A 72,089-nucleotide genomic window follows, 5' to 3' on the forward strand; every position below is an offset into this window, starting at 1 on the left:
AGCACATGTCCAGGCCCATCTGAAGTTTGCCAATGACCATCTGGATGATCCAGAGGAGGAATGGGAGAAGGTAATGTGGTCTGATGAGACAAAAATATAGCTTTTTGGTCTAAACTCCACTCGCCGTTTTTGGAGGAAGAAGAAGGATGAGTACAACCCCAAGAACACCATCCCAACCGTGAAGCATGGAGGTGGAAACATCATTCTTTGGGGATGCTTTTCTGCAAAGGGGACAGGACGACTGCACTGTATTGAGGGGAGGATGGATGGGGCCATGTATCGCGAGATCTTGGCCAACAACCTCCTTCCCTCAGTAAGAGCATTGAAGATGGGTCGTGGCTGGGTCTTCCAGCATGACAACGACCCGAAACACACAGCCAGGGCAACTAAGGAGTGGCTCCGTAAGAAGCATCTCAATGTCCTGGAGTGGCCTAGCCAGTCTCCAGACTTGAACCCAATAGAAAATCTTTGGAGGGAGCTGAAAGTCCGTATTGCCCAGTGACAGCCCCGAAACCTGAAGGATCTGGAGAAGGTCTGTATGGAGGAGTGGGCCAAAATCCCTGCTGCAGTGTGTGCAAACCTGGTCAAGACCTACAGGAAACGTATGATCTCTGTAATTGCAAACAAAGGTTTCTGTACCAAATATTAAGTTCTGCTTTTCTGATGTATCAAATACTTATGTCATGCAATAAAATGCAAATTAATTACTTAAAAATCATACAATGTGATTTTCTGGATTTTTGTTTTAGATTCTGTCTCTCACAGTTGAAGTGTTCCTATGATAAAAATTACAGACCTCTACATGCTTTGTAAGTAGGAAAACCTGCAAAATCGGCAGTGTATCAAATACTTGTTCTCCCCACTGTATATATATATATACAATGAGGGAAAAAAGTATTTGATCCCCTGCTGATTTTGTATGTTTGCCCACTGACAAATACATGATCAGTCTATAATTTTAATGGTAGGTTTATTTGAACAGTGAGAGACAGAATAACAACAAAACAATCCAGAAAAACGCATGTCAAAAATGTTATAAATTGATTTACATTTTAATTAGGGAAATAAGTATTTGACCCCTGTGCAAAACATGACTTAGTACTTGGTGGCAAAACCCTTGTTGGCAATCACAGAGGTCAGACGTTTCTTGTAGTTGGCCACCAGGTTTGCACACATCTCAAGAGGGATTTTGTCCCAGTCCTCTTTGCAGATCTTCTCCAAGTCATTAAGGTTTCGAGGCTGACGTTTGGCAACTCGAACCTTCAGCTTCCTCCACAGATTTTCTATGGGATTAAGGTCTGGAGACTGACTAGGCCACTCCAGGACCTTAATGTGCTTCTTCTTGAGCCACTCCTTTGTTGCCTTGGCCGTGTGTTTTGGGTCATTGTCATGCTGGAATACCCATCCACGACCCATTTTCAATGCCCTGGCTGAGGGAAGGAGGTTCTCACCCAAGATTTGACGGTACATGGCCCCGTCCATCGTCCCTTTGATTCAGTGAAGTTGTTAGCAGAAAAACACCCCCAAAGCATAATGTTTCTACCTCCATGTTTGACGGTGGGGATGGTGTTCTTGGGGTCATAGGCAGCATTCCTCCTCCTCCAAACACGGCGAGTTGAGTTCATGCCAAAGAGCTCGATTTTGGTCTCATCTGACCACAACACTTTCACCCAGTTCTCCTCTGAATCATTCAGATGTTCATTGGCAAACTTCAGATGGCCCTGTATATGTGCTTTCTTGAGCAGGGGGCCTTGCGGGCGCTGCAGGATTTCAGTCCTTCACGGCGTAGTGTGTTACCAATTGTTTTCTTGGTGACTATGGTCCCAGCTGCCTTGAGATCATTGACAAGATCCTCCCGTGTAGTTCTGGGATGATTCCTCACCGTTCTCATGATCATTGCAACTCCACGAGGTGAGATCTTGCATGGAGCCCCAGGCCGAGGGAGATTGACAGTTATTTTGTGTTTCTTCCATTTGCGAATAATCGCACCAACTGTTGTCACCTTCTCACCAAGCTGCTTGGCGATGGTCTTGTAGCCCATTCCAGCCTTGTGTAGGTCTACAATCTTGTCCCTGACATCCTTGGAGAGCTCTTTGGCTTGGCCATGGTGGAGAGTTTGGAATCTGATTGATTGATTGCTTCTGTGGACAGGTGTCTTTTATACAGGTAACAAACTGAGATTAGGAGCACTCCATTTAAGAGTGTGCTCCTAATCTCAGCTCGTTACCTGTATAAAAGACACCTGGGAGCCAGAAATCTTTCAGATTGAGAGGGGGTCAAATACTTATTTCCTTCATTAAAATGCAAATCAATTTATAACATTTTTGACATGCGTTTTTCTGGATTTTTTTGTTGTTATTCTGTCTCTCACTGTTTTAATAAACCTACCATTAGAATTATAGACTGATAATTTCTTTGTCAGTGGGGAAACGTACAAAATCAGCAGGGGATCAAATACTTTTTTCCCTCACTGTATATATACATACATATATATATATATATATATATATATATATATATTTATATATCCCCCATGATTGTCACTTTATTAAGACAGCAATAGTAGTTAACAACAGGGGGATAAAGATGCAGAATAGCAGTGGGGTCCAGATTGGTACCATGCTGGGGTGGTGTATACAGTATGTACAGCAGCCACTGTTACCCATGCTGGGGTGGTGTATACAGTATATACAGCAGCCACTGTTACCCATGCTGGGGTGGTGTATATGTACAGCAGCCACTGTTACCCATGCTGGGGTGGTGTATATGTACAGCAGCCACTGTTACCCATGCTGGGGTGGTGTATATGTACAGCAGCCACTTTTACCCATGCTGGGGTGGTGTATATGTACAGCAGCCACTGTTACCCATGCTGTGGTGGTGTATACAGTATGTACAGCAGCCACTGTTACCCATGCTGGGGTGGTGTATACAGTATGTACAGCAGCCACTGTTACCCATGCTGTGGTGGTGTATACAGTATGTACAGCAGCCACTGTTACCCATGCTGGGGTGGTGTATATGTACAGCAGCCACTGTTACCCATGCTGGGGTGGTGTATACAGTATGTACAGCAGCCACTGTTACCCATGCTGGGGTGGTGTATACAGTATGTACAGCAGCCACTGTTAACTGCTACACCAGCCTTGAAATTGAGGGCCCATCTGGCGCAGGTTGATGTTTATTGTCATAAATAGTTGCCCTGGTAACAGAACTGAGCGATTTCCGCTAGATAGTTCAGCTGCAAGTCAAAATTGGCTATATCATAAAAATTCATTAAAATAAAAATGTGCTTTTTGGTCTTAATTTAAGGTTAGGGTTAGGCATTAGGGTCAACAGTGTGGTAAGGTTAGGGATAAGGTTAGGTTTAAAATCTGATTTAATGACTTCGTGGCTGTGGCAGCTGGTGGCCACTCTGCAGATCTGCCTCCAGGGCAAGATTCATGACAATACACAGACAGAGAGCATTCATTCACTGCAAAATAATTTCGGACAGGGGTTCTTATCTTTAGGTGTGAAGAATACATTTAAATTCAATATTTTATTAATCAAATTGCAGACAGCAAACACTCTTTGAAATACTTGATATTAACAAATTAAAATACAATTTCCAGTTAAAGAAGCTCCATAAAAGAAGCAATAGCCAAATAGAATCCAGAATAATATTCATTTGATACATACAACAAGCAAATGTTACAATACTTAGTAAAGCACCCAGTTCAGGGGTGTCAAACATGCGGCCTGCGGGCCAAGTCCGGCCCTTTAGCCAATTCAATCCGGCCCGCTGGTGGTTTGAGTAATATATATTTTTTTTAATACACATGTACATATTAACTCAACTGCCTCGTACCCCTGCACATTTACTCTGTACCGGTACTCCTTGTATATAGCTATATATATACACAGTGGGGGAAAAAAGTATTTAGTCAGCCACCAATTGTGCAAGTTCTCCCACTTAAAAAGATGAGAGAGGCCTGTAATTTTCATCATAGGTACACGTCAACTATGACAGACAAATTAAGAAAAGAAATCCAGAAAATCACATTGTAGGATTTTTTATGAATTTATTTGCAAATTATGGTGGAAAATAAGTATTTGGTCACCTACAAACAAGCAAGATTTCTGGCTCTCACAGACCTGTAACTTCTTCTTTAAGAGGCTCCTCTGTCCACTCGTTACCTGTATTAATGGCACCTGTTTGAACTTGTTATCAGTATAAAAGACACCTGTCCACAACCTCAATCAAACAGACTCCAACCTCTCCACAATGGCCAAGACCAGAGAGCTGTGTAAGGACATCAGGGATAAAATTGTAGACCTGCACAAGGCTGGGATGGGCTACAGGACAATAGGCAAGCAGCTTGGTGAGAAGGCAACAACTGTTGGCGCAATTATTAGAAAATGGAAGAAGTTCAAGATGACGGTCAATCACCCTCGGTCTGGGGCTCCATGCAAGATCTCACCTCGTGGGGCATCAATGATCATGAGGAAGGTGAGGGATCAGCCCAGAACTACACGGCAGGACCTGGTCAATGACCTGAAGAGAGCTGGGACCACAGTCTCAAGAAAACCATTAGTAACACACTACGCCGTCATGGATTAAAATCCTGCAGCGCACGCAAGGTCCCCCTGCTCAAGCCAGCGCATGTCCAGGCCCATCTGAAGTTTGCCAATGACCATCTGGATGATCCAGAGGAGGAATGGGAGAAGGTCATGTGGTCTGATGAGACAAAAATAGAGCTTTTTGGTCTAAACTCCACTCGCCGTGAATGGAGGAAGAAGAAGGATGAGTACAACCCTAAGAACACCATCCCAACCGTGAAGCATGGAGGTGGAAACATCATTCTTTGTGGATGCTTTTCTGCAAAGGGGACAGGACGACTGCCCCGTATTGAGGAGAGGATGGATGGGGCCATGTATCGCGAGATCTTGGCCAACAACCTCCTTCCCTCAGTAAGAGCATTGAAGATGGGTCGTGGCTGGGTCTTCCAGCATGACAACTACCCGAAACGCACAGCCAGGGCAACTAAGGAGTGGCTCCGTAAGAAGCATCTCAAGTTCCTGGAGTGGCCTAGCCAGTCTCCAGACCTGAACCCAATAGAAAATCTTTGGAGGGAGCTGAAGGTCTGTATTGCCCAGCGACAGCCCCGAAACCTGAAGGATCTGGAGAAGGTCTGTATGGAGGAGTGGGCCAAAAACCCTGCTGCAGTGTGTGCAAACCTGGTCAAGACCTACAGGAAACGTATGATCTCTGTAATTGCAAACAAAGGTTTCTGTCCCAAATATTAAGTTCTGCTTTTCTGATGTATCAAATACTTATGTCATGCAATAAAATGCAAATTAATTACTTTAAAATTATACAATGTGATTTTCTGGATTTTTGTTGTAGATTCCGTCTCTCACAGTTGAAGTGTACCTATGATAAAAAATTACAGACCTCTACATGCTTTGTAAGTAGGAAAACCTGCAAAATCGGCAGTGTATCAAATACTTGTTCTCCCCACTGTATATATATATATAGCTGTTATTGTTATTAATTGTGTTCTATTTTTATTTCCAAACGGTCTTACTTTGTAACTCAGCATTGTTGGTTAAGGGCTTGTAAGTAAGCATTTCACAGTAAAGTCTACACCTGTTGTATTCAGCGCATATAACAGATTCAATTAGATTTTATATGTCTAAAACCAAATCAAAACTGTGTAGGAATTATCATAGACTACATTTATAATCCAGCTTGCTAACAGTCATCAAAACAAAAGCTGGACAGTCAGGGACCATAGACAACTCCAGAGGTAATGGCTAGAGGAATATTTATTTGCACATTTTGACAGCGAGTAAATATAACCAATTAGAAGTGCAGCCCTTCAGACCTCGGTGGAAAAAAGTTGGAAGAGCCAGGCTACACTTGCTGAATCTGACAAGTGACATATCGATTCATCGTTATCATTTCAGATATGCACTGATACAGGTACCATGCGGTTAGCCAATCTTTGAAAGAGACAACCACAGGAAAAGCAAATACAGAAAAAAACCAGCTGTGTAATTTAGCCAACTAGGAAAACACTGGTCCCAAATTGCAACAGGGACTCACCTGAAAAAGTTCCTCTACTCAAGAAGAAGCTGAAGTCTATAAGATGGAGAGCAACAACATAGCCTATAGCACTGTAGCAATGAGTGTGAGTGTGCCTAGCCTACTGTGTGAAAACATGAACCAACAGAACTAAACCTTGTGTGAAGATCAGCTGACATCAGGGTGTAGTTGGGCTACATTCTATTGTGAAGCGGTAGAACAGGTTGGGTCTGGAGAAGGGACAAGTGGCATTATTCAGACTGAATGCATGCAGGCCTCTCGCTCCGGAATGAACGCACCTGTTAACCTACTACTAAATTACAGAACAGGGGAGCAGCTACAGATGTAGGATCTTAAATCGATCACACTTTTGTTGCTGAGAATGTTGTAGTGTATTCGAGGTTTAAAAAGGCTTCTAAAGTTTTTAATTTCCCTAACGAAAAATTTATCAACTCCTACAAAAAAAGTCCATTAATTAAAATCTGCATAATAATTCACATTTCCTGTTACCTCAGGATTATTTTCCTGATGTAGAAAACTGGCTCAAATTAAGATCCTACATCTGTAGACTAAGAAAAACAACAAACGACACATCTTGGCTTTTTGCATTAGTTTCTGTAGTTTATGTCTATTTACATTTACATTTTAGTCATTTAGCAGACGCTCTTATCCAGAGCGACTTACAGTTAGTGAATGCATTTAAAAAAAAAAAAAAATTATACTGGCCCCCTGTGGGAATCGAACCCACAACGCTGGCGTTGCAAACGCCATGCTCTATCAACTGATCTACATCCCTGCCGGCCATTCCCTCCCCTACCCTGGACGACGCTGGGCCAATTGTGCGCCGCCCATGAGTCTCCCGGTCGCGGCCGGCTGCGACAGAGCCTGGATTCGAACCAGGATCTCTAGTGGCACAGTTAGCACTGCGATGCAGTGCCTTAGACCACTGCGCCACTCAGGAGCTCACAATGTCTATGTGTGGCTGCATTACTTTCTGTAGGTTAGGTCTATGTGTGGCTGCATTAGTTTCTGTAGGTTAGGTCTATGTGTGGCTGCATTAGTTTCTGTAGGTTAGGTCTATGTGTGGCTGCATTAGTCTCTGTAGGTTAGGTCTATGTGTGGCAGCATTAGTTTCTGTAGGTTAGGTCTATGTGTGGCTGCATTAGTTTCTGTAGGTTAGGTCTATGTGTGGCTGCATTAGTTTCTGTAGGTTAGGTCTATGTGTGGCTGCATTAGTTTCTGTAGGTTAGGTCTATGTGTGGCTGCATTAGTTTCTGTAGGTTAGGTCTATGTGTGGCTGCATTAGTTTCTGTAGGTTAGGTCTATGTGTGGCAGCATTAGTTTCTGTAGGTTAGGTCTATGTGTGGCTGCATTAGTTTCTGTAGGTTAGGTCTATGTGTGGCTGCATTAGTTTCTGTAGGTTAGGTCTATGTGTGGCTGCATTAGTTTCTGTAGGTTAGGTCTATGTGTGGCTGCATTAGTTTCTGTAGGTTAGGTCTATGTGTGGCTGCATTAGTTTCTGTAGGTTAGGTCTATGTGTGGCTGCATTAGTTTCTGTAGGTTAGGTCTATGTGTGGCTGCATTAGTTTCTGTAGGTTAGGTCTATGTGTGGCTGCATTAGTTTCTGTAGGTTAGGTCTATGTGTGGCTGCATTAGTTTCTGTAGGTTAGGTCTATGTGTGGCTGCATTAGTTTCTGTAGGTTAGGTCTATGTGTGGCTGCATTAGTTTCTGTAGGTTAGGTCTATGTGTGGCAGCATTAGTTTCTGTAGGTTAGGTCTATGTGTGGCTGCATTAGTTTCTGTAGGTTAGGTCTATGTGTGGCTGCTGGATGCCATCGTAGCATATTAAACAGTACAAACAATATAGCCTATATCGTTTCCATCTAAAACAAATTGGCATAAAAATGAATAAATAAAATGGATACATTTTACATTTACATTTTAGTCATTTAGCAGACGCTCTTATCCAGAGCGACTTACAGTTAGTGCATCCATAATTTTTTTTCATACCCCCTGTGGGATAGACCCTATACCGCTGCAGTTACGGCGAGGGATGCCATTTTCTTTGGAGCTTGTGTTGCACTGAGACGTGCCCAGGTTTTCGAGAAACCCTGGTTGGAGGATTCCTGGATTTCCTGTGTATTCCCTCCTGATTCCAGGAATATTCCAACCGCGATTTCTGGAAAACCAGGGAATTTTGGGTAAGTTAGCGGAATTTTCCAACCCTAGGATATACACTATTCCATAGAATTATTCCAAATTGACCTCCCCCTAGCTTCCTGAAGAAACCTCCGGTTTATGGGATTGTCACAGGAGGACAATAGGCCTATATACCATGTTAAGAATAGAAACTCATGGAAATGGGGGTTTATTACAACTGATGGCAATGTATTACAGTAGGCCCTCCCTCGTCTTTCACTGTACCCTAACACCAGTGTTTCTTGTTGTGTCCATTGCGTCCCCGAGTGGCGCAGTGGTCTAAGGCACTGCATCGCAGTGCTAGCTGTGCCACTAGAGATCCTGGTTCGAATCCAGGCTCTGTCGTAGCCGGCCGCGACCGGGAGACCCATGGGGCGGCGCACAATGGGCCCAGCGTCGTCCAGGGTAGGGGAGGGAATGGCCGGCAGGGATGTAGCTCAGTTGGTAGAGCATGGCGTTTGCAACGCCAGGGTTGTGGGTTCGATTCCCACGGGGGGGCCAGTATGAAAAAATATATATAATAATAATGTATGCACTAACTGTAAGTCGCTCTGGATAAGAGCGTCTGCTAAATGACTAAAATGTAAAATGTAATCTCTGTTACTTCAACCATTGGAAAACCCCACATTGTTGCCAGAAACGCAATTGCCTTCAATGTTTAGTCAATGTTAAGGATGACTACCTATAGCCTAGGTCAGGGCTCTCCAACCCTGTTCCTGGAGAGCTACCATCCTGTAGGTTTTCGCTCCAACACCAGTTGTAACTAACCTGATTCACCTGAACAACAGGGTTGGGCAGTCCTGGCCTATGCCCTAGGGACATACACTATATATAAAGCAGTATGTGGACACCCCTTCAAATTAGTGGATTTGGCTTTTTCAGCCACAACCATTGCTGACAGGTGTATAAAATCGAGCACACAGCCATGCAATCTCCATAGACAAACATTGGCAGTAGAATGGCCTTACTGAAGAGCTCAGTGACGTTCAACGTGACACCGTCATAGGATGCCACCTTTCCAACAAGTCAGTTCGTCAAATTTCCGCACTGCTAGAGCTGCCCCGGTCAACTGTAAGTGCTGTTATTGTGAAGTGGAAACGTCTAGGAGCAACAACGCCTCAGCCGCGAAGTGGTAGGCCACACAAGCTCACAGAACGGGACCGCCGAGTGCTGAAGCGTGTAGAGCGTAAAAATATATCTGTCCTCGGTTGGAACACTCCCTACAGAGTTCCAAACTGTCTCTGGAAACAACGTCAGCACAATAAATGTTCATTGGGAGCTTCATGAAATGGGTTTCCATGGCCGAGCAGCCGCACACAAGCCTAAGATCACCATGCACAATGCAGAGCGTCGGTTGGAGTGGTGTAAAGCTCGCCGCCATTGGACTCTGGAGCAGTGGAAACACGTTCTCTGGAGTGATGAATCACGCTTCAGCATCTGGCTGTCCGATGGACGAATCTGGGTTTGGCGGATGCCAGGAGAACACTACCTGCCCCAATGCATAATGCCAACTGTAAAGTTTGGTAGAGGAGGAATAATGGTCTGGGGCTGTTTTTCATGGTTCGGGCTAGGCCCCTTAGTTCCAGTGAAGGGAAATCTTAACGCTACAGCATACAATGACATTCCAGATGATTCTGTGCTTCCAACTTTGTGGCAACAGTTTGGGGAAGGCCCTTTACTGTTTCAGCATGACAATGCCCCCATGCACAAAGTGAGGTCCATACAGAAATTGTTTGTTGAGATCGGTATGGAATGAATTGACTGGCCTGCACAGAGCCCTGACCTCAACCTCATCGAACACCTTTGGAATTAATTGGAACGTCGACTGCGAGCGAGTCCTAATCGCCCAACATCAATGCCCGACCTCACAAATGCTCTTGTGGCTGAATGGAAGCAAATCCCGCAACGATGCTCCAACATCTAGTGGAAGGAGAGGTTATTTATTTATTTACTATTATTATTATTATTTTTTTCGGGGGGGGGGGGGGGGGGGGGGGGGTCTCGATGGCCAGGGGCAGCTCTCTGGGAACTTTGGGGGGGATCTTGGATGGTTGGTGGCCTGGTGGTTGGGAGCTTGGGCCGGTGGCCGAGAGGTCGCTGGTTCGGGTCCCCGTTTTGACTTGGTGGGAGATCTGTCGACGTGTGTTTGGGCAGGTTGAGATGATGAAAGAAGGGAACGAAAGAGATGAAGAGAATAGACCAGAGAAGAGAGGAGGATGAGAGGAGATATGTCCTGGGCTAGCCCCCATGACTTGAAGAGAGGAGGATGAGAGGAGATATGTCCTGTGCTAGCCCCCATGACTTGAAGAGAGGAGGAGGAGAGAAGATATGTTGTGGGCTAGACCCCATGACTTGAAGAGAGGAGGAGGAGAGAAGATTTGTTGTGGGCTAGACCCCATGACTTGAAGAGAGGAGGAGGAGAGAAGATATGTCCTGTGCTAGCACCCATGACTTGAAGAGAGGAGGAGGAGAGAAGATATGTCCTGGGCTAGCCCCCATGACTTGAAGAGAGGAGGAGGAGAGAAGATATGTCCTGTGCTAGCCCCCATGACTTGAAGAGAGGAGGAGGAGAGAAGATATGTTGTGGGCTAGCCCCCATGACTTGAAGAGAGGAGGAGGAGAGAAGATGTGTTGTGGGCTAGCCCCCATGACTTGAAGAGAGGAGGAGGAGAGAAGATATGTTGTGGGCTAGCCCCCATGACTTGAAGAGAGGAGGAGGAGAGAAGATGTGTTGTGGGCTAGCCCCCATGACTTGAAGAGAGGAGGAGGATAGGAGATATGTCCTGGGCTAGCCCCCATGACTTGAAGAGAGGAGGAGGATAGGAGATATGTCCTGGGCTAGCCAGCATAACTTCAGGGACAGGTGCTGCAATGGACAGAATGTCAGTTGTGTGCCTTGCTGTCTTTTGAGAGTCATCCTATGTTCCAGAATAGGTACCTAGCCTGCCTTTTCCCCAACCCCACCCACTGTGCAGAGCCCCTGGATGGAGAGCTATTTTGTGGGTTAAGTGCCTTGCTCAAGGGCGTAATGGTAGTAGACACCAGCAGCTATTCAGTAGCCAATTCACTCCCAACATTTTAATCTCTAACCTTGTGCAGGGCTACACACAGCCCCAATACAACACTGAATGATGGTTCCCTATTATCCAATCATGTAGGCTGCTCTAACTGAGGAAGTCACTAACAGGAAGAGAAGACAGTAGACTTGAGATTCACAAAACATCTTGTCATTCAATCTCTGTCTACAACATGTTGGCTACACTCTTATAAGAAATGGTTCTGTATTGAACCCTAATGAGCCCTTGTTTTTGAATGAGGGAACTGCAGAATATAATATAGCAGGCCTAGAGTAGAGGATTTGGATTTGTAGTACTGTGAACTGCCACAGAAGGACGCCCTCGGGCAATTTAAATCAGTATGTGTGTGGCATGTGTGACACTGTGTGTGTGTGTGTGTGTGTGTGTGTGTGTGTGTGTGTGTGTGTGTGCATGCCCTCCTGATTGGCATAGGCAAATAATGTCCTATATAATTATTGAGCGGAAACATGGTATTTATAGCTCAATGTTGTCCAACAAAGTAGGATATTTCTCAATGAACTCAGTATTTACAGTCAAATAGCCCTTTTGCAAGAACAAAATTAGCTGTACTCATATAGCCTAGATTTATATATCAAGTTGGTTGTTTCTTTTGCACCACATTTAGTTAACACTATCATTATCATCTCAACATGGTTTAATCGTCTATCCTCGGCTCCTACCACATAGGCATCTTTATTAGTCTAGGAACGAGGCTATACAAAATATTTCCACTCAATATTAGAGTCGAACGAGAGAAGAGACCCCACTTTATGGGGGTTCAGCATAATTAGGTGAAGGGGGTTGGGAGGAAAATAAAAATCTGATTAGCCTGGCTCGTTCTCAAACAGACGGGGATTACCAAAGCCCCTCTTATTATTATAAAGCATACATCAGCAAAATAAAAAGGCTATCCACCCATTTCTAGAGCGGATATGTATGGCCTAGGCATAGCCTACTACAACACGCAGCCTCAGCCAGCCAGCCTACACGAGACGTCTTCTAGTCCTAAATGTGAATACCGTAGGTAACTCCACGTATTGTTTAGGATTCCTCTCCGCTGCTTGTTGAGTGTGGGTTGGGTGTGTGGACACCTAGGAATAGGCTCCTTGAGTCACTGCTGCCACGACGCTGACACATTCCAGTAGGGGAGGGCTGCCTGGGCTGCCTCTCTTCTGATAAGCATCCTATGGTATTCTGTACAAGTCAAGATGGCGGTGTCGGTAACGGAAAAGGACGGAATAGTGAGTATTACAATTTGCTGTTAAACAGCTGTTTGCTCGGAATTTGTTGTTTTCTGTATCTGCGCGTAAAAACGGTTACGCGTGTCATTTGTGGAGAGCTGTAATTTACGTCATCATCAAGTTTCTATTATTGTGGGGAGTAATATGGCAATAGGCTGGCTGTGCATTCCCAAGCACAGCCCGAGTCGACCTTTGATGTGGGCGCGGAAGAAATTCCATATGATTCTGCATGTGGAAATGTATCTGTGTGGTGGTCACCTAGGTCGTTTAACCGATACGGTGCATTATTTCTCGTTATCAATTTACAATGTAGGCTATCTATGTGCGCCTTGATGGTAATGAACAAACGTTGTCACAGGTCTTACGCGCTCTAGTCTAGAACATGACAGATATTTTGACAGCCATGGATTTCCCAACCTTTTGATTGTTGAATAGCGGCATGAGGGCCATGCCGTTGGCTTTTTCAACGGCCGAGAAGACCTTGAGCAATATGCAGCCTATTAGAACGCTAGGCTACTCCGCCCATTGATTAGGCTGTTATTATTTAGGCTGTACCTGATCAATACATTATGTTTTTTCTTTCCCCTTTGTCTCTGGTGGTTTTGAAGAAGACTGAAGATGACCATCACAACGATTCGTTCGGGAACCCCGGGCTTATCTCGCCGGATAGGGAGGACATTTCACGGCTTCTGGTGGGAAGATTCATCCTCATCCATCGACGTTAATCAATATATAGGCCTGAATGGTTAATCCTTAAAAAAATAATTACCACATCACCTACCCTGGAGGATGGGGGACATTTGATGTCAGTCCTTCCCTATCGTATTCCATGTGTTTGTCCACATTATGTGTTGTGATGATGATTAAATGTGGTGATGATTTAAAATAAAATGTTGTCTCTCAATCATAGAAGGTGCCATTCAGCGGCCGCATCAGAGGTGGTATGAGGCCGGGGAAGAAGGTCATTGTCATGGGCATTGTTGATCTGGAGCCGGACAGGTAGGCTAAGCCAATAACCTCCACTCATTAGGTGTTAGCTCTGGTCCATGCCGTTACGTGCTGCTTGCTGATGCTGAGCCTTCTTTTTTTTATTGAACCTTTATTTAACTAGGCAAGTCAGTTAAGAACAAATTCTTATTTACAATGATGGCCTACCCCGGCCAAACCCTCCCCTAACCTGGACGACGCTGGATCAATTGTGCGCCGCCCTATGGGACTCCCAATAACGCCGGTTGTGATACAGCCCGGGATCAAACCTGGGTCTGTAGTGATGCCTCTAGCACTGTGATGCAGTGCCTTAGACTTCAACTTATTCTTGAAGAAGAGAAGGCATCCTGGACCAGAACTAACTAGGTCTATTTTTCACTTGCGTCCTGGCTTATCTGAATGAATGTCATCCTCAACTTCTTATCTGTCATATACTGCTTTTTCATTACATTCTAAGTCCCATTCCATTTTAGTTGGAGTTCTGATTCTGTAAGAATGTAGCCTATACAATTAATTGTTGTAGGCCTGTGTATTGAATTTTTAATTGGTGAAATGCTGTTTTGTCTATATTATGTCTGCTGAAATATGTGAATCTAGCCTCATAAGGAGAGAGAACATGTATTGTAAAAGACAGAATCGCACATAGGTTCAGAAAAGGAAAATAAAAAAAGATGAGTTCATTATTAGCAGCATGGCAGGAGGCAAAGAAATGGCCCGGGGGGGAGAAATGGAGAACTGCGTGGGTGGGTGTGTTGAGAAAGGATGGCTTTTTCATAATGCAAGGCAGGGTGTTCACCTCCACAGTCAGGCCAGGCTGAGGCAGAGCTGGGCTGTATCCCGAATGGCACCCTATTCCCTATGTAGTCCACTAGCCTACCTTTGACCAGAGCCCTAGGGGCCCTGATCAAACGTAGTGTACTACAAAGGGGATAGTGTGCCAATTGGGACAAAGTGCTTGTTGAGACATTTTAGGGTGTGTCCTTTATAGGCCTGAATAGAAACTAATGTTCAGTTTAAAAACCTATTTAGTGACATCAGTTTTAAATGCCTGGCACACAATATTTACAGTATGTCAACGTTCATGGCAAAATGCTTGTCATGGCAGATGTGAACATACTGCTCCTCCAGATGCTAAACATAATGTATTATGTGGTGTTTCTCCTACACAGACACCATGTCCCTGTAGGCCTTCCTCTATGTCTCCTACAGCATCATTACCATTGTCCCTATAGTCCTTCCTCTATGTCCCCTACAGCATCATGTCCCTATAGTCCCTCCTCTATGTCCCCTACAGTTCCATTACCATTGTCCCTATAGTCCCCCCTCTATGTCCCCTACAGCATCATTACCATTGTCCATATAGTCCCTCCTCTATGTCCCCTACAGCATCATTACCATTGTCCATATAGTCCTTCCTCTATGTCCCCTACAGCATCATGTCCCTATAGTCCCTCCTCTATGTCCCCTACAGTTCCATTACCATTGTCCCTATAGTCCCCCCTCTATGTCCCCTACAGCATCATTACCATTGTCCATATAGTCCCTCCTCTATGTCCCCTACAGCATCATGTCCCTATAGTCCCTCCTCTATGTCCCCTACAGTTCCATTACCATTGTCCCTATAGTCCCCCCTCTATGTCCCCTACAGCATCATTACCATTGTCCCTATAGTCCCTCCTCTATGTCTCCTACAGCATCATGTCCCTATAGTCCCTCCTCTATGTCCCCTACAGCTCCATTACCATTGTCCCTATAGGCCCTCCTCTATGTCCCCTACAGCTCCATTACCATTGTCCCTATAGTCCCTCATCTATGTCCCCTACAGCTCCATTACCATTGTCCCTATAGTCCCTCCTCTATGTCCCCTACAGCATCATGTCCCTATAGTCCCTCCTCTATGTCCCCTACAGTTCCATTACCATTGTCCCTATAGTCCCCCCTCTATGTCCCCTACAGCATCATTACCATTGTCCCTATAGTCCCTCCTCTATGTCTCCTACAGCATCATGTCCCTATAGTCCCTCCTCTATGTCTCCTACAGCATCATGTCCCTATAGTCCCTCCTCTATGTCCCCTACAGCTCCATTACCATTGTCCCTATAGTCCCTCCTCTATGTCCCCTACAGCTCCATTACCATTGTCCCTATAGTCCCTCCTCTATGTCCCCTACAGCATCATGTCCCTATAGTCCCTCCTCTATGTCCCCTACAGCATCATGTCCCTATAGTCCCTCCTCTATGTCCCCTACAGCATCATGTCCCTATAGTCTCTCCTCTATGTCTCCTACAGCGTCATGTCCCTATAGTCCCTCCTCTATGTCTCCTACAGCATCATGTCCCTATAGTCCCTCCTCTATGTCCCCTACAGCTCCATTACCATTGTCCCTATAGTCCCTCCTCTATGTCCCCTACAGCATCATGTCCCTATAGTCCCTCATCTATGTCCCCTACAGCATCATGTCCCTATAGTCCCTCCTCTATGTCCCCTACAGCATCATGTCCCTATAGTCCCTCCTCTATGTCCCCTACAGCTCCATTACCATTGTCCCTATAGGCCCTCCTCTATGTCCCCTACAGCTCCATTACCATTGTCCCTATAGTCCCTCCTCTATGTCCCCTACAGCATCATGTCCCTATAGTCCCTCCTCTATGTCCCCTACAGCATCATGTCCCTATAGTCCCTCCTCTATGTCCCCTACAGCATCATGTCCCTATAGTCCCTCCTCTATGTCTCCTACAGCATCATGTCCCTATAGTCCCTCCTCTATGTCCCCTACAGCATCATGTCCCTATAGTCCCTCCTCTATGTCCCCTACAGTTCCATTACCATTGTCCCTATAGTCCCTCCTCTATGTCCCCTACAGCTCCATTACCATATGCTCTTTCTTAATGTCTCCTCATGTAACAGAGTTACCTAGGGACAGGTTACCTATGGATCCCACTAAGGGACAGGTTACTTAGGGATCCCACTAAGGTACAGGTTACCTATGGATCCCACTAAGGTACAGGTTACCTATGGATCCCACTAAGGGATAGGTTACCTATGGATCCCACTAAGGGACAGGTTACCTATGGATCCCACTAAGGGACAGGTTACCTATGGATCCCACTAAGGGACAGGTTACCTATGGATCCCACTAAGGGACAGGTTACCTAGGGATCCCACTAAGGGACAGGTTACCTAGGGATCCCACTAAGGGACAGGTTACCTAGGGATCCCACTAAGGGACAGGTTACCTAGGGATCCCACTAAGGGACAGGTTACCTAGGGATCCCACTAAGGGACAGGTTACCTAGGGATCCCACTAAGGGACAGGTTACCTAGGGATCCCACTAAGGGACAGGTTATCTAGGGATCCCACTAAGGGACAGGTTACCTAGGGATCCCACTAAGGGACAGGTTACCTAGGGTAGAAAGGGATATTGTTAAGCCAGCACAGTTACACCTAATACTTTTCTCTTCTCTACGTTTCTTTCCGTCTCAGTTTTGACGTCAGCCTGACTTGCGGCCGCGGCACAGAGGAGGAGGAGCCACAGCCGGATGTGGCCCTGAAACTCAGCGCTCGATTCGCCGAGCGCCAGTTCCTGCGTAACTCCCGCGTCTCGGGACAGTGGAGCGAGGAGGAGAAGTCTATCGACTACTTCCCCTTCATCCCTGACCAGCCCTTCAGGGTACCTGTTACACTTATCCTAACCCCTAACCTATAATCCTAACCCCTAAACCTTCATCCTTAATCCTAACTGGACCAGGCCTTCAGGGTACCTGTTACACTTATCCTAACCCCTAACCTATAATCCTAACCCCTAAACCTTCATCCTTAATCCTAACTGGACCAGGCCTTCAGGGTACCCATAACACTCCACTCTCTTTTTAAATTCTAACCCTAACCCCTAACCCGACCAGCCCTTCAGGGTACCAAGAACACTTCACTGTCGTTCTGATCCAACTTGTCCCAAATGGCACCATGTCCCCTTTATAGAAGACTTGTTTTGACCAGAGCCCAGTTAACAAGTGTCTTAACTTCATGATAATTGGCATTCCACCACTATCTCCATCTCATACACTCCCTCGCTCTACCAGTCTCTGACTTATTTGTAGTTGCTGTGATGATTCAGTACAGATGTTATGTAAAGATATAGCCCAGTGAAAAGGAACATACGTTGTTCCTTGTTGTGGTTTTATTGGAAAGCAGGTTGCTCCAGTCACACATTTGTCAGAGGATGAGGGTTAGGGATGGCGTAAGTGATAAGTTATGCAAAAGCTAACAAGCTCTCTTTCATTTGGGAAAATAACCACATGGCCACATGATGTGACTTGGTTTAGAAATGGGATGTTTTCATCTGTGTTTTTTTTTTTCTCTCTCTCTCTCTCTCTCTCTCTCTCTCTCTCTCTCTCTCTCTCTCTCTCTCTCTCTCTCTCTCTCTCTCTCTCTCTCTCTCTCTCTCTCTCTCTCTCTCTCTCTCTCTCTCTCTCTCTCTCTCTCTCTCTAATCTTATCTTATCTTATCTTATCTTATCTTATCTTATCTTATCCATCCAGATCGAGATCCACTGCGAACACACGCGCTTCCGGATATTTGTGGACGGAAACCCGCTCTTCGACTTTTTTCACAAAGTGAAATCTTTGCCCTCCATCGATACAGTGAGGATAGAGGGGGGTCTACAGATCACCAAGCTAGGTTAACCAACCCAGCTGCCATGCCAGTGTGTGACACAACAAGAACTCAATACAGGTGAACACACACACCTGGTACTACAATACCCACAATGCAACACTGCAGCGACAGTGGGCCTAGCGCTTTGGAAAGGCCGTCACGCCGCTTCTTCTTTCCCTTTTATCTTGCCATGTCTCATCCAAGGTCTGACGTTATTCTGACCTTCCTAGTTCTTGGTTGAATGGTTGCAATCCAACGCAGCTCTGTGTGTCTTTGTTCTGAAAGAACTCCTTTGTTTTCTTCCTCAGTTGTGTGTCAGGGATCTCACTATATAAACGCCTGCTCATGGTTACCAAGCATCCTATGGGGACTTTGCTGGTGTAGGGTGCGTCCCAAATGGCACCCTATTCCAAATGTAAATGTAATAGTGCACTACTTTTAGGGCACTATTGGGCGCTAGAGTGCTATTTGGGACACAGGCGTAGGGCACCCAGAAGTATTTGCTTTCATGTGGAGAAATCCTACAATTCTCAGGAGGTTTCTCAGGAATCAACTATATTTATCTCCTAAAAAAAATTCATCATTGTAAATTAGGGTTATTTCGTTGGTTGACAAGCTCAATATTACGGGAGCCCCCATTTTTGCACAAATTGGGTTTGCTGGTTGGTTGGTTGTCATGGTTATTGGCATCCTAACTCAATGACCTACATAGAGAGGATACTTCCTAAATGGCATTCTATTCCCTATATAGTGCACTACTTTGACCAGGGCTCATTGGCCAAAAGTAGTGAACTATGTAGGGAATAGGGTGCCATTTGGCAAGCACACATGGAAATGAGGATTATATTGTGAAGTCTCTGCAAGATGTACCGTAGCAGTTTTTTGATTGAAATGTCTTGTAACTGTATGCAATGTATTATTGGTTGTTCTTACTCACAATTTCAGTTCATTGCGACCATTCTTGTCCTGTAGATGGATAGATATTGCACTGACATAGAGCTACATGGTAGTGAATAGAATGTATAGTTCATTTGGAGCTTTGTTTACATTGCTTGTTTAATGAGAGATGAACGATTGGTTCATTAAAGGGGTAGTTCACCACAAAATCCAAGTTTATCAGATGTTTTATACCTCAACTGTGGCGCTAATAAACTGGAATTAGAGGTGCCAATCTTTCCTATTCATTTGGGATGGGGTCTGTAGATTTCTCCAAAGGCACACTGCAGAGTATAGACAACACAACGCGTGGTGTGGTGTGGAATATGGACTCGGGTGGTCTGGTTCAGATCACTTTCTAGACTTCAAAACATTGCAGCAAATTTGATCTTGGAGTGAACTATCCCTTTAAGGAGTTTGCTTAACTGGACTCTGACTTGTAAATGAAGAAACACCCCATAGTGAAAACGTACCTAGCGATCGCCTGCACTTAGCCTAAACAACCATTCCACTCAAACCTCGCTTTTACAGACCGGATTATTACTGTATATGCAAATGGTGGATTCTCTTACACGCTTGAGCATTTTTTAAGCCAGGGTCGTATTCAGTAGGGCACACCGAAGTGAAATGTTTTGCCCAACAAAAAAAACAGTGGACCCCAAACTGTAACCGGTACCTCCTTGAAGTTTACAGACTGTTCTGTTAGCTAGCGATTAGAATAGGAATAGAGGCTGAATGGTGTTTTGAATGTACAGCAGCCATGTTTTTCTATGGTAGCATACCCACTGGGCACTGACGTCAGTCAGCTCAATGTCTAGTTTTGATTTAAATTTGGTTGAGTTGTCAACTAATGTGAATTCAACGTGAAATCAACAAAGAATTTCACCATGTCATTAGATTTAGGTGAAAAGTTGGGTGAAAAAAAAGACAAAATTCCCTTATGTTGATGACTTCTTGCAAATCCAATCAGTTTTCCACATTGATTAATACATTTTTTGGTTGTTGAAATGACACGGAAACAACGTTGATTCAACCAATTTTTTCCCAGTGGGTAGCTAGGTCGGTATAGTGTGAGCATCATCGCTGTGAGAAAAAGGCTTCAACCTCATAATGTCATCTCTGGTTCTATTAACATATATAGGCTGCATCTGAAATGGCACCCTACACTCCTAGAACAAAAGGTGCTATCTACCTGGAACCAAAATGGACAACCCTTTTGGAAGCCTTTTTTCTAAGCGTGTATTACCTATTTAGTGCACTACTTTTGACCAGAGCCCACCCACTTCATGTACACACTGAGCTACTACTGTTCAACCAATAACTGTTTAGCGGAGGGTAAATTCACCTGATCAGTTACACACCTTTTTTTACTCTCTCTCTCTCTCTCACCATCTCTCTCTCTCTCTCTCTCTGTCTCTCTCTCTCTCACCATCTCTCTCTCTGTCTCTCTCTCACCATCTCTCTCTCTCTCTCTCTCTCTCTCTCTCTCTCTCTCTCTCTCTCTCTCTCTCACTCTCTCTCTCTCTCTCTCTCTCTCTCTCTCTCTCTCTCTCTCTCTCTCTCTCTCTCTCTCTCTCTCTCTCTCTCTCTCTCTCTCTCTCTCTCTCTCTCTCTCTCTCTCTCTCTCTCTCTCTCTCCTCCCCCCACGGACAACACATGGTGCCAAATGAGCTATTGTGCTCCATCAAAGCTCTCTATTGTCTCTGACTGGGCTTAGTTGTTGGAGCTCTCCTTCTCATTCTGACTGGGCTTAGTTGTTGGAGCTCTCCTTCTCATTCTGACTGGGCTTAGTTGTTGGAGCTCTCCTTCTCATTCTGACTGGGCTTAGTTGTTGGAGCTCTCCTTCTCATTCTGACTGGGCTTAGTTGTTGGAGCTCTCCTTCTCATTCTGACTGGGCTTAGTTGTTGGAGCTCTCCTTCTCATTCTGACTGGGCTTAGTTTGTTGGAGCTCTCCTTCTCATTCTGACTGGGCTTAGTTGTTGGAGCTCTCCTTCTCATTCTTCGGGTGCGTCCCAAAGGGCACCCTATTCCCTACATAATGCACAACTTTGACCAGAGCCACGTTTGACCCTATGGGCCCTGATCAAAAGTAGTGCACTTATGGAATAGGGTGCCATTTGGGATGCTGCTTTCCTGTTGGGAGCGAGTCAGCTCTGAGTTGTAGATGAGTAGGGAGAGACATTGTATTAAAGGTGCCACACAGGATTTTTATTTTTGCATTGTAATTTCAGAAAATGTCTGCAGTAATAGTGGAATGATAGTGTTTCACAGTATTACTTACCCGCCAGTGTTGTGATTGGCTGTGATATTCTACTATTGATTTCTCCCGTCGGAGCGGCATCTGTTGTCAAATTGGGAAAGTTGTTTTGACTTTATGGCTGTGTTGTCTAGTGGAAATCGGGTCAAGTGGCCAATGTAGAAATCGCTCTGTCATTTCCTGATTGCTAAAATTCTACACTGTTCGCTCAATTTCAGTTTATGTGAGAAAACAAGCACTGAATAGTGTAGGGCAGGAGTAGTCAACTCTGACCCTACGAGGTCCGGAGCCTGCTGGTTTTCTGTTCTACCTGATCATTAATTTCTCCCACCTGGTGTCCCAGGTCTAAATCAGTCCCTGATTAGAGGGGAACAATGAAAAAATGCAGTGGAACTGGCTTTGATGTCCTGAGTTGAGGGGTGTAGGGAATCATTGTACCATCTAAAACGCTGTGAAATATCTCTTCAATAATAACACATATATAGTCTTTCCAGCTGTTTGAAGCTGCTGGACCAAAACAGAAAATAAAAGGCTCAAGTGTGAGTCTCCTCCATGTTACGAGGAAATGGGATTCTGGGGAGGGGAGAAATATGTTTTAAATGCTGCCTAGTGCTGTTAGAATTCTCCTAGCTTCCACCTGGGGGAGACATTCTGAGACATTCTCGGTGTAGCACCTTTAAGTCATGATAACTTTGTGGAGGTTGAGGGGTTAGTTGGTTGGTGTTTTTTTCCTTTGGTGTTGTCAGATCTCCCTCTGTACGGTCCTTCAAATGGACCCTTCCTTGGTTTACCCCTGTAATGTGCTTCAAATGGTCCCTTCCTTGGTTTTGCCCAGATAGGCCACTGCACTGACTGAACCTTGTACAGTGCATCACTTTCAGCATGGGGAGATAGTGATTGGTTGATAATGAGTGTGTGCTATAAATCGGTGTACTGAAGTCTGACTCTTTGGTCTCTGAACATCATTACAGTAGGCGATCCATGACAATATTCAGTGGGATGCAGAATTGTTCAGTAGGCTACATATTCATCTACAGGTCTCCTTTCTTTCTTTCTTTCTTTCTTTCTTTCTTTCTTCTTTCTTTCTTTCTTTCTTTCTTTCTTTCTTTCTTTCTTTCTTTCTTTCTTTCTTTCTTTCTTTCTTTCTTTCTTTCTTTCTTTCTTTCTTTCTTTCTTTCTTTCTGTAAGAGAGCAATAACGTCCTCCTCTCTGTGTCTTTTTCTCCTGGATGGTCACACAGGGTTTTCTGAGGTACTAAAATAGAGAACTCTTTTTTTGCATGACAGGGCACTCATTTCCGTAAGGAAACTACAGTAGGCTATTAGGAAGGCAATATGGAAGACAGGGAGAGTTTGTATGAACCAGCCCAATGCACTGACCTCAACAGTATTGTAGCCTTAATGTTGTATTAGGCTGAGTCTGGGTGTGTTTTGGGTGGCTGATTTCATTGTCAGTGCTGATCTGGCTGTAGTGAGTTGGAAACCATCCCTCGTGAAACCACAACTTCTGGCTGTAGTGAGTTGGAAACCATCCCTCGTGAAACTAATTCATTTAAATACAAACAAATGTCCAGTTGCCCCATGGGAAAAGAAGTGGGCCTATATGATTCACATTGGAAATTCTTAAGAGACGTAATTTAAAAATCAAATAATACATCTGTGTATAAAAGACCAAATTGAGGTTAAAACCAAGAGGCAGAATAAAATACGTGTTCTAGAGCCTAATATGTCATACATGTCACTCGAACATCTCGCCTGTGGTTCAGGCTCTAACATCTCACCTGTGGTTCAGTCTCAAACATCTCACCTGTGGTTCAGCCTCTAACATCTCACCTGTGGTTCAGCCTCTAACATCTCGCCTGTGGTTCAGCCTCTAACATCTCGCCTGTGGTTCAGTCTCTAACATCTCACCTGTGGTTCAGCCTCTAACATCTCACCTGTGGTTCAACCTCTAACATCTCACCTGTGGTTCAGCCTCTAACATCTCACCTGTGGTTCAGCCTCTAACATCTCACCTGTGGTTCAGCCTCTAACATCTCACCTGTGGTTCAGCCTCTAACATCTCACCTGTGGTTCAGTCTCTAACATCTCACCTGTGGTTCAGGCTCTAACATCTCACCTGTGGTTCAACCTCTAACATCTCACCTGTGGTTCAGCCTCTAACATCTCACCTGTGGTTCAGCCTCTAACATCTCACCTGTGGTTCAGCCTCTAACATCTCGCCTGTGGTTCAGCCTCTAACATCTCACCTGTGGTTCAGCCTCTAACATCTCACCTGTGGTTCAGCCTCTAACATCTCACCTGTGGTTCAGCCTCTAACATCTCACCTGTGGTTCAGTCTCAAACATCTCACCTGTGGTTCAGCCTCTAACATCTCACCTGTGGTTCAGCCTCTAACATCTCGCCTGTGGTTCAGCCTCTAACATCTCACCTGTGGTTCAGCCTCTAACATCTCACCTGTGGTTCAGCCTGTCAGTTGTGGTCCAGGGGTCAACTCGAGAGGTCACTCACTCCCGTGGCACTGTATATCCAGGAAGAACAGGGGGGAGGGAGATAACACGAAAACACTTCCTGATTCACAACACGGGGCGGGGGCTTAAACAGCATACATACTGATTAATCAGTCAATGCTAATTTGATTAAATCAGATTTGGATTTGAATGAAATGGGTTTCTGTTATTGGATTTGAATGAAATGGTGTATTGCTGTAACATAGGAGCTAGTAGGACTTTTCCACAATGTGAGAGACCTGCAGTGCGTGTTTGATTGAACTCAGCCCTTGGGTCTACAGCTGCAGCCCTGCCACAACACAAATACCATTCAACACACTGACCTACCCTGGCCTCAGACAAACATCAGAAAAACATGGAAGACTTTATAAAATAAGACTTCTGGTTTGAACTGAATGTCATTGCTCACCGATTGTAATCTGATGATGTTAACATGCCTTTGGACTTTGGATGTACATATTTTGAACATGGCCTTGTTGGTTTGGTTTTTACATGAGACAATGAGCATTTTTTATTGAGCAATGAGCATAAGTGTTTTATAGGCAAGGTGGGTGGCAGGTAGCTTAGTGGTTAAGAGCGTAGTGCCAGTAACCGAAAGGTGTGCCCTTGAGCAAGGCACTTAACCCTAATTGCTCCTGTAAGTTGCTCTGGATAAGAGCGTCTGCTAAATGACTAAAATGTAAATGTAAGGTGTTTCGGTACGCATGTGTTGTTGACAGACCTGGGTTCAAATACTATTTGATATCATTTCAAATACTTTATCTGGGCTTGATTGAGCTTGGCTGGCACCATGGAACCAATAGAATAGTCACAAGGAGTGCAAACCCCGCCCATCTGGTACTCCAGGCAGACTAGACTAGAGCAAACTCTGAACGTTTATGAAAGATTTCAAGTAGTAATTGAACCCCGGTCTGGTTGTTGAATCCAAGGACTATCTGAGCATATTGCATATCTGAGAAGCCAAGATGATAGTTTTCCTCGTTTCTGTTTTTAGACTACACAAGCATGTGAGATGTATTCTTTTTCTCCCAGCTGTGTTACAGCCTAGTGAAGGATTCAACTGCTGTGGTAAGGAAAAAGCCCAAGTCAATGGATGTGTCCCAAATGGTACCCTATTCCTTACAAGTGGCACTTCTTTTGACCAGAGTTTAATGGACCCTGGTTAAAAGTAGTGCACTACAGTACATAGGGAAATAGGATGCCATTTGGGATGCAGAAATTATTCTTGTTTTTTTGGAAAAGCAAACTATTTTATTAATGGAGTGTCCTATGTAGGTTAGGTTGTGCTGTTGTTGATGTTGTGTGGGTTTACAATCGTATTTCCTTTTATCAAGAGTCATGAACAAGGCCATTTTCCTGTTAAATTAAATATTAAAAGATCACAAGACTATCTATCTATAAAGTTAGGTCTAACCAAATTGTTTTCTCACCAATTGACTTCAGATGAGGATATAGGATTCAGGACGAGAAATTTGACTAAAATCCAGTTATTTAGTATGAAGTGTAAAAGATGCCTCTCTGCTACAACATGCAAACGGTTGTTTCTGTATGATGTAGCTAGTGTTGTCTGACTGAGTGCCTCAGGAAAGAAGATCCCTAGTTAACAGATTCATTCTCTATTCTGTGTTTTCAACGGAGGATCCTGCATATAAACCAGTCCCACAGGTGCAATGAAACTCTTAGTCTGTGTCCCAAAGGACAATCTATTCCTTATATAGTGCACTACTTTCGACAAGAGCCCATGGGGCAAATGTAGTTCACTATGTAGGGAATAGTGCGCCATAGGGCTCTGGTCAAAACTAGTGCACTATGTAGGGAATAGGGTGTCATTTGGGACACACACAGTGACTTATTATACACACTACTTCCTAACTGATTGAAACCAAATTGAGTCATTCATGGAGAATTTTGACATTTTGCATTGGAGCATTTTTTGTGCGTGTGCATTAAATTAGTAATTCCACTAGTGGTGCTATCTCCCTCTTCAAATGTCTTATTTTCCCATGCTTTTGTTAAAACAACTACTTTGTAGATCAATAAACGTGTCATCTTGGAATGTGCTGGTGCTCAATGTGTTTCATTCTGGCAGGGCTGAACCACAGACCGAGCTCTTGACAACGAGCCATCAGGAAAACAAGAGAGTCTGTGTCCTGCCCCTGCCAAGCTGAGAAGCTGAGAGAGGGAGCGAGGAAAGGAGGGAGATAGAGAGTGTGTGTGTATGTGTGTGTGTACATAAAAGAAGTAGGGGAGAGAGAGACAGTGTGGGTGTGTGCATGCTTGTGTACAGTCTGTGAGCATGTGTCTGTAAGAGAGAGATGAAGGGATGGAGACAGAGTTTGAGAAGGAGAGATAGAGTAGAGTCCTCTGATTTGACATTTGACATCTTCCCTCACATACACAAATGCCTTTATCGCAGTGACTGAGTGATTACAGACAGGAAGTTATGCAGTTATGTGGAGGAGCAGTGGTATGGGTTAAAGAAGCAATCAGCAATAACAAAGCGAGTACCCTTCCACTGTTTTGGTAATAAACATCTGAGGGATGGGGCTGGAGAAATGTAACCACTCTCAAATTCATAGACAGAGCTATGGATGAAAGGACTGACCATCCATGATCTCAAAATGATCCGTATTTAAGTTTTGACTGCATTGCATTGCTTACAAACAATTGAGTAAAACAAGCTGATATTTTGGGTTATGATGGGTTATGAGAGTTGAACTAATAAGCTAATTTATAAGTTATATTCTTCAAGAATCAATGGGTATTATTATTCATTTGAAAGTCCTAAATAGATGTACCAATCACAGATTGCCCCTTTAAAACTGCTTTCCTCAGCCTGGGATGCCTCGGGAAAAACTAAGGGGATGTGTCTGACATACAAACCGATATTTAATAAACAAAATTGTTAAAATTAGGTTAAGGTTGAGGTAAGGGTCCGTTTTTGTTTAGTTGGGGTGTCAATGGAATGCTCAGGATGACTCAGGTGATAGTTTGTTTATGTTCTGTAACTCCCCCTGCTGTTTCTTTAACAAACTGTTACCATGGGAATGTAGGCCTATGTACTGTTCAATAGTAACATTTGTATCACATTCCTATTAATAAGATCTAGCACCTTTTTTATCTACTTAAAATTATAAATATGTATTTTTGTAGATGTGATTTTGTAGTGGCAGGTAGCCTAGTGGTTAAGAGTTTTGGGCCAGTAACCAAAAGGTCACTGGTTTGAATCCCTGAGCAGACTAGGTGAAAAATCTGTTGATGTGCCCTTGAGCAAGGCACTTAACCCTAATTGTCGCTCTGGATAAGAGCGTCTGCTACATAATGTAGAAAAAGGAGCTGTTATATGACTTGACTGATTTTATGATCTCCATTGATAATAATGTGATGTAATCCTAAAAGATTATAGAGACGGTCCGACATGACTGAACGTTACTCAGTAATCTAATCTGGTTGGAGTGATTGCTTGACCTAATCTGAGTCCTATGAGCACAGATAGCCAGGTAGAGTTCTGAGACTCAGTCAATGACTACGTATTGCTGCCATAGCAGGCTCCAGCGTTGTGGATGTCAATATTGAATGTGGACTGATTGTGGGTATGTCCCAAATGGCACCCTATTCCCTATATAGTGCACTACCTTTGACCAGCTGTGGTCAAAAGTAGTGCACTACATAGGGAATAAGTGTCTATTTGGGATGCAAAATGACTGTTGTTATAACAGTGAATAAATGACTTGTGGAGCCAAGTCTCATTTGCTGGGAGCTGAGGGCACCTTCAAGAACATAGATGTGTGTAAAAGTATTTTATCTCCTCAGCTGAGCGACGCCAGGCGACCGGAAAAGGACCCTCATCTCTCTGAGCCCTTGGCCTTGTGTCAGTCAGACACATTAAATGACAAATAGCTTATTCTATGTGGGTGTCCTCGAGTCCACATAGCCTACAGAGGCCATGCGCTTCTTATTGGAAGCACATTCACACCGAATGGATTGGATTCTTATAACCCATGGTAATAATATTTGTAACTGTATCTTCCTGCCAGCCCGTCTATCTGCCTGCCCGTCTGCCTGCCTGCCTGCCTGGCTGTCTGTCTGGCTGTCTGTCTTCATCTCCCGCTCAACTTGAATTAAAATATTTCTCAGCTGACTAAAAGAGGTGCTGCATGAGCATCCTTCAGTCACAGTCCAGTAGTGGATAGGTGCACTTGTCTCGGTGTGTCTGTGAGCACAGCACAGCTGGAGTAGGCTATAACCTATGTTAACATTATTACCATATGAACCAAGGATATGTGGCAATTCCATATGAGCAGTGATGTCGCATCACTGGCATGTACTGTACGTCTACATGCCATACCAGTAAAGTCTTGTTACCCACCCACTTTACCCAGAAGCTCTCATGTTTTGTAAATATTGAAAAAACATTTTTGTAAATCAACACTACCTCTTATTTAATCTAAGCTAAATAAACAAATAAAATGATTATTTTACAAATAAAAGCATTTGGGCTGGCATTACCGGAAGTAACGAGTCGGCACCATTGTTTAATTTATTTGTTATCATGCCAACAGAGTGAAGTGGAGAGATGCAGTAACTGTAGCTTGATAGAGAGAGGCAGTGTAACTTAGCTAGCTACATTCCAGGTATTTAGTCAGAATCAACATTTTGTTTCGTACATCTTAGTTTGTCTGCACATCCCGGTTGTGAGATGAACACCATAGCTACTACATCTGAAGGTAAGGGGGAAATAGCTTGCTTGCTAACTAAGTAGCTATTAGCTAGCTAGTTGTTAGCTCTGGTCCATGGCGTTACTTGTGGCATTATGCCGCAAGAGCCTTCTTCAATGGCCTGCATCAATCAATTCATCCATCCATATAGGATTTTGTCACCCGATGTTGTTTAGTGACTGGCTTCAATATAGCTACTTTAAGTAAAGATGTTGCTAAAGTGTTGACGAACGTTTCTCTGTATGCTCAATCTACCGCCACGCTAGCTCTGGTGCATGCGAATGCGTCGGATCGGCAATATGGGCTTCATCCGACGCGTGCCCATAGACCAGAGCTAGCTAACTAGTTTGAACAAACATTTATTGTGTTTTCAAAAGCAAACACTTTTGTCTCATTTATGCTCCCAGTTAACTGGCTAACGTTAGCTATTAAGGTCTACGTAGCTAGTTTAGTTTACTAACTAGATATCTAATTAAAGCATTCGTTTGCTAGCCTGCCAGTTTAAAACACCTGCCTAATCTAAAATGGGTCTGTTGTTGTTTCAAAGCTAACATTAACATTAGTAGCTAGCAAACATTTATTTGTTTCTCAACAAGCTAACTAGTTATATTTCCTCATCATTACCTATTTGTCATAGCTCAGGGTTTATCTCACTGTCTACAGAAAGAAATCAACTTAATTTCCCACTTCTACAGGGTCTCAAAGTCAAGTGGTTTATCTAGCTAGTTAGAACAACCCCTAGCCCTAATGACTCTCAGTCCCATTACATTACACAGAAGAGTCATTGGAAGAAGACGTCTTCTGTAGGGGGGCGTTTTGTTAAGAGCCCTGACATTAACACGCATCGCTTGCGGTATAGTTTTGGAAGCACAATGACCTTATCTTTCATATCAGTGAGAAATAAGGTTAAATTGATACACAACTTTTATAGGGTTAGTGTTCCAACGGCCATATATCCATGTTACAGAGAATGACCTACCTACCGTGCTCCAAAGATGTGTAAGCGTAACTCTGGAAGTGTAGTTTTGTTGGATGGAGGCTGAGGCGCCCATAGCTGTAGGGGATCTGTGCAAAACTGCTACACTGGTTTCTTATTTATTTATAGGATTCTTTCTTGCTGATGAAAGATAAGGGCCATATGTTTCGATTGACGTTTCTGAACGTTAAAACACAGAGTTGGGATTGTAGCTCACATGAGCCAGTCGTTGGCGAAGCTAATGTCTGACAACTGTAGGGAGAAGGCAGAATGCCGCCTAGCGTTTGAGAGCTAAAACAACCCCCATGCTGGGAAACGATGAGGAATGTCAACAGTATACTGGAACTAGGATAGCCTCACTCTTTCTTAGAGAGCCATGTCAATGGTTGGTGAAATTACAACACACTAAAATGAGTACAGAAATGATGATTTAGCTAATGTTACATTTAATGTAATTTAATATATTTTTAGCAACTAGCAAGCTAAATGTCATCCTTACCCGGCCACAAGATAACCACTTGTGTTGTAGCCATGCACTGTGACTGCGTGGCACACAAATGAACATTTTCCATTGCCCGTAAATGTATATTCATTGCAGTTCATTGGCATCATGTTACAGGTAGCTAGCTAGAAAGGCTCATTCATTAGTTGGGTAGCTTTGGATAAGCCTATATCTCTGTATTTACTGACTGGTACATAGTACATTAGTGGTGAAGGGACACGCTTCTTAATGGTTAATGGCTTTTTAATGGTGTGCTGGCTGCTAATATTATAAAGTACAGAGTTTCTGGTGGAAGAGGCTCTACCCTGTTCCCTATGTAGTGCACTACTTTTGACCAGTCCAGAGCCCTATTGGCCCTGGTCAATAGTAGTGCACTATATAGGGTTCCATTTGGGACGTACCCTGTTTATGTGGGTGCAGCACCCTCCCTATCTGTGAGTGGGCTAGCGGAGCACACTGGTGCTGCTGGAGACAATTCCCTGGATCGGGTTACACTGGCTGGCTGGCTGGCTGGCTGGCTGACTGGCTGACTGGCTGACTGACTGGGGGTGTTGTGTAGGCTTTGTCCTGGCTACTTTTTCCACTCCAATAGCCTCAACAATAAGAGAACAACTAAGGAGGTAGATAGTAGCCCTATTGAGCCTAGAATAACTGATATAACAGGAAAACAAGAGACTAAAGAATAACTGTTAACTTTTAGGATATTTAACGAATTCTTCAAGTATTGAGTTGAGTTGGCTCCCGTGATGGGGAAAGTGTGAGTGTACTGTAAGATGCAGCTAGTCTATCAGTGAGGAGTTAAGTAGGTAGCTAGGATTACCCCGTGACCTTGATCTCTGGCGTTCTCTCTGTGTCCCAAATGGCACCCTAGGGCTCACCCTGGTCAAAAGTAGTGCACTAGGGAATAAGGCGCCATTTGGGATGCAGCCTCTGTCCTGGAAGGTGAAGGTCCTCTACCCTTCTTTAGGAGTGTACAGTCATACACTCCCCTTACTGAGTAAACGGTTTCTGTTGCAAAACGTTTTGCTACGGTCTGCGACTAATGAATGCACCCCAGGTTAGTCCAGCCTCAATGCACAACAAACAACACATTGGCAAGCTTTACTCCTGATAAGGCCTGAAACAGTCTTGATTTAACCAGTTGCATATGGGCCGTTAATATCTGCTACATAGTAATAATATAATATAGCCTAATAATATATTCCTTTTAGCAGAAACTTTTATCCATGATGACTTAAAGTAGTCCGTGCATACATTTTCGTATGGGTACTGCATGTAGCACAATCTCAGAGTTAACAACCAAATCCCACTGCTGCTGACTTGCGTGCCAAAAATATTTGTTTGCAGTTCCTGTTTAGTGAGAGCACAAAGTCACGCATGGAGAAGTCAATGACACACAGGCTGCATTCAAAATGGCATCCTATTCCCTATATAGTGCACTACTTTTGACCAGGGTCCACATTGGGTAATAGTGCACTAATATAGGGAATAGGGTGCCATTTGGGACTCAGCCGTACACTTGGGTGATATTATTACAGTTGATGTCTGTGTAGCCATTTTTTTTTTTTTTGAACACTTTATTTTTCAAACAATTGCTAGAGAACAATCGCACACGTTTCAGTTTTAAAGGTTCTCTTTTTTTTTTATTCCACAGGTGACCTTCTCCTAATGTTTAAATTAACGTTTAGCAGGGCTCTACGCTGACCTTTTTTTCACAAGGATCACGTGTGTGCCTATGTTGAATAATGTAGGAGCACAGAAATAAATTTAGGAGCACAATGAAAAATATTTGAGGTAATAAAGCTAGAATCCAAACATTTTCTTGGCGCACTGGTGCTCCTATAATACAATTCCAGGTCACACAGCTAAATATTTAGGCACATATGCGAGTAAAATGGTCGCACTGTAGAGCTCTGTTTAGCCAAACTTACTCTGCTTTATTACAATAGCAAGAGCATGTAGGCATAATGGCTATGTTGAACAAGGCCTACTGTCTGTTAATAATGATATATGGTTATGTTGAACAAGGCCTACTGTCTGTTTATAATGACATATGGTTATGTTGAACAAGGCCTACTGTCTGTTAATAATGACATATGGCTATGTTGAACAAGGCCTACTGTCTGTTAATAATGACATATGGCTATGTTGAACAGGGCCTACTGTCTGTTAATAATGACATATGGCTATGTTGAACAAGGCCTACTGTCTGTTTATAATGACATATGGCTATGTAGAACAAGGCCTACTGTCTGTTTATAATGACATATGGCTATGTTGAACAAGGCCTACTGTCTGTTTATAATGACATATGGCTATGTAGAACAAGGCCTACTGTCTGTTAATAATGACATATGGCTATGTTGAACAAGGCCTACTGTCTGTTAATAATGACATATGGCTATGTAGAACAAGGCCTACTGTCTGTTTATAATGACATATGGCTATGTTGAACAAGGCCTACTGTCTGTTTATAATGACATATGGCTATGTTGAACAAGGCCTACTGTCTGTTTATAATGACATATGGTTATGTAGAACAAGGCCTACTGTCTGTTTATAATGACATATGGCTATGTAGAACAAGGCCTACTGTCTGTTAATAATGACATATGGCTATGTAGAACAAGGCCTACTGTCTGTTAATAATGACATATGGCTACGTAGATCAAGGCCTACTGTCTGTTTATAATGGCTGTGTAGAACAAGGCCATATGATTCAGAGGAGAACTGGGTGAAAGTGTTGTGGTCAGATGAGACCAAAATCGAGCTCTTTGGCATCAACTCAACTCGCCGTGTTTGGAGGAGGAGGAATGCTGCCTATGACCCCAAGAACATCATCCCCACCGTCAAACATGGAGGTGGAAACATTATGCTTTGGGGGTGGTTTTCTGCTAAGGGGACAGGACAACTTCACCGCATCAAAGGGACGATGGACGGGGCCATGTACCGTCAAATCTTGGGTGAGAACCTCCTTCCCTCAGCCAGGGCATTGAACATGGGTCGTGGATGGGTATTCCAGCATGACAATGACCCAAAACACACGGCCAAGGCAACAAAGGAGTGGCTCAAGAAGAAGCACATTAAGGTCCTGAAGTGGCCTAGCCAGTCTCCAGACCTTAATCCCATAGAAAATCTGAGGAGGGAGCTGAAGGTTCGAGTTGCCAAATGTCAGCCTCGAATCCTTAATGACTTGGAGAAGATCTGCAAAGAGGAGTGGAACAAAATCCCTCCTGAGATGTGTGCAAACCTGGTGGCCAACTACAAGAAACATCTGACCTCTGTGATTGCCAACAAGGGTTTTACCACCAAGTACTAAGTCATGTTTTGCAGAGGGGTCAAATACTTATTTCCCTCATTAAAATGCAAATTAATTTATAACATTTTTGACATGCGTTTTTCTGGATTTTTTTGTTGTTATTCTGTCTCACTGTTCAAATAAACCTACCATTAAAATTATAGACTGATCATGTCTTTGTCAGTGGGCAAACGTACAAAATCAGCAGGGGATCAAATACTTTTTTTCCCTCACTGTATGGCTCTGTAGAACAAGGCCTTCCTGTTTTTCCCCTCACTGTATGGCTATGTAGAACAAGGCCTTCCTGTTTTTCCCCTCACTGTATGGCTCTGTAGAACAAGGCCTTCCTGTTTTTTCCCTCACTGTATGGCTATGTAGAACAAGGCCTTCCTGTTTTTCCCCTCACTGTATGGCTCTGTAGAACAAGGCCTTCCTGCTTTTTCTCCAGCACCATATTTATTTGATTGAACATTCAGGCAGTCTTCTGGTAGGCCGTTCTGAACGCAACCTGTTTGTGTTCTCCCTCCAGGTGTATGAGGCCTTCAGCCAGGAGAGCTCACCCATGGAACAGGAAGTGATGCGCATATACCCCTCCTCCCCCCCTCCGCTGGACGACGAATCAGGGGGAGAGGAGGACGATGACGAGTTTCGGGATTTCTCTGGGGGTGTGCCCTCCTCTGGAGGGGTGGCAATGTCATCCAACCAGCTGTGCCCCTCCACGACAGACCCCGCCTCCCCAACCCCATCAATGGTGCACTTTAGTGTTAGTAACTCCTCCTTCTTCGCCGGAGCTACCCATAGCAACGGAATCTCGAAACAGTTCCAAGCAGCTGACGACCTGAAGAAGCCACGGGCGCCAGTGGTGGACCAATCACAGCCCGCTAACACTGTGACCCTAGAGGTTGGCAGGGGTCGGCCGGGGTTGGAGGTCAAAGGGCAGCCCTGTCATTGCGACCTCCCTGATCTCCCTCTCACCAATGGGTTTACCGAGCGGCATCACCAGGGGACCATGTCTGCAGGTAACAACTTTAGTCCTGAGGGCAGTCATGGAGTTGTTTGTGAGGTTGCCTAGCAACTTAGCCTTTGTAATACACGTTTTCTTTGTTTTTGTTGTATTGTGTTTTTAATCCTCAGTCATTTTTAATATATGTACTCAAATGGCTGAGGCATCTCTATATGTATTTTAAAACGAATTAATTAATTCACCACAGGTCTTGTGCCGGCTGGTCTGGGCTCACCCAGCCAGGAGCAGGGGTTTGCAGACTTCTCTGCGTTCGCCGAGCCAGAGATGGAGCTGGAGCCCTGGTGCTGCGGCTTCACTCACACTACGGAGTACAGGAAAGACGGCAGGACAGAAGGGACAAACCTAGCCAACGGTTTCTGCGAAGCATACTCAGTCAAGAAGGACATAGAGCAGCGGGCCAGAATAGAGCGTGGCGGGCCTGACTCTCGGTGTTTAGCACAGCAAGGGGACAGGGACTGCACTGGAGTCCAGCAACACCCTCAGGACTCCGCTGGCCTCTTACCCCCCACGGAGGTACTCTGTGCTAGGGGTGAGGGGCTGGGGGAGCCTGGGGAGAGGGTACCCAGCATCAACAGGGATAGCCCTCTTGGCACGCTTACACAGGACCCAGAATTGGGAGGGGGGAGGGAGGAGGAAGAGAAGGGGAGTGAAACAGAGGACAGTGTGTCTCCTCTCCCCACCACAGTCAGTGGGTCAGTGAGTGAGGACTTTGCCTCCTTTGGTGAGGCTGTGTCCTCAGACGCTTTGGAGGAGTTTGGAGACTTTGGCGAGACGGTCTTCACTCCCTTGTCACCAGGTGAGGAGGAGGTGCAGCGGAGTGACCTCAGAGAGGAGACGGAGACAAAGATGGGGGAGGAGGAAGACGACAACGAAGAAGAGGACTTTGGAAACTTCAGGGATGCTGGATCCTTCCCTAGCCAGGACGACTTTGCTGACTTCAACCAATCAGAGTCCAGGACACAGGAGGTCTTTGGTGACTTTGACCAGGACTATTCTGAGGACCCAGGTCCGACTGAGGTGTGTGGTGAGGAGGTTGGACATGGAGACCTCCCCCTCAGCGACAGCTTTGCAGACTTCCACTCTGCTCCCCTGGAGGGGGGTGCGGAGGGGCAGGGCGAGAGGGAGGAGGGCTGGGGGGCTTTTGGGGACCAGAGAGGTCTGTCGGAGGGGGAGACCTGGGCAGAGCTTGGAGAGGAGGAGAGAGCCAGGCGGACAGAAGAAGAGGAGGTGAAGAGGGAGGGGGAGAGATGTCAGGGAGGTGCTGCTGTACAAAGGGACAGTCTGCAGGTGAGTGGTCTCCTGAGTTATTAGAGTGGATTTATAACGTAAAGCCGTAAAGACAGCCCCAGCTCCGACACCTCACATTTTCTCCCACACGGCCAACACACAATATATACCGGTGCGATGACTGGTCAGCCGCTGCATGCGCAAATGTAAAGTGATAGCACGTTGGGACTTCCAACAGAATTCTCCGGAAGAACCGGATAAAAAGGCATCCTACAGTACTTAGTTGTCCCACGTCTGGTAGAAATCCACTCTTACATGTGTAGTATGTTTGTCATAACCTCTGACTCCGCAATAATAATTCTGTCCAGAGGTTTTTATTATTGTATCAATAGATTGTCACTGTAGTTAGCCTATCCCAGAGGTAGTCCCCAGAGGTAGTCCCCAGAGGTAGTCCCCAGAGGTAGTCCCCAGAGGTAGTTCACCCCAAAATGAGTTTGCTGGAATAAGACAGTTCCTGCCAGACTTCAGTTCACTTCAAAATCAGGTAGAGTTAGTTTCAAAATCTTTCCCATTAATTTTGTTTGATTATAATGTAGTACACTGCAATGTAGTAGATCTCAAACAAGCACTGTTTCTCCCATTCAGGCCTCCCTGTCTATCCGGCTACAGAGGGTCCTGCAGACCAGCTTCCCTGCAGTGGCAGTCCCAGAACTGGATCAGGAGAGGAGTATGGAGAGGGGGATGGAGGAGGAGACTGGGGTGGAGGAGAGTGAGGAGGAGACGGAGACCGAGGAGGAGGAGAGGGGGGTAGAGGTGTTGAAGGTTCTCAGCCTCAGGGCTCTGCTAGAGACTCTGGGTACCCAGCCTGAGGAAGAGGAGACGAAGGGGCTCAACCACACTACACACTGGTGAGAGAACCTTTAGTGATGATGATGAAGATGATTATAACGATGATCATGCTGAAGAGGATGTTGAGGATAATGGTTCAGTGGAATAACAGCAGATAGCTTTGGAGGCTGGCCAAAGCACTACTCTACTGTATATGACCGCCTCGTTGTTTGCTTTACCCAGGATTCCTAGGGGCGCGTGGCGGCAGCCTCAGGACCTCCACGATGCCGTGGGCCTGGGGTTCCAGTGGGGCGGTTCCCATAGCAACAGGACCTTGCTCCGCTGTCTGGGGATGGACACCAGGAACATGGTAACGGCCTCTTTTCAGTTTAATTTCCATGAGAGCAACATAACTAAATAAAACATGATTCGAAGCTATCTGTCTTTGACAACTACAACATCAACAATGTAGTAAGTGATGTGTCTTGGGCCTGATGGGGTGTGTGCTCTGCCTCCCTCCCGCCCTCAGCCCCTCCCTCCCTCCCGCCTTCAGCCCCGCCCTCAGCCCCTCCCTCCCGCCCTCAGCTCCTCCCCGCCCTCAGCCCCTCCCTCCCCATATTTCCATATTGTACATCATTACTGTAAATGTGTCTAATATCCCTTTTACTATGTAGAAGTACTCTGTTGTTGCTTTATCTATAGGGTACATACTGTATGCGGGTTATCTGTCAATTCTTCATCTCTAATATAATATTATTCTGTCTGTATATTCTGTTTATTGGTGTAAAAGCAGGACCATTTCACCTGTTTGAATTCCTGCTACATGTAAAGGTATTGGTGATTTCTGATTGTCTCTCCTCCACAGTTGTTCACTGGCCAGAGAAAGCAGCCTGTCATAGTTCCTGTGTTTGCAGCCAGCCTGGTGAGTGGATTTATGGAGATACCATTCTGTGTCCCAAATGGCACCCTATTCCCTATACAGTGCACTACTTTTGACCAGGGCCCATATGGACACAGTCCATGGTGGCCCTAGTTCCATTTCTGTCCCTGGAACCTCCCCCTAAGCCTGGGTACCAGTCCATTTGTTCCATCCATGCCTCTCCTGGCCACTCCTTTTCATGCCAAACATGACAAGGAGTTGACATGATAGCACAAACAGATCTGGGACCAGGCTACCTCCCTTTAGCCTTGTATGCTGATAGCCCCTTAATGTTCACAGATCTGAGACTACTGGGTAGGTGTAAAGCAATAAGATGATGACTTGGCAGTCGGCCATATTGCTTTCTCCCTGTCCAAACCTTTCATCATGTGACATGTATTCCAAATGCCTTGTGCCAGGTATTGCCAGGTGTTCCATGGTGACCTCTTTCTTTCACCACCTCTCCCTTTCCCCTTCAACTTTTATTCCCTATTGCTCTCCCCCCACCCCCGTCTCTCTCTCTCTCTCTCTCTCTCTCTCCCATCACCCCCCCTCTCTCCTCCCTCTCTCTCTCACCATCTCCCCCTGTCCCTCTCTCCTCTCTTTCAGGGAATGTTAGAGCCCACCAAAGAGCCGGTGAGAGCAGCCTCAGCTGCCACAGCACAAGCACTTCCTGGGTCACAGGAAACGACCACCACCTCCTCAATACAGGTACAGAAACAGGTGTAGGATGTAGTTGCCCTAGACGCTGATATGGGGTCAGTTTAGCATTTTCCCTCCTAATCGTTATGGTTAGAATTGGGGGAGGGGAAGCAGATCCTAGATCTGTAACTAGGGGAAACGTCACCCCAGAGCTACAGGCAGACCATGGCTGTGTGTGAACATGTTACCAGCTGTTAAACTCTCCTCCGTCTTTGTTTCTGCAATCCTTCACCCATTTCTCAAAGCTCATTGGAGGAGGAGGTCTGAGAGGAGGGACCTTGGATCCTCTCTTCCAATGAACTTTGAGAGAGAGGTAAGAATACTTATTTTCCTTGAATTGAAGACAGAAGAGGCTAAGATGTGACAGCTGGTAACGTCTCCAGATAGCCTGTGGCTAGGATGTGACCGTTGGTAACGTCTCCAGATAGCCTGTGGCTAGGATGTGACCGTTGGTAACGTCTCCAGATAGCCTGTGGCTAGGATGTGACCGTTGGTAACGTATCCAGATAGCCTGTGGCTAGGATGTGACCGTTGGTAACGTCTCCAGATAGCCTGTGGCTACGATGTGACCGTTGGTAACGTCTCCAGATAGCCTGTGGCTAGGATGTGACCGTTGGTAACGTCTCCAGATAGCCTGTAACTAGGATGTGACCGTTGGTAACGTATCCAAATAGCCTGTGGCTAGGATGTGACCGTTGGTAACGTATCCAGATAGCCTGTGGCTAGGATGTGACCGTTGGTAACGTATCCAGATAGCCTGTGGCTAGGATGTGACAGTTGGTAACGTCTCCAGATAGCCTGTGGCTAGGATGGGACCGTTGGTAACGTCTCCAGATAGCCTGTGGCTAGGATGTGACCGTTGGTAACGTATCCAGATAGCCTGTGGCTAGGATGTGACCGTTGGTAACGTATCCAGATAGCCTGTGGCTAGGATGGGACCGTTGGTAACGTCTCCAGATAGCCTGTGGCTAGGATGGGACCGTTGGTAACGTCTCCAGATAGCCTGTGGCTAGGATGGGACCGTTGGTAACGTATCCAGATAGCCTGTGGCTAGGATGGGACCGTTGGTAACGTATCCAGATAGCCTGTGGCTAGGATGGGACCGCTGGTAACGTCTCCAGATAGCCTGTGGCTAGGATGGGACCGTTGGTAACGTATCCAGATAGCCTGTGGCTAGGATGGGACCGCTGGTAACGTATCCAGATAGCCTGTGGCTAGGATGGGACCGTTGGTAACGTCTCCAGATAGCCTGTGGCTAGGATGGGACCGTTGGTAACGTCTCCAGATAGCCTGTGGCTAGGATGGGACCGTTGGTAACGTCTCCAGATAGCCTGTGGCTAGGATGGGACCGTTGGTAACGTATCCAGATAGCCTGTGGCTAGGATGGGACCGTTGGTAACGTATCCAGATAGCCTGTGGCTAGGATGGGACCGCTGGTAACGTCTCCAGATAGCCTGTGGCTAGGATGGGACCGTTGGTAACGTATCCAGATAGCCTGTGGCTAGGATGGGACCGCTGGTAACGTATCCAGATAGCCTGTGGCTAGGATGGGACCGTTGGTAACGTCTCCAGATAGCCTGTGGCTAGGATGGGACCGTTGGTAACGTCTCCAGATAGCCTGTGGCTAGGATGGGACCGTTGGTAACGTCTCCAGATAGCCTGTGGCTAGGATGGGACAGCTGGTAACGTCTCCAGATAGCCCGTGGGCTAGGATGGGACCGTTGGTAACGTCTCCAGATAGCCCGTGGGCTAGGATGGGACCGTTGGTAACGTCTCCAGATAGCCCGTGGGCTAGGATGGGACCGTTGGTAACGTCTCCAGATAGCCCGTGGGCTAGGATGGGACCGTTGGTAACGTCTCCAGATAGCCCGTGGGCTAGGATGGGACCGTTGGTAACGTCTCCAGATAGCCCGTGGGCTAGGATGGGACCGTTGGTAACGTCTCCAGATAGCCCGTGGGCTAGGATGGGACCGTTGGTAACGTCTCCAGATAGCCCGTGGGCTAGGATGGGACCGTTGGTAACGTCTCCAGATAGCCCGTGGGCTAGGATGGGACCGTTGGTAACGTCTCCAGATAGCCCGTGGGCTAGGATGGGACCGTTGGTAACGTCTCCAGATAGCCCGTGGGCTAGGATGGGACCGTTGGTAACGTCTCCAGATAGCCCGTGGGCTAGGATGGGACCGTTGGTAACGTCTCCAGATAGCCCGTGGGCTAGGATGGGACCGTTGGTAACGTCTCCAGATAGCCCGTGGGCTAGGATGGGACCGTTGGTAACGTCTCCAGATAGCCCGTGGGCTAGGATGGGACCGTTGGTAACGTCTCCAGATAGCCCGTGGGCTAGGATGGGACCGTTGGTAACGTCTCCAGATAGCCCGTGGGCTAGGATGGGACCGTTGGTAACGTCTCCAGATAGCCCGTGGGCTAGGATGGGACCGTTGGTAACGTCTCCAGATAGCCCGTGGGCTAGGATGGGACCGTTGGTAACGTCTCCAGATAGCCCGTGGGCTAGGATGGGACCGTTGGTAACGTCTCCAGATAGCCCGTGGGCTAGGATGGGACCGTTGGTAACGTCTCCAGATAGCCCGTGGGCTAGGATGGGACCGTTGGTAACGTCTCCAGATAGCCCGTGGGCTAGGATGGGACCGTTGGTAACGTCTCCAGATAGCCCGTGGGCTAGGATGGGACCGTTGGTAACGTCTCCAGATAGCCCGTGGGCTAGGATGGGACCGTTGGTAACGTCTCCAGATAGCCCGTGGGCTAGGATGGGACCGTTGGTAACGTCTCCAGATAGCCCGTGGGCTAGGATGGGACCGTTGGTAACGTCTCCAGATAGCCCGTGGGCTAGGATGGGACCGTTGGTAACGTCTCCAGATAGCCCGTGGGCTAGGATGGGACCGTTGGTAACGTCTCCAGATAGCCCGTGGGCTAGGATGGGACCGTTGGTAACGTCTCCAGATAGCCCGTGGGCTAGGATGGGACCGTTGGTAACGTCTCCAGATAGCCCGTGGGCTAGGATGGGACCGTTGGTAACGTCTCCAGATAGCCCGTGGGCTAGGATGGGACCGTTGGTAACGTCTCCAGATAGCCCGTGGGCTAGGATGGGACCGTTGGTAACGTCTCCAGATAGCCCGTGGGCTAGGATGGGACCGTTGGTAACGTCTCCAGATAGCCCGTGGGCTAGGATGGGACCGTTGGTAACGTCTCCAGATAGCCCGTGGCTCACACAGTACACCCAACACACACACAGGGCAACATTTTTCAATGGATGATAGTGAGTCGATTCCTCCCTCGATAATGAAGTTACCCTAAACACTGACCTAGGATCAGATATCCTAACCTTAGCATTAGGAGGATAATGACAATATCTGACCCTGGACTAACTTACTACCAACTCCCAATTCCTCTGTGCTGTCCTCTATCCATCACTAAGACCTGACCGTATTCACAAAGAGTCTCAGTCTCAGAGTAGGAGTGCTGATCTAGGACCAGTTTAGTCTTTTAGCTCATAATGAATAAGATTTCATGAACCGGGGGGACCTGATCCTAGATCAGCACCCCTTTCTCTGATGTTATTTTGTGAGTATGGGCCTTCAAGAGACTGTGTTGAATAGAGGGCACAACGCTGAGCCTCACTGCAGTGTGTTCCTTCCGCCAGCAGGGGGCCCCCCAGCCTTGGTCCCAGTTTGACTGGAGCAGCAGTGGCCTTGGCATCAACCCTCTGGATGGTACGTCCCCCCGCTGAGCCCCCTACCTCCAGGGCCAGAGATGAGGCTGCTGTCCACTCTACGCTGCTTTACACACACTACTCCTCCGTCTCAGCTTCTACCTTTCTCTCCTCCTCCGTCTCAGCTTCTACCTTCCTCTCCTCCTCCGTCTCAGCTTCTACCTTCCTCTCCTCCTCCGTCTCAGCTTCTACCTTTCTCTCCTCCTCCGTCTCAGCTTCTACCTTTCTCTCCTCCTCCGTCTCAGCTTCTACCTTTCTCTCCTCCTCCGTCTCAGCTTCTACCTTTCTCTCCTCCTCCGTCTCAGCTTCTACCTTTCTCTCCTCCTCCGTCTCAGCTTCTACCTTTCTCTCCTCCTCCGTCTCAGCTTCTACCTTTCTCTCCTCCTCCGTCTCAGCTTCTACCTTTCTCTCCTCCTCCGTCTCAGCTTCTACCTTTCTCTCCTCCTCCGTCTCAGCTTCTACCTTCCTCTCCTCCTCCGTCTCAGCTTCTACCTTCCTCTCCTCCTCCGTCTCAGCTTCTACCTTCCTCTCCTCCTCCGTCTCAGCTTCTACCTTCCTCTCCACTCGCCCTGCTACTACTCTGAGACACTTTGTGAATACGGGCCCTGACTCCTGTTTCTCTCTCTCTTTGTGAATACGGGCCCTGACTCCTGTTTCTCTCTCTCTTTGTGAATACGGGCCCTGACTCCTGTTTCTCTCTCTCTTTGTGAATATGGGCCCTGACACCTGTTTCTCTCTCTCTTTGTGAATACAGACCCTGACTCCTGTTTCTCTCTCTCTTTGTGAATACGGGCCCTGACTCCTGTTTCTCTCTCTCTTTGTGAATACGGGCCCTGACTCCTGTTTCTCTCTCTCTTTGTGAATACGGGCCCTGACACCTGTTTCTCTCTCTCTTTGTGAATACAGGCCCTGACACCTGTTTCTCTCTGGTTCCGTTGTCCACACTAGCATACCACTTATAATAAAGCAATGTGTTGGGCATGCATTCTACGTAAGTGGTATGTAAGTGTGGACTTTGGAACATAGTCTCTATCACTCCCTCCTCTCACTCTCTCCCTCCTCTCACTCTCTCCCTCCTCTCACCCTCTCTCGCCCTCCTCTTCCTCTCTCCCCCTCTCTCTCCCTCCTCTCCCTCTCTCCCCCTCTCTCCCTCCTCTCACTCTCTCCCTCTCTCCCACTCTCCTCTGCTCCTCTCTTCACATTGATGTCTCCCTCTAGATGGTACAACTCTTTCCCTTTACCTTCAATGGTATCTTATACTGTGGAATCCCAAGGCGCGCTCTCTATACGTCTAACTTACCGGCTACCTCATCTGCCCTGTATAGAGTGATGCTGATGAGGTTTCTCACTTGTTGTTACCTATCGTCATTGATCCAAACACTGTTTCTTATTGCTCTGGGCGACAGTTCTTTCAGTATTAGTGGGGGGAATCAGGCAAAGACAAGTCAAGCCATATAGATGAATGTGTTGCCATAGCCTAAAGTGTATCCCCCCAGTACGTGCATTTTGACCCAGTGAGGAGGTCGTAGTAGAAATAAGCTCTTGCGAAAAAGCCTCAAATCCAGACCTGTTTTATACTAACATTCCACTCCTTGTACTTTGTCATATGTCAAAAATGATGTTTGACATGACATGGAGTGGAATATCAGCACAAACAGACTGGTACCCCAGGCTAGAGAAAGCCAGGATCGTCTTACTAGTACCCAGGCTAGAGAAAGCCAGGATCGTCTTGCTAGTTCCCAGGCTAGAGAAAGCCAGGATCGTCTTACTAGTACCCAGGTTAGAGAAAGCCAGGATCCTCTTACTAGTACCCAGGTTAGAGAAAGCCAGGATCATCTTACTAGTACCCAGGTTAGAGAAAGCCAGGATCCTCTTACTAGTACCCAGGTTAGAGAAAGCCAGGATCCTCTTACTAGTACCCAGGCTAGAGAAAGCCAGGATCCTCTTACTAGTACCCAGGTTAGAGAAAGCCAGGATCCTCTTACTGTTTTCTGTTTAAGCTGCTATTCTGTGTTCTCTTATATTCTTCTGTATCTTTACTTTTCATTTTCTTTATAAAATAAAGAGGACGTATATATTCAGTAAATTGAAACTGATCTTTACAATCACTGTGATATACAGTGCATTCGGAAAGTATTCACACCCCTTGACTTTTTCCACATTTTGTTACGTTACAGACTTGTTCTAAAATTGATTCAATTGTTTTTTTCCCCTCATCAATTTACACAAAATACCCCATAATGACAAAGCAAAAAACAGGTTTTTAGAAATTTTAGCAAATTGATAAAGAATTGCAAATGGAAATATCACATTTACATAAGTATTCAGATCCTTTACTCAGTACTTTGTTGAAGCACCTTTGGCAGTGATTACAGCCTCGAGTCTTCTTGTGCATGACGCTACAAGCTTGGCACATCTGTATTTGGGGAGTTGCTCCCATTGTTCCAGATCCTCAAGCGCTGTCAGGTTGGATGGGGAGCGTTGTCTTGGCTGTGTGCTTAGGGTCGTTGTCCTGTTGGAAGGTGAACCTTCACCCCAGTCTGAGGTCCTGAGCGCTCTGGAGTAGGTTTTCATCAACTATCTCTCTACTTTGCTCCGTTCATCTTTCCCCCGATCCTGACTAGTCTCCCAGTCCCAGCTGCTGAAAAACATCCCCACAGCATGATGCTGCCACCACCATGCTTCACCGTAGGGATGGTGCCAGGTTTCCTTCAGACGTGACGCTTGGCATTCAGGCCAAAGAGTTCAATCTTGGTTTCATCAGACCAGATAATCTTGTTTCTCATGGTCTGAGAGTCTTTAGGTGCCTTTTAGCAAACTCTAAGCAGGCTGTCGTGGCTTTAACTGAGGAGTAGCTTCCATCTGGCCACTCTACCATGAAGGCCTGATTGGTGGAGTGCTGCAGAGATGGTTGTCCTTCTGGAAGGTTCTCCCATCTCCACAGAGGAACTCTAGAGCTCTGTCAGAGTGACCATCGGGTTCTTGGTCACCTCCCTGACCAAGGCCCTTCTCCCCCGATTGCTCAGTTTGGCAGGGCGGCCAGCTCTAGGAAGAGTCTTGGTGGTTCCAAACTTCTTCCATTGAAGAAGGATGGAGGCCACTGTGTTCTTGGGGACCTTCAATGTTGCAGACATTTTTTGGTACCCTTCCCCAGATCTGTGCCTCGACACAATCCTGTCTCAATCCTGTCTCGGAGCTCTACGGACAATTCCTTCGACCTCATGGCTTGGTTTTTGCTCTGACATGCACTGTCAACTGTGGGACCTTATATAGACAGGTGTGTGCCTTTCCAAATAATGTCCAATCAAATGAATTTACCACAGGTGGACTCCAATCAAGTTGAGTGGCGCAGTGGTCTAAGGCACTGCATCGCAGTGCTAACTGTGCCACTAGAGATCCTGGTTCGAATCCAGGCTCTGTCGCAGCTGGCCGCGACCGGGAGACTCATGGGCGGCGCACAATTGGCCCAGCGTTGTCCAGGGTAGGGGAGGGAATGGCCGGCAGGGATGTAGCTCAGTTGATAGAGCATGGCGTTTGCAACGCCAGGGTTGTGGGTTCGATTCCCACGGGGGGCCAGTATAAAAAAAAAAAAAATGTATTCACTAACTGTAAGTCGCTCTGGATAAGAGCGTCTGCTAAATGACTAAAATGTAAATGATCAATGGAAACAGGATGCACCTGAGCTCAATTTTGAGTCTCGTAGCAAAGGGTCTGAATACTTATGTAAATAAGGTATTTCTGTTTTTTATTTGTAATAAATTAGCTAACATTTCTAAAAACCTGTTTTCACGTTGTCATTATGGGGTATTTTGTGTAAATTGATGAGGATTTTTTTCTCTCATTTAATCCATTTTAGAATAAGGCTGTAACAAAATGTGGAAAAAGTCAAGGGCTCTGAATACTTTCCGAATGCACTGTATAAACACTATCTACAAAAAAAATACATTTTGATTTAGCTTGTATATGTTTTTATATTTATTTTTAAATTCCCCCAACCAATGAGATGCTTTAAGGTTCTTTGAGTGTGGTTGCAATAAACACTGTTGTAAATACGTGAATAAACCTCTTTCTAATATATTACACCTATCTGAGCTGTCCTGCCTCTTGGTTTTCTCTGGCTTTTCTATCACTGCACTGACTACTTTCCTCCATAGACATGGATTGATGTGCCACATCCTGGTTTAACATGGGCAGTGCCATTTGAGGTCTTTCACCATTATGAAGCAGTCAACTGGGTGTGAATATCTATAGGATAAATAAGGATCACAGAATTCCGTCCAGGTCAGCAGGAAGGATCTGCCAATGAATTCTACTCCTGAGCAAACATTCCATACCTGGATGTGGCAGTAAATCACCCACCTTGACCTTAATGCCTGTTCAGACAACACACCTCCAGGAGGCAGTATGCAAACCCTTTCAGTTTGTTTACAGGCTGTCAATTAACTAATTTAAGTAAAATTGAGAGAGCGCTGCCCATGCTGTCACAGAAGCAATTATGGCAAAGATGTAAGGAAGAGCCCTCTATCCAACTCTATGCTGCTTTCCTCTGTTCTGTAGACTCATGCTCTAGAGCTATACTGCCACCCACTGTGCTGAAGAACCAATTGCATGATGGTTTCTTCACCACTTGCTAGTTGTTTGTACACCTCCGTTTCTCAACCTTGATTTGGACCAGAGACGGACGTGTTATGGTCGTCTTTTTTGTTTTGAACTCTAAACAAAGTCCATAATGTGAGCGCTGCTTGTATTAGCATCCGCTAACTAACTGCCAGAAGCTCGTAGACCGATGAGGGATTGAGAAACACCGGTGTACAGGATGTAACAGTCTGGGGTGAAGTTTCCCCTAAGTACAGGTCTAGGATCAGCTTCCCCGCCCCAACCTTAACCATTAGTGGGGAAAATGCAACTAGGGGCATCTTCACCCTACTCCTATGTTTCCCACTCCACCTCCCTCCCTCTTGTCCCTGTAGAGAGCAGAGGTCCCTCAGGGCTGGATCTTGATATCTGTGGGCCACTCACGCATGCAAAAACATACATAATTGGCACTGAAAAATAGGTGTTTGATGAATATTTTAGTCAGTTTTTGTTGACGAAATGAACATTGATATACACACACTTGCGCACACGCACTCACACACACATCACACATATACACACATGCACACACACTAAACAAGTGTACATTGGTATCTATGAACATGGAAGTTACATTGGTGGGCAGTAATTACATGGTTACTACAGTGTAGGTACAATGTGTGTGTACATACGTATTGTGTGTGTCTACGTATCGTGTGTGTGTGTGAAGGGGTGGATCCAGAGCTAGCCAGTGACCCCAGCAGACGTCTAGCAGACACCCTGAACCACCTCATGTCTACCATGGAGATCACCACTACCTCCACCAGGTCAGACTGACACTCACACACACACACACACACACCCTTAGAGATCAATAATTGATAATCAAGCATAATTGATTGGATTTATATTGTGCTTTGCCAGGTCTGAAAGAGTTTTGCATGGAAAGGGGGGAAACTCACCTGCAATCAAATGTCGCCTCTGTGTGTCCCATCTTTAATGTGTTGTGTGTGTTACCTGTGTGTGTTGTGTGTGTTACCTGTGTGTGTGTGTGTGTTACCTGTGTGTGTGTGTGTGTGTTACCTGTGTGTGTGTTACCTGTGTGTGTGTGTGTGTGTTACCTGTGTGTGTGTGTTACCTGTGTGTGTGTGTTACCTGTGTGTGTGTGTGTGTGTGTGTGTTACCTGTGTGTGTGTGTGTGTGTGTGTTACCTGTGTGTGTGTGTGTTACCTGTGTGTGTGTGTGTGTGTGTGTGTGTGTGTCAGGAAACCCCATAAGGATGAAGAGGAACAGCTGAGTGAGGAGGCAGCCAGGGTGATCTGTGGGCTGGCTGACCTGTCCTTCATGAAGGCTAAGGTCCTAATGTTCCCTATCACTCTCACTGCTGGCTCTGGCACAGTGCTAGAGTGATGCACACATGGATGGACACAGACAAACACACACACAAAAGACTGCTCCGCTTCAGCGCTAGATTGAACATTTAATGTATGAAAAGTCAATATGTTGATAATCAGGAATATGGTGAAATAGTTTGGCACAGCATGTTAGTCTTTTGTTCTGAATGTATTCATGTATTTATGTTGTGACACACTGGTTGAGGTCTAAGACTGAACCACACTGACCTGCGAAGTCCAGTCATCTGCCTCGTTCTTCCAGTGGTCTTAGATCCATTTCCTGTTTTTCTTTTCAAGATGGCGATTTTATCTTAATGTATTTATTCTTAATGTGTGTTTAGTTATTTTTGGTTCATGGAAATTCCTCATAAATCCAATGAATGTATTGTATATTATTTACATAACATATTGGTCTATTATAACAATATTTATATGATATATGTTTGTGTTGTTCATCCAGAGTGTGACTTCGTCTTAAAAGGCACCATATTGTCTATACAGTGCATTCAGAAAGTATTCAGACCCCTTGACCTTTTCCACATTTTGTTAAGTTACATCTTTACTCTAAACTTGATTAAATAATTTTTTTCCCTCATCAATCTACACACAATACCCCGTAATGACAAAGCAAAAATAGGTTTTTAGAAATGTTTGCAAATGTATTACAAATAAACTGAAATATCACATTTACATAAGTATTCAGACCCTTTACTCAGTACTTTGTTGAAGCACCTTTGGCAATGATTACAGCCTCAAGTCTTCTTGGGTATGACGCTACAAGCTTGGCACACCTGTATTTGGGGAGTTTCTCCCATTCTTCTCTGCAGATCCTCTCAAGCTCTGTCAGGTTGGATGGGGAACGTCGCTGCACAGCTATTTTCAGGTCTCTCCAGAGATGTTCGATCTGGTTCAAGTCCAGGCTCTGGCTGGGCCACTCAAGGACATTCAGAGACTTGTCCCGAAGCCACTCCTGCGTTGTCTTGGCTGTGTACTTAAGGTCGTTGTCCTGTTGGAAGGTGAACCTTCGCCCCAGTCTGAGGTCCCGAGCGCTCTGGAGCAGGTTTTCATCAAGGATCTCTCTGTACTTTGCTCCGTTCATCTTTCCCTCGATCCTGACTAGGCTCCCAGTCCTTGCCACTGAAAAACATCCCCACAGCATGATGCTGCCACCACCATGCTTCACCATAGGGATGGTGCCAGGTTTCCTCCAGACGTATCGCTTGGCATTCAGGCCAGAGTGCAATCTTGGTTTCATCAGACCAGAGAATCTTGTTCCTCATGGTCTGAGAGTCCTTTGGTGCCTTTTGGAAAACTCCAAGCGGGCTGTCGTGGCTTTTACAGAGGAGTGGCTTCCGTCTGGCCACTCTACCATAAAAGCCTGATTGATGGAGTGCTGCAGAGATGGTTGTCCTTCTGGAAGGTTTTCCCATCTCCACAGAGGAACTCTGGAGCTCTGTAGGAGTGACCATTGGGTTCTTGGTCACCTCCCTGACCAAGGCCCTTCTCCTCCGATTGCTCAGTTTGGCAGGGCAGTCAGCTCTAGGAAGAGTCTTGGTGATTCCAAACTTCTTCCATTGAAGAATGATGGAGGCCACTGTGTTCTTGGGGACCTTCAATGCTGCAGACATGTTTTGGTACCCTTCCCCAGGTCTGTGCCTCGACACAATCCTGTCTCGGAGCTCTACGAACAATTCATTCGACCTCATGGCTTGGTTTTGCTCTGACATGCACTGTCAACTGTGGGACCTTATATAGACAGGTGTGTGCCTTTCCAAATCATGTCCAATCAATTGAATTTACCACAGGTGGACTCCAAGTTGTAGAAACATCTCAATGATGATCAATGGAAACAGGATGCAACTGAGCTACATTTCGAGTCTCATAGCAAAGGGTCTGAATTCTTATATAAATAAGGTATTTTTGTGTTTTATTTGTCATACATTTGCCAACATTTCTAAAAACCTGTTTTCACTTTGTCATTATGGGGTGTGTAGATTGATGAAGAATTTGTTTTAATAAAACCATTTTAGAATAAAGCTGTAATGTTAACAAAATGTGGAAAAAGTCAAGGGGTCTGAATACTTTCCCAATGCTCTGTGTAGTGTTCTACTATTGACCAATCAATCAATCAATCAAATGTATTTATAAAGCCCTTTTTTACATCAGCAGATGTCACAAAGTGCTAGACAGAAACCCAGCCTAAAACCCCAAACAGCAAGCAATGCAGATGCTGGGCCCTGGTGAAAAGTAGTGCACTAGATAGGGGATGGGGTGCCATTTGGTACAAAGCATATCATCATGGGGTTAACTACTGTTAAATAATATATACCACAAGTCTTAATGAATGGCATTGGAGGGAGAAATGGGGCCTTCAAACCCTACTATTTCTGATTAGTGTCTAGGGGAAACCCAGTCCTGTGTGTTCAGATGATCTGCCATTACGGGGGCAATCCAGGATTGGTACAGTGGGGAAAAAAAGTATTTAGTCAGCCACCAATTGTGCAAGTTCTCCCGCTTAAAAAGATGAGAGAGGCCTGTAACTTTCATCATAGGTACACGTCAACTATGACAGACAAATTGAGAAAAATTTTCTCCAGAAAATAACATTGTAGGATTTTTAATGAATTTATTTGCAAATTATGGTGGAAAATAAGTATTTGGTCACCTACAAACAAGCAAGATTTCTGGCTCTCACAGACCTGTAACTTCTTCTTTAAGAGGCTCCTCTGTCCTCCACTCGTTACCTGTATTAATGGCACCTGTTTGAACTTGTTATCAGTATAAAAGACACCTGTCCACAACCTCAAACAGTCACACTCCAAACTCCACTATGGCCAAGACCAAAGAGCTGTCAAAGGACACCAGAAACAAAATTGTAGACCTGCATCAGGCTGGGAAGACTGAATCTGCAATAGGTAAGCAGCTTGGTTTGAAGAAATCAACTGTGGGAGCAATTATTAGGAAATGGAAGACATACAAGACCACTGATAATCTCCCTCGATCTGGGGCTCCACGCAAGATCTCACCCCGTGGGGTCAAAATGATCACAAGAACGGTGAGCAAAAATCCCAGAACCACACGGGGGGACCTAGTGAATGACCTGCAGAGAGCTGGGACCAAAGTAACAAAGCCTACCATCAGTAACACACTACGCCGCCAGGGACTCAAATCCTGCAGTGCCAGACGTGTCCCCCTGCTTAAGCCAGTACATGTCCAGGCCCGTCTGAAGTTTGCTAGAGTGCATTTGGATGATCCAGAAGAGGATTGGGAGAATGTCATATGGTCAGATGAAACCAAAATAGAACTTTTTGGTAAAAACTCAACTCATCGTGTTTGGAGGACAAAGAATGCTGAGTTGCATCCAAAGAACACCATACCTACTGTGAAGCATGGGGGTGGAAACATCATGCTTTGGGGCTGTTTCTTCAAAGAGGCGTTCGCGAAGGATATCCTACAGACACCCGACAAGGCCCAGATCCCCGTCATTCGCGTGAGGAAGAGACGGAGATATCGCGGACGCAGATCCGGGTGCCTTGTAAGGATCCGACGGCGAGCGAGTAAACTGCCTCTCCCATCAATCCTATTAGCCAACGTTCAATCTTTTGAGAATAAAATTGACGATTTAAGATTACGGTTATCCTACCAACGGGACATTAAAAACTGTAATATCTTATGTTTCACGGAGTCGTGGCTGAACGACAACAATGATAACATTCAGCTAGCAGGCTATACGCTACATCGGCAGGACAGAACGTCTGACTCTGGTAAGACAAGGGGTGGCGGTCTCTGTATATTTGTAAACAACAGCTGGTGCACAAAATCAAATACTAAGGAAGTCTCGAGGTTTTGCTCGCCTGAGGTAGAGTATCTTATGATAAGCTGTAGACCACACTATTTACCAAGAGAGTTTTCATCTATATTTTTCATAGCTGTCTATTTACCACCACAAACCAATGCTGGCATTAAGATTGCACTGAATGAGTTGTACAAGGCCATTAATCAACAGGAAAACGCTCATCCAGATGCAGCGCTCCTAGTAGCCGGGGACTTTAATGCAGGGAAACTTAAATCCGTTCTACCTAATTTCTACCAGCATGTTAAATGTGCAACCAGAGGGAAAAAAACTCTAGACCACCTTTACTCCACACACAGAGACGCATACAAAGCTCTCCCTCGCCCTCCATTTGGCAAATCTGACCATAACTCTATCCTCCTGATTCCTGCTTATAAGCAAAAACTGAAGCAGGAAGCACCAGTGATTCGGTTAATAAAAAAGTGGTCAGATGACGCAGATGCTAAGCTACAGGACTGTTTTGCTAGCACAGACTGGAACATGTTCCGGGATTCTTCAGACAGCATTGAGGAGTACACCACATCAGTCACTGGCTTCATCAATAAGTGCATCGATGATGTCGTCCCCACAGTGACCGTACGTACATACCCCAACCAGAAGCCATGGATTACAGGAAACATCCGCACTGAGCTAAAGGGTAGAGCTGCCGCTTTCAAGGAACGGGACTCTAACCCGGACGCTTAGAAGAAATCCCGCTATGACCTCCGACGAACCATCAAACAGGCAAAGAGTCAATACAGGTCTAAGATTGAATCATACTACACTGGCTCTGACGCTCGTCGGATGTGGCAGGGCTTGAAAACTATTACAGACTACAAAGGGAAGCACAGCCGCGAGCTGCCCAGTGACACAAGCCTACCAGACGAGCTAAACCACTTCTATGCTCGCTTCGAGGCAAGCAACACTGAAGCATGCATGAGAGCACCAGCTGTTCCGGACGACTATGTGATCACGCTCTCCGTAGCCGATGTGAGTAAGACTTTTAAGCAGGTCAACATTCACAAGGCCGCAGGGCCAGACGGATTACCAGGACGTGTACTCCGAGCATGTGCTGACCAACTGGCAAGTGTCTTCACTGACATTTTCAACATGTCCCTGACTGAGTCTGTAATACCAACATGTTTCAAGCAGACCACCATAGTCCCCGTGCCCAAGAACTCTAAGATAACCTGCCTAAATGACTACCGACCCGTAGCACTGACGTCTGTAGCCATGAAGTGCTTTGAAAGACTGGTCATGGCTCACATCAACAGCATAATCCCAGAAACCATAGACCCACTCCAATTTGCATACCGCCCCAACAGATCCACAGATGATGCAATCTCTATCGCACTCCACACTGCCCTTTCCCACCTGGACAAGAGGAACACCTACGTGAGAATGCTATTCATTGACTACAGCTCAGCATTCAACACCATAGTGCCCTCTAAGCTCATCACTAAGCTAAGGATCCTGGGACTAAACACCTCCCTCTGCAACTGGATCCTGGACTTCCTGACGGGCCGCCCCCAGGTGGTAAGGGTAGGTAACAACACATCTGCCACACTGATCCTCAACACGGGGGCCCCTCAGGGGTGCGTGCTCAGTCCCCTCCTGTACTCTCTGTTCACCCATGACTGCATGGCCAGGCACGACTCCAACACCATCATTAAGTTTGCCGACGACACAACAGTGGTAGGCCTGATCACCGACAACGTTGAGACAGCCTATAGGGAGGAGGTCAGAGATCTGGCCGTGTGGTGCCAGGACAACAACCTCTCCCTCAACGTGACCAAGACAAAGGAGATGATTGTGGACTACAGGAAAAAAAAGAGGACTGAGCACGCCCCCATTCTCATCGACGGGGCTGTAGTGGAACAGGTTGAGAGCTTCAAGTTCCTTGGTGTCCACATCACCAACGAACTATCATGGTCCAAACACACCAAGACAGTCGTGAAGAGGGCACGACAAAGCCTATTCCCCCTCAGGAGACTAAAAAGATTTGGCATGGGTCCTCAGATCCTCAAAAAATTCTACAGCTGCACCATCGAGAGCATCCTGACTGGTTGCATCACCGCCTGGTATGGCAACTGCTTGGCCTCTGACCGCAAGGCACTACAGAGGGTAGTGCGTACGGCCCAGTACATCACTGGGGCAAAGCTCCCTGCCATCCAGGACCTCTATACCAGGCGGTGTCAGAGGAAGGCCCTCAAAATTGTCAAAGACTCCAGCCACCCTAGTCATAGACTGTTCTCTCTGCTACCGCACGGCAAGCGGTACCGGAGTGCCAAGTCTAGGTCCAAAAGACTTCTCAACAGCTTCTACCCCCAAGCCATAAGACTCCTGAACAGCTAATCATGGCTACCCGGACTATTTGCACTGCCCCCCCACCCCATCCTTTTTACGCTGCTGCTACTCTGTTAAGTATTTATGCATAGTCACTTTAACTCTACCCACATGTACATATTACCTCAACTACCTCAACTAGCCGGTGCCCCCGCACATCGACTCTGCAACGGTACCCCCCTGTATATATAGCCTCCCTACTGTCACTTTATTTTACTTCTGCTCTTTTTTTCTCAACACTTTTTTTGTTCTTGTTTTATTCTTACTTTTTTTGTTTAAAATAAATGCACTGTTGGTTAAGGGCTGTAAGTAAGCATTTCACTGTAATGTCTGCACCTGTTGTATTCGGCGCATGTGACCAATAAAATTTGATTTGATTTGTTTTTCTGCAAAGGGACAAGGACGACTGATCCGTGTAAAGGAAAGAATGAATGGGGCCATGTATCGTGAGATTTTGAGTGAAAACCTCCTTCCATCAGCAAGGGCATTGAAGATGAAACGTGGCTGGGTCTTTCAGCATGACAATGATCCCAAACACACCGCCAGGGCAACGAAGGAGTGGCTTCGTAAGAAGCATTTCAAGGTCCTGGAGTGGCCTAGCCAGTCTCCAGATCTCAACCCCTTAGAAAATCTTTGGAGGGAGTTGAAAGTCCGTGTTGCCCAGCCACAGCCCCAAAACATCACTGCTCTAGAGGAGATCTGCATGGAGGAATGGGCCAAAATACCAGCAACAGTGTGTGAAAACCTTGTGAAGACTTACAGAAAACGTTTGACCTGTGTCATTGCCAACAAAGGGTATATAACAAAGTATTGAGAAACTTTTGTTATTGACCAAATACTTATTTTCCACCATAATTTGCAAATAAATTCATAAAAAATCCTACAATGTGATTTTCTGGATTTTTTTTCCTCATTTTGTCTGTCATAGTTGACGTGTACCTATGATGAAAATTACAGGCCTCTCTCATCTTTTTAAGTGGGAGAACTTGCACAATTGGTGGCTGACTAAATACTTTTCTTCCCCACTGTACATCCATTTTTTTACCTTAAATTAATGATATATAGCCATTGATTGTTGAAGAATTGAACGTATAAATCCCTCATGAGCTTAGTTCAAATGTCTTACCCCATCAGAACCCAAATGATCAGCTTGTTTCACTACATTGCTTATAAACAATGTAATTGGTAAGTAACGCTGTATAGCTTCAAAACATGGTTAAAACTATCATTTTGATCTTGTGGATGGTCAGTCCTTGTATCCATCCTTGCTCCATCTTTGAGTTTGAGTGGTTTAATTTCTCCAGCTCCATCCCTCAGCTGTTTACAGAAGAAAGTGGTGGGCGGCCGTTTAGTTGTTTGAATCCCAGATTGCCCCTTTAAGGCTCACAGGTAAAGAGCAATATTATTTATTTTATTTCTAATTTTCTGTTTTGTGTGTTTTATTTTTGGGTTTGTGACATCCTGTATACATTTTCAAGGATGCCTTTGCACATTCTAAATATATGAAATGAATGTGACCTATTGTTCACTGGTGCTTAATAATAAGATGTCTAATAATATGAATATAATTAATAATAAGATAATAATAATATCTTAGCAGGTTTGTTGTGGTGCCATATTCTTTCAATTTTTTAATAATGGATTTAATGGTGCTCCGTGGGATGTTCAAAGTGTCGGATATTCTTTTATAACCCAACCCTGATCTGTACATCTCCACAACTTTGTCCCTGACTGGTTTGGAGAGCTCCTTGGTCTTCATGGTGCCGCTTGCTTGGTGGTGCTCCTTGCTTAGTGGTGTTGCAGACTCTGGGGCCTTTCAGAACAGGTGTATATATACTGAGATCATGTGACAGATCACGTGACACTTAAATTGCACACAGGTGGACTTTATTTAACTAATTATGTGACTTCTGAAGGTAAATGTTTGCACACAATCTTATTTAGGGGCTTCATAGCAAAGGGGGTGAATACATATGCACGCACCACTTTTCCGGTATTTATTTTTTCGAATTTTGTTAAACAAGTCATTTTTGTTTCATTACATGAAATCCAAATAAAAATCAATTTAAATTACAGGTTGTAATGCAACAAAATAGGAAAAACGCCATGGGGGATGAATACTTTTGCAAGGCACTGTATACTACAGTGTATTTGTAGGCATCCACCCTATAGTAATATTATATACTGTTAAAAAGAAAAATGGTACAATCGCCTCACAGGTCCTCAACTGTCAGCTTCATTAAATAGTACCCGCAAAACACCAGTCTCAACGTCAACAGTGAAGAGGCGACTCCGGGATGCTGACCTTCTATGCAGAGTTGCAAAGAAAAAGTCCAATGACTGTGTTCTTTTGCCCATCTTAATCTTTTATTTTTATTGGCCAGTCTCAGATATGGCTTTTTCTTTGCAACTCTGAAGGTCAGCATCCCGGAGTCGCCTCTTCACTGTTGAAGTTGAGACTGGTGTTTTACGGGTACTATTTAATGAAGCTGCCAGTTGAGGACCTGTGAGGCGTCTGTTTCTCAAATTAGACACTCTAATGTATTTGTCCTCTTGCTCAGTTGTGCACCGGGGCCTCCCATGGACACTGAAGCTCCATATTGCTTTCAAATACCCATGAATAAAATAATAGAAACCCCCAAAACCATACTCTATAATTCATAATGCAATATTCATACTTATAATCAATAAATCAATATTTCCTGATTCTAATTAGGCAAAACAGAAACATTTATAATGAGACTGAAAGTCAGGAAATGTGTCTCCAACATTCCGGCCTGTAACTGTTCTTGTGGGATCAAAACAATTACAACTTCAAAACATAGAGGGAGACAGATGTTCAGTAGTCTATTCAATAGTCCATTAGCAAAAAATAACTATACGTCCACCTCAACCAACCACCCTCCTTTCATTTTTGCCTTAAGTAACCATCTGTCTTATGGAACCATCTCAAACGTTACTTATACTAATTTCAGTGTCCTGGATTTTCTTTTACTATGTTACATCTAGTCCAGTAATGTAACCTAACATAAAGTAATACATCATACTATATAAATGGAGTGGCATGGATTTGAGTAAACTATAATATGTTTTACTCTGAGACGAGGTTGGGTTCACAGTGTCTAGGGGCAACTTCACCCAACACCCATCCAAAGAGCAAGAGGTCTCAACCCCAGAAGGGGGAAAAAACTTTTTGAGAGAACTAATCAATGCTTCCACTCTCTGAGACAACTAGAATATTGAATTATTACGACAGGGTTCCCAGACCAGTGGGGCACAGCTTCTCTCGCTGTGTCACATGATCTGGACATCAGCCAGGCTAGGAATCCAAAGCCAAATCTCACCCCCCAGAGTTCACAGCCACGTTATCTGATTCTGAGCTCACTGTGAAACAGTTGTGTGCAGCTATGCAGTTGAACAGGTTATTGTTCCAAGGAATAGAATGAAAAATAACGTAGTTTGATCACGTCACAATAGTTTAATCACAGAACACTAGTACATTTATCAGACAAGGCTGCAATGCCTCAGTAGCACTGATTGAACCAGGTAAATGTATCGGCTAGTTTGCTTTTGAAATGTGTTCTACTATGTTATCCCATTGTTATTGTGGAAGTGATGCTACGGTATTGCTTTCCTGGTTTCAAGTTATGTTAGTCATTGTCTTTATGATGAATGTAATTGTCTTCTTCAGGAATGAAGGTGACTCAACTAGACTGTCTGTGTGGGACTCTTCTACACACAGCAGCCTCTGGTACTGTAGCATACACATCCATCTGTCACTGCCTTCAGTACCTGTGTGTGATTCATATGATCTCATTGTGTCTTTAGTCACTACTGTGGTCTTTAAGTATGTATTCCAAGGAACGTCAGTATATAAATATGAGAGCCAGCGATACGCCATTCCATCTGGTTTGCGCTTAGTGGGACTATCATTTTGTTTTTCAAAAGGGCAATGACCCAACACACCTTAGTTGTCTGTTTACTTTCACTCGTTCTGGAAGTGGTCTTCTGAGGATGGCTAATCAGCCGTGTCGATGATCCCCATGTGGGGTGATGAGAGCAGTGTAGTAGACGATGGTTTGAAGAGAGTAACAGGATGGTCCCACTTAAATTCACCTTCTTAGATACAGTACTTAGAACAGCTACTCAGCCGTAACGTTGATTGTTAGTGGAGGCAACTTTGTCGTCTTCACCTCGTGTTGATTTTCAGGGTCGGGACCAATATGGACAAAAGCTGCTGCTTGGGGTCCGTCTAGTCTGATCTGATCATTCTTATCTCAGTCTTTTATGCACTCCGGTAAAGAGGGGCGTTTCCGTCATACTGACACGCTCTCTGAGCTCCCTCGGGCGTGGCTAGTTACGAGGCAAAAGTATTATTATCACTATGATTTTGTTAGAAAGCTAAAATGACATTCCTATCTTCATGAAAACATTGTCTTCCTCCTTGATATTTTCTACATTTTACATTACATTTTAGTCATTTAGCAGACGCTCTTATCCAGAGCGACTTACAGTTAGTGAATGCATACATGTTATTTTTTTCATACTGGCCCCCATCCCTGCCGGCCAAACCCTCCCCTACCTTGGACGACGCTGGACCAATTGTGCGCCGCCCATGGGTCTCCCGGTCGCGGCCGGCTGCGACAGAGCCTGGACTCAAACCAGGATCTCAAGTGGCACAGCGACCACTGCGATGCAGTGCCTTAGACCACTGCGCTCCTCGGGAAGGATGTAAACCTGATATACACAGTGTAAAAGCTCTTCAAGTTACAATGTTTTAGTTATAATGCCTTTATACCATTTTTAATGACATCACAAAATAGACATTCATTTTCCATATTCCATTTCTCATCATTCCCAATGTTTGGATGTTGAAATATATTGTCCCAATGTTCATTGTTGGATGTTGAAGTTTTTGGGCGGAAAAAGTCTCTGAAACAAAGGACATTCCTTTCACCATACTAGAGGGCCAGAGATAGATTCTCCTATCTCTAATTTATGGCAGTATTAAGGTGTCAAGACCAGCACAGCCCCCCCTGTGGGTAAGAGGGTCTGGTTGTTGTCGGCCATTTGCCAAGCTGATATGAGACCTTTGATCCTCACCCAGGGAGAGTCATGACAAAGGTATGCCTTATCACCACAGATCCAATAATGATCAGTAAACGTGGCTGAGCCATATTGATGTGGAGAGCGATCGTCTGTTTCTGTCCAAATAGTTGTGTGCCCCACATTCAGTTTACCGGGCCCATTAGAAGTGCTTGTTCCATTTATCCAGCTACATCCTATTGGGAAGATTGGCGGCAGGTAGCTTAGTGGGTAAGAGCGTTGTGCCAGTAACCGAAAGGTCGCTGGTTCTAATCCCCGAGCCGACTAGGTGAAAAATCTGTCGATGTGCCCTTGAGCAAGGCACTTAACCCTAATTGCTCCTGTAAGTCACTCTGGATAAGAGCGTCTGCTAAAATGACCCAAAAAAAAAAAAAAAAAATATTCATTAGATCTTGGTATGGAGATATTACTTGGGTTGTGACAATGGCAGGTTCGGAATGGGGTTCGCCGGGGTTGGATTAGAATAGGTTCTGGTACACGGTGTCTAGGTTCTAAAATAATTTTGGTGCACCAATGTTTACAATCAAATCTCTCATATTTCTTGTTGATGACAAATCACCATTAATGCATTTTTCCTTCATAGTATTACCCTGTGAAGGTTGACCCCATGAAGTTTCATTTGATAAGAGCACTTCCAGTGTACACAGTGTCATTAATGCTGGCCTCTACCGAATACTGTAAGAATGGTGAGATCGCTGAGTGTGGAAAAAGACTACATACACAACAGGATGTGTTTTCTACCATCAGCTCAGTTTTGACTGTATAATTAAGCAGTGACAACCAAGTGTTTCCGGCTGTGATGCTCATCCAGTGGCTGCATCGACCTCCTGCTTCTTCTGGTCTCAGGGCGGCTATAGTTATTTTTTTTGTATTTTACCCCCTTTTTCTCCCCAATTTCGTGGTATCCAATTGGTAGTTACAGTCTTGTCCCATCGCTACAACTCCCGTACGGACACGGGAGAGGCGAAGGTCGAGAGTCGTTCGTCCTCCGAAACACAACCCAACCACACTGCTTCTTGACACAGTGCCTGCTCAACCCGGAAGCCAGCCGTACCAATGTGCCGGAGGAAACACCGTACACCTGGCGACTGAGTCAGCGTGCATTGCACCCGGCCCGCCACAGGGGTCGCTAGTGCGCGATGGGACAAGGACATCCCTGCCGGCCAAACCCTCCCCTACCCTGGACGGCGCTGGGCCAATTGTGCGCCGCCCCATGGGTCTCCCGGTCGCGGCCAGCTGCGACAGAGCCTGGAATCGAACCAGGATCTCTAGTGGCACAGCTAGCACTGCGGTGCAGTGCCTTCGACCACTGCGCCACTCGGGAGGCCCAGGGCGGCTATGTTTACTGGACTCCAGTCCTGAGCCTGCCGTTGGCTGGAGCTGGAGCGGCTGTTATTTAAGTCCCGCCGTGGGACTACGGTGGCATTTGGGCCTTCCTCCCCTCTCGCCTGTTCCCCTCTCTGCAGGGTCCAAACAGTCATTGAGATGAAGAGGCTGGCTAAGAATGCAACAACCAGGATTCTTCTGACTTCATCCTGATTCTCCCACGGCCAACTAGGTCATGGCGGGCGGAGGCCCATCCTCTGGTACATCTGGAACTGGATCAGATGGCACCTTCCTGCAGTGGCTGGCGTGAACCCACGTCGATCTCTCAGCCACTCGAACAGCGGTGGAGGTTATCAGCAAAACCTGGAATGGGCCAGTCCACCTCTGCTGGGTCCAATGCTTCCTCCTCTGGTCCTTGACCAATACCCAGTCACCGGGTTGAAGCTTATGTTGGATTCCCACCAGGGGCTGAGGCAAAGCCTTCAGAACATTGTTTAGGGCAGTACAGTAACTTCCATGTTGTCAGCTTGTTCTGTGGGAAAGGGGTATTTAGCATCCTTATAGGTCTACCAGTCAGTATCTCATGAGGGGCCAACCCAGTGGTTCTATGAGCCCGCCCCCTCATGTACATCAGCGCCAAAGGCATCGCAGTGACCCAGGGGAGACCAGTCTCTGCCATAAGTTTAACCATCTTAATTTTCACGGTCTGATTAGCACGTTCAACTAAACCCGCAGACTGAGGCCTTAGTAGAGTTAGTATGTGCTAAACACTTACAAACAGCAATTTCAGAGGGAAGAAGTATTGCTTTCAACAGGTTATCAACAAGTTTGGAGTGAGCAATAGTCTTGCCGGAGGAGGTGAGGAAGCCACGTTGTTTCCACAGAGTTCCAAAATCATGTACCACACCAAATGCATATCTACTGTCTGTGTTAATGGTGACTGACTGGCCTTTAGCCAATATACAAGCTCTGGTGACGGCAAACAACTCTGTAGCTTGAGCAGAAAGGTGTGATGGTAATGTAGCACTCCACAGTGTGGTTGCTGCAGTGGTAACCGCATAAGCAACAAGTGGTTCCCCTTTCTCAGATCTCTGGGCGGAGCCATCCACAAATATTTCCAGATCAGCATTCTGCAAAGGAACATCAGTCAAATCTGACCCTGGTTTAGACACAAGCTCAACCATAGCTGTACAGTCATGTGGCTCCCAGTCCTCCTCGGTTGGCAACAATGCTGCTGGATTGAGCACAGTGCACTTTTTCAGGGTCACATGAGACATGGTTAGAAGCACATTCTGATAGTGGAGCAACCTCGCTGGAGTCAGATGAGCAGTCTTTGCCTGTGAGATGAGAACATGAACAGCATGTGGCACATGCACAGTTAGTTGACACATTGCAACAATGTCAGCACATGCAAGTACAGCTTCAGCAGCCGCCCTCAAACAACACACCAAACCTCTCGCCACACTATCCAAACACATGCTACACATGCTAACACACGCACTCTACACACACACACACATTTGAATATTGTTATTTTGCTGTATTATTGATTTTGTATATTATAAATATGTTACGGTAGAGTAGTGTGTAATAAGTTGTTGTTATATGTATTGTTTTATTGTATGTAAATTGTGGTTGGACCCCAGGAAGAGTAGCTGCTGCCTTGGCAGCCGCTAATGGGGATCCGTAATAAACCCCAGGAAGAGTAGCTGCTGCCTTGGCAGGAACTAATGGGGATCCGTAATAAACCCCAGGAAGAGTAGCTGCTGCCTTGGCAGCCGCTAATGGGGATCCGTAATAAACCCCAGGAAGAGTAGCTGCTGCCTTGGCAGCCGCTAATGGGGATCCGTAATAAACCCCAGGAAGAGTAGCTGCTGCCTTGGCAGGAACTAATGGGGATCCGTAATAAACCCCAGGAAGAGTAGCTGCTGCCTTGGCAACCACTAATGGGGATCCATAATAAACCCCAGGAAGAGTAGCTGCTGCCTTGGCAGGAATTAATGGGGATCCATAATAAACCCCAGGAAGAGTAGCTGCTGCCTTGGCAGGAACTAATGGGGATCTGTAATAAACCCCAGGAAGAGTAGCTGCTGCCTTGGCAACCACTAATGGGGATCCGTAATAAACCCCAGGAAGAGTAGCTGCTGCCTTGGCAACCACTAATGGGGATCCATAATAAACCCCAGGAAGAGTAGCTGCTGCCTTGGCAACCGCTAATGGGGATCCATAATAAACCCCAGGAAGAGTAGCTGCTGCCTTGGCAGGAACTAATGTGGATCCATAATAAACCCCAGGAACAGTAGCTGCTGCCTTGGCAGGAACTAATGGGGATCCATAATAAACCCCAGGAAGAGTAGCTGCTGCCTTGGCAGGAACTAATGGGGATCCGTAATAAACCCCAGGAAGAGTAGCTGCTGCCTTGGCAGGAACTAATGGGGATCCGTAATAAACCCCAGGAAGAGTAGCTGCTGCCTTGGCAGCCGCTAATGGGGATCCGTAATAAACCCCAGGAAGAGTAGCTGCTGCCTTGGCAGGAACTAATGGGGATCCATAATAAACCCCAGGAAGAGTAGCTGCTGCCTTGGCAGGAACTAATGGGGATCCATAATAAACCCCAGGAAGAGTAGCTGCTGCCTTGGCAACCGCTAATGGGGATCCATAATAAACCCCAGGAAGAGTAGCTGCTGCCTTGGCAACCGCTAATGGGGATCCATAATAAACCCCAGGAAGAGTAGCTGCTGCCTTGGCAGGAACTAATGGGGATCCATAATAAACCCCAGGAAGAGTAGCTGCTGCCTTGGCAACCGCTAATGGGGATCCGTAATAAATACAAAAATACAATCGCTTAGAATAATAACCCAGTGGTCTATGTTTCCCCCCATGGTCCTGAGTCAACACAGAAGACATAAACCCATTCTTCTCACACACAAACAGATTGAAAGGCTTAGAATGGTCAGGCAGACCCAAACATGGGGAAGTAGTCATGATCATGTTTCAGTTTCATCAGGGCAGTCAGTCTTTCAGGGGTCCATTTCATCTTGTCATTCGTAGCCATCTTGTGACCATAGATGAGATCTGATAGAGGCTGGACAACCTCGGCATAGTCGAGCAGCTACGCCCTACAGTACCCTGCCATACCAGTCAGTGACATCGTGCTGTTTGGTAACAGGCTGTGAGACAGAGAGAATAGCTTGCACTCTCTCTGGACCCAGCCGCCTGCCATTGGGGGTGATATCATGACCCAAATACTTTACAGTGGGAGACAAGTTACAACTTATGTTTTGATACTTTGCGGCCGTTCTCTGCCAGAAAGATCAAAAGAGTTCGAGTATCAGTTTCACACGCCTCGAGTTTCAGAGCACAATAACAAGTCATCAACGTACTGTATTAGAGTGCTTCCCTCCAGGGGAATGAAACCCTCCAAATGTTGTGCTAATGCAGCTGAAAAAATTGCGGGGGACTCATTGTACCCCATTGGGGCCACAGTCCACGTAAATCTCTTACCGAGGAATGTGACTGGTGTGACAGGAATGCTAAAAAACGCATTTGCCAAATCACAACAGTAAACCAATTAGCTGTGGCTGGAACTACAGATAACAATGTAGTTGGATTGGGGCGGCAGGTAGCTTAGTGGTTAAGAGCGTTGTGCCAGTAACCGAAAGGTCGCTGGTTCTAATCCCTGAGCCGACTAGGTGAAAAATCTGTCAATGTGCCCTTGAGCAAGGCACTTAACCCTAATTGCTCTGGATAAGAGCGTCTGCTAAATGACTAAAATGTAATGTAACTGATTGGGAACCACAGGGGCACGGGAAAACACAGCATCATTGACATGACTCAAATCCTGGACAAAACGTCAATCACCTGAGGCTTTTCTTACTGGCAAGATAGGGGTATTGCAAGGTGACTCTGGACACAGGACTAACGCTCCATGCTCTAACAATGAAGCATGTACAGGAGTAATACCAGCAATAGCTTCTATACTGAATGGATCCTGTGCTCTGGAGGGGCACCTGGTATCTTTAGGAGTATCCACAAGTGGCTCAGCTCCCTTCATCCTCCCAAAATCATACTTCTCCCTTTCCCATAGGCAATTAGGGACCCCTCTCAAGAGGGGTGAATCCTCACTCTAAAGCATGATGTTGGTGACAAATGAGGGTTGGTCCAATCCATGCACACCCCTATCAACTGGTGTGCTCCCGAGTGGCGCAGTGGTCTAAGGCACTGCATTGCAGTGCTAGCTGTGCCACTAGAGATTCTGGTTCGAATCCAGGCTCTGTCGTAGCCGGCCACGACCGGGAGACCCATGTGGCGGCGCACAATTGGTCCAGGGTAGGGGAGGGAATGGCCGGCAGGGATGTAGCTCAGTTGGTAGAGCATGGCGTTTGCAACGCCAGGGTTGTGGGTTCGATTCCCACAGGGGGTATGAAAAATAAAATAGATTATGTATGCACTCACTAACTGTAAGTCGCTCTGGATAAGAGCGTCTGCTAAATGACTAAAATGTAAAATGTGTGTCCGAGTTGAACGGGTAACAACCTGGGTGCATAGGTTGACCCATCTGGACGCATTTCCCAATCAACAGCATTATACCCTTCATCCAAACCCCAGTATCCGCCCACTCAACTCTGTATGATTTTGCCAGGGACACATGTGGTGTCTATCTTCAAACATGAAGAGCTCCCTCTGTGCTCCCTGTGTGCTCCCTGTTTGCTCCCTCTGTGCTCCCTCTGTGCTCCCTGTGTGCTCCCTGTGTGCTCCCTGTGTGCTCCCTCTGTCCTGGGGTTAAATTAACCCCTAAGACACAGAAGTCGCTGCTACAGTACAGACCCTCACACTGTACTGATTCTGGCACTACACTGTCAAACAGCCATTTGTTCTCATATCTCAGGTCTCTTGTCAATGGTGAGAAACGGGACGTGCAATGTAAGCCTGCTTCAGACATGAAACTGCCCTCGTGGCCCCAATGGGTTTTGGCCATTGAGAAAACACGAGCAATATTGGGCACCTCATTATCAACGTCCCATGCATAATACCAGTCACAAAACACCAGCATCACTTGCTCCCCCTCCTCCTCCTCTTCCTCATGTATCACAGTGAGGCCAGTTGGCCCACAGGTTATATTAATACCCAACTTACATAGGAGGTCCCTTCCCATCAGGTTGACTGGGCAGTGGTCAGAGTAGAGAAATTGATGCTGATATTTCTCCTCACAAAAGGAGACAGGCAGGGGCATGGTTACATGCTCCTTGAAAGGGAGGCCTGAGACCCCAACAGTCTTGACTGTTTCACTAGACATGGGAGGTTTCTTCATAGCCTTACAGTTAATCACAGACATTGCAGCCCCAGTATCAACAATAAATATTATTGATTACAGACGAACCCACCTGCACAGACAACCCTGTACAAGGACAAGAACAGGAGGAAGAATATTGACATGATGAAGAGACAGGGACAGATGAGGTAGAATTGTCAGACCAACCAATGGTGGACGCAAGCCTCCACTGTTGGCTCAGTTCGAGGAAGGGTGTGGCTCTTTAAGAACAACTGCTCTGGTTGGTCTGACAATTCTACTTTGAAGAATGCCATTGCACAGATTGGCCTCTGCCTTGAGGGCCCCCTTGGGGCTCCTCTGCCTCTTGGTCCGCCCCTGCCTCTTGATTGCATTGTGCAGGGAAATGGCCTGGTTTGTGACAGGTGAACAACTTCCAGGTTTGGGTTTTCCTCCACTTGCACCACCTCCCACTGCAGCAGGCACCTGCCCCTGGTAGAATGTCAACTGGGAAACTTGCAACTTCTGAGTCTTCACTTTTCCTTATTTTTTATTTTCTTCCTTCTGAGCACATTGTTGTCGCTCAGCATGTTTGCAATGTTATAATATATATAATATAATATGCCATTTAGCAGATGCTTTTATACAAAGCGACTTACAGTCATGTGTGCATACATTTTTACGTATGTGTGGTCCCGGGGATCGAACCCACTACCCTGGCGTTACAAGCGCCATGCTCTACCAATTGAGCTACAGAGGACCATGTTATACCACAGTGGCCAGGCGTTCAGTTTCCCAACTGATACAGGTGGTTCTCACCGCTTTCTCCAGGTCTGGTGTCAGGCCCCTCACCAGGGTGTCCTTCAACAGATCTCCATACGCCAGTTCATTTGGTCTGATGCCGCTGTGCAGCCTGAAACAGGTTTCCAGTCTCCTTCGATACGCTTCCAGGCTCTCATCCTTCATGGTGCATTCTCTGATGGTCGTCCAGTCAGTCTTGGTGGGGTACAGTGCTCCTATTCTTCCCAACACGGCCACCAGTTGGTCCTGATGTAGGCCATTCTCAGAGCTGGTTGGAATCAATGTCCCCTTCTACAGCAGCCCACCTAAGCACCAGTTTCTTCTTACAGATAAGGGCTATCTCAGCTGCAGATGACTGGTACTGTTCTGCCAGAACCCTTATTTCTGCTGCAAACTTTACCGCATCTTTGCTGGGGTCAGGCAGATCCTCAACAATATTTTTAATTTCATTGTCTCCATGTCCTCTGGATATACACGATTGGTTGCCAGGCAGCCAAATCAGCGTGGCCTGCAGCTGGTTGTGGCTGAGGGTTATGTTGATACATATCTGGTGCTGGATCATATGGTGAAGGTGTCAATATCTGGTGCTGGATCATATGGTGAGGGTGTCCATATCTGGTGCTGGATCATATGGTGAAGGTGTCAATATCTGGTGCTGGATCATATGGTGAGGGTGTCCATATCTGGTGCTGGATCATATGGTGAAGGTGTCAATATCTGGTGCTGGATCATATGGTGAGGGTGTCCATATCTGGTGCTGGATCATATGGTGAGGGTGTCCATATCTGGTGCTGGATCATATGGTGAGGGTGTCCATATCTGGTGCTGGATCATATGGTGAGGGTGTCGGCATGTCTATCTTCCTTCTCAGATGGCTCTTGAGCGGAGGGGAAAAGAGTAGGGGAGCTGCTGCTCCGTTCTAAGAGGACATCCTCCTCCACCGGGCTGGCTGGGGGTGGTTGTTGTGAGGAGGGGTTGATGCACTTTCCACCCGCTGCTCTGGCTCCTCCAGCGGCACCCTTTCTGGTTGGTTTTGGGGTTGACATTCCACCCAGCATGGCCAGTCAAGAGAGCAGTTTGTCAACCGCTGCTGCTAGGGGAGATTCATACGGAAGGGGAGGCACAGCAGTGAACTGTGGAGTTGGGGGAGGAAGGTGGACAGCCGCAGCCACAGGCCCAGGCAGCGCTGGGTAGAGATTAGGAGGAGTAGAACAGGGAGGGGGGAAATCTCTCTCATCGTCCTTCCTGTTCTTTCTCACTGTCTCATCATGGTCTGTTTTCCCTTCTTCCTCAGTCTGTACTACCATATTCTGACGGGGCTTTCCTCGAAATGGGTCCTGTCTCTGTGCACTGACGAGGCTTTCCTCTAAATGGGTCCTGTCTCTGTGTACTGACGGGGCTTTCCTCAAAATGGGTCCTGTCTCTGTGTACTGACGGGGCTTTCCTAAAAATGGGTCCTGTCTCTGTGTACTGATGGGGCTTTCCTCAAAATGGGTCCTGTCTCTGTGTACTGACTGGGCTTTCCTCTAAATGGGTCCTGTCTCTGTGTACTGATGGGGCTTTCATCAAAATGGGTCCTGTCTCTGTGTACTGATGGGGCTTTCCTCAAAATGGGTCCTGTCTCTGTGTACTGACTGGGCTTTCCTCTAAATGGGTCCTGTCTCTGTGTATTGACGGGGCTTTCCTCAAAATGGGTCCTGTCTCTGTGTACTGATGGGGCTTTCCTCAAAATGGGTCCTGTCTCTGTGTACTGACGGGGCTTTCCTTAAAATGGTTCCTGCCTCTGTGTACTGACGGGGCTTTCCTCTAAATGGGTCCTGTCTCTGCCTTTCTGCCTCTCTCTCCCACTTTCTGAACTTAACCCAGTCTATCTTATCCTTTTGACCTTTTTTGGTCCCTTCATGCTCTGTCAGTCTTTCCCTGACTTCATCTAACATCATCACACTCAGTGTCCCTATCAAAAAAATAGGGTGCAGAATGTCCCTTCCCCACTTATCTGCCATAACCTTCAGGGCCCCCGTTGGGGGATCTGGAATGCCATGTCCTTTACTCCCGTGAGCTCCCATGGTTCCTGCTCCTGTGTGCTCCCATGGTTCCTGCTCCCGTGTGCTCCCATGGTTCCTGCTCCTTCACTCACACACTCACAGAAAACACAAACACAGGACACACAGGGGAATGAGACAGACAAGAGAAAAACCGGTTAGTGCTGTTTTTAGATTTCAGACCCTGTCTATATCAACAGGGTAACCCATACCATTATCAGAATATTGCCTAATTAGTGGTCCCACAACGGGATGTTGTATCCACACTGGGATATCGCCTACTGCGATTACTGTGGTATAGATTATTTTACGTCTATCCAAATGTGCAGAACTACCTACAGAGTACCCCATGTCTTCTATCTAATTGCGTAACACGGTCCCAAAAATCTATATTATCTAACCTCCACCTCAGGTGAAGTGCCAGGAATAACAAAACACTCACAATAACACCTAAATATAGTAACCCAGGGCATGCCTGTTTACCTCATTTATCAAAACATTTCAACAAAACATTACACGTTATAATTTGAACTTCACCAAGCCAGATGCCCTCGCAGGGCGTCACCTGCGCTCTAGTCCCTCGTTCAATGAGCCTCACCAAGCCGAGTTTTCCCACAGGATTACTCGCTCTCTAGTCCCTCGCTCCACATTAACCTCACCAGCCCTACTGTAATCAACCCAGTAGCACGGATCTGGACTTTTGGTTGCCCGCAACTAGCTAATTAACAATTATGTCCAAAGATACCTCACTTAAGAACACTCTTATCAACTCAATTCAGTCCTGCTAGTTACCTCAGCTGTGGCCCTCGTAAGGAAGACTTCGCTCTGAGCATACCCTCAACAGGGGCTTCTTAACCTATTGGTAGATTGTCCAAGCTCACCTCTCTCAGTACTTGGTTCGGGATCTGGCATCCACCCGCTCCCACTTCCTCTCAGATCTAAGGCAGGTCCAGCTGCTCTTTCAAGAGTGTGGTTTCCCTGGGATCCCATTTTCTGATCCCCTGTGCACAGTTTACCCAGATCTTCAGGAGCGGTCAACAGGTGAAGTTGCAGATCCCATCCTCGTCTCCAAAATTGTAGTGGAAATTCATGTATACTGAGAGCGACTTGGACAATTATTCAAACAATCAATCTTTATTTAACATTGATTAATTATTGCAATAATGAACCTGGTGCTGAGAGCTTGACCTTACAGAGAAATCCTGGCTCTAAAATGCTTAGTCAAGGCTGGTTCCACCCCTCCCATGCAGATCGGGGGCATCATAAACCATCTTGGATTCATCTTGCGGTTATCTGCACCTGGTCCCGTTTTAACCCCACCCCGGCTTAGTTTCCCAGATGCCAGGATGATTAGGAACAATTAGGATTTTCGTTCTACTCCTCCAGGCTATCCCTATCTTGGTTCCACACACCACATCTTGTCTATGGAATGCAGGCTCAATCAATTGTCAGCTCAAGCTATCTCTAGTGACCGTACGCCCAGATTAGCTGCAGGGAGCTGGAGTGGAGACCATCCCTTTACCAGAACACAGCATTAGTAGAACAGAAATGTCTTACTCTTTGTTAAGTATATAATCGTTAACTATTAATATCAAACAAATCAGGTAAATACGTACATTTTCTCTCACAAACCACACGGAGCAGGACCAGAACAACACTGTATTCAACATTTCTGGAAAAGCCCTTTCTGATGATTGTGTAAGGGTCTTGTCTATAGTACTGTCCTTTGCCCCCACATACTGAAATAATGAATGAAATGCTGAAGCCCACAAGCGAAGGGAAAAAGTGAGAGGAGGAGAGCGCATAGATGTGAGAAGAAACTCTACAACGGGCAAAATGATCATGTTGTTTGTGTGTGGCTGCTATGAAAGTGAACTGTGTTTGCATGTGATCAGGGGTGTATTCATTCCGCCGATAAGCTAGATGCAGGCAAGAGTGTGCAAGGTGGTATTTAAAATGTGTCACTGTCTGTCACCTTGATTACTTCAATGTTTCTCTCGACCTGTGCACCTACTGATTGTTATAAACTCTCATTCGTAGGCCAGGTTGTAGCAACCTCATGATGGTTACAGGGAACATTCAAGTATCATGTAGTAGCCGAAACCCATCGATGTTACGTTGAGCTGGGTGAATGGAATATGAATGACAGTCATCCAGTATGCTGTAATAGAAATAAGGCCATGCTCATACAAAAAACGAATGGTCCTCCCTCATCTTAAACGGCACCGTCCTCCACTGCATGAGACACAACACCTCTCAGTAATTAAGGCTATTGTAGAGTGGCAGCATCAGGCCTACACACTCACTCACTCAGTAAGTCAGGCTATTGTAGAGTGGCAGCATCAGGCCTACACACTCACTCACTCAGTAAGTCAGGCTATTGTAGAGTGGCAGCATCAGGCCTACACACTCACTCACTCAGTAAGTCAGGCTATTGTAGAGTGGCAGCATCAGGCCTACACACTCACTCACTCAGTAAGTCAGGCTATTGTAGAGTGGCAGCATCAGGCCTACACACTCACTCACTCAGTAAGTCAGGCTATTGTAGAGTGGCAGCATCAGGCCTACACACTCACTCACTCAGTAAGTCAGGCTATTGTAGAGTGGCAGCATCAGGCCTACACACTCACTCACTCAGTAAGTCAGGCTATTGTAGAGTGGCAGCATCAGGCCTACACACTCACTCACTCAGTAAGTCAGGCTATTGTAGAGTGGCAGCATCAGGCCTACACACTCACTCACTCAGTAAGTCAGGCTATTGTAGAGTGGCAGCATCAGGCCTACACACTCACTCACTCAGTAAGTCAGGCTATTGTAGAGTGGCAGCATCAGGCCTACACACTCACTCACTCAGTAAGTCAGGCTATTGTAGAGTGGCAGCATCAGGCCTACACACTCACTCACTCAGTCAGTCAGGCTATTGTAGAGTGGCAGCATCAGGCCTACACACTCACTCACTCAGTAAGTCAGGCTATTGTAGAGTGGCAGCATCAGGCCTACACACTCACTCACTCAGTAAGTCAGGCTATTGTAGAGTGGCAGCATCAGGCCTACACACTCACTCACTCAGTAAGTCAGGCTATTGTAGAGTGGCTGCATCAGGCCTACACACTCACTCACTCAGTAAGTCAGGCTATTGTAGAGTGGCAGCATCAGGCCTACACACTCACTCACTCAGTAAGTCAGGCTATTGTAGAGTGGCAGCATCAGGCCTACACACTCACTCACTCAGTAAGTCAGGCTATTGTAGAGTGGCTGCATCAGGCCTACACACTCACTCACTCAGTAAGTCAGGCTATTGTAGAGTGGCAGCATCAGGCCTACACACTCACTCACTCAGTAAGTCAGGCTATTGTAGAGTGGCAGCATCAGGCCTACACACTCACTCACTCAGTAAGTCAGGCTATTGTAGAGTGGCTGCATCAGGCCTACACACTCACTCACTCAGTAAGTCAGGCTATTGTAGAGTGGCAGCATCAGGCCTACACACTCACTCACTCAGTAAGTCAGGCTATTGTAGAGTGGCAGCATCAGGCCTACACACTCACT

The 72,089-nt window shown here is 46.0% G+C and overlaps 2 protein-coding genes across 2 annotated transcripts; both read left to right on the forward strand.

The window, feature by feature from the left end:
* Positions 1-12,554: 12,554 nt before the first annotated feature.
* On the forward strand, positions 12,555-18,257 carry LOC311113885 (galectin-related protein-like; the record flags this gene model as incomplete). Its single annotated transcript, XM_084189167.1, has 5 exons — positions 12,555-12,587; positions 13,196-13,279; positions 13,498-13,586; positions 17,059-17,245; positions 18,114-18,257. 5 exons carry the CDS (start codon positions 12,555-12,557, stop codon positions 18,255-18,257), a joined length of 537 nt encoding a protein of 178 aa, XP_084045293.1.
* A 10,254-nt stretch (positions 18,258-28,511) lies between these two features.
* On the forward strand, positions 28,512-47,857 carry LOC311113884 (uncharacterized protein). The gene is made up of 10 exons (XM_084189166.1): positions 28,512-28,658; positions 33,955-34,444; positions 34,637-35,736; positions 36,322-36,584; positions 36,748-36,874; positions 37,370-37,426; positions 38,033-38,134; positions 41,781-41,850; positions 47,155-47,251; positions 47,690-47,857. The coding sequence occupies exons 2-10, from the start codon at positions 33,988-33,990 to the stop codon at positions 47,832-47,834; spliced, it is 2,418 nt and encodes an 805-aa protein (XP_084045292.1). The 5' UTR covers positions 28,512-28,658; positions 33,955-33,987; the 3' UTR covers positions 47,835-47,857.
* Positions 47,858-72,089: the final 24,232 nt, after the last annotated feature.

Source organism: Coregonus lavaretus (assembly GCF_964263955.1).
Source record: "Coregonus lavaretus genome assembly, contig: HAP1_SCAFFOLD_1540, whole genome shotgun sequence".
Classification (NCBI taxonomy): domain Eukaryota; kingdom Metazoa; phylum Chordata; class Actinopteri; order Salmoniformes; family Salmonidae; genus Coregonus; species Coregonus lavaretus.

Bases quoted from the DNA above. Each gene is read 5' to 3' on its own strand.
- LOC311113884 (XM_084189166.1), top strand. From the start codon at position 33,988: ATGGAACAGGAAGTGATGCGCATATACCCCTCCTCCCCCCCTCCGCTG. The intron at 37,427-38,032 runs GTGAGTGGATTT...CCTCTCTTTCAG, and splicing joins CTGTGTTTGCAGCCAGCCTG to GGAATGTTAGAGCCCACCAA. The intron at 38,135-41,780 runs GTACAGAAACAG...TCCTTCCGCCAG, and splicing joins CCACCACCTCCTCAATACAG to CAGGGGGCCCCCCAGCCTTG.